Below are 72089 nucleotides of genomic sequence, written 5' to 3'. Positions count from 1 at the left end.
ATACCAATATTTCATCATTTTCTTTTTCCTCCCCTTTTACAAACAAATATTCTGCTTCAAAGAAAAAAATGAAATTTAATTGATGTTCTCATAAGGGTCCTTCATTATGAACTTGTATGCCATGCATAACATACTGTGGATAGAAATTACAGGGAAAGTTACTGGTATGATAATTGTGGTTATATTATATTACTATTATATTTAGTGTATTGCTAATCAATATATTGTTACTTCCAAGGTGACAGCGGCTCACTTCAAGAGCAGGTAAAGCAAGTTGGGACAATGTTGAAGACGTTTGCTCGCACTGGGCAATCAGGTACAACTTGCAAACAACACCTGTGGTTGTTGGTTTAATTCCCACTGGGGCCACCTGTACATGTAGTAGACCTAGATATAAATGTCATAGTTTAGTAGTTAAAGGACCAGGACTGACTACTTTATTCTTTTATTCTGGGAACCCCTGTAGGTGCAGATCAAACCCTAATGCTGCGACTACTTGGAGAGTTTGGCGATGTTGTGCGTAGCATGGACAACAAAATGGACGCTATGCTGCAACATTTCAGTGCCAATGTGTCTGTTGGAGAGTTATCCCTGCCAGGGGATCTGTTACTCCCCCCTAGACACCCAGGAAGATTTGGCGTTGCTTGTCAACAGTTTGAGGCAGGATAAAGAGCTCCAGCAACGATTTGCAAGTGTGCCGATTTCGTTTATAACGCCATAGGGTAATCTAAAGTAAAATTAAGATTGTACACTGCATATTCTACAGTCTGAATCCACAGCCTGTCACATTTTAAATTTATGAGAAGCTTCAGAGAAATGTAATTTGTAACACTTTTTTTTTTGGTATTTTCAGCTTCGGTTTTTGGCAATCAAATGTGGGAGGGACCTAAAGACAACCGTGTGGCGAATGCTTCAGAGTATCTTCTCTAATCACCTTTCCATCAATACAACCTGGTCTGGTGTTGGGGATAAAGCATGTTTTAGAGACATGTTCCTGAAGACCATTGTTCAAAGTAAGTTGGATATTTTTTTTTATATATTTAAGAAGATGTGTATGACCTTATGCCATTCAAATGGAATGACAGATCTTTATTTTCTACAGGAGCCATCTGGAAGAACCCGGCAACCCAGGATGCCACTGATGAGGCGATCCAGGTTAACGTTACGCGTTACCTGAAAGGAGCATCTGAACGTGAAAGTGGAAAAAGGCGCCTCACAGCCGACCCCTTAAACCTAGGCTGACTACTGACACCCCAGCATTATCCTGCAGTCAGTAACATCAAGACCCCTAAAAAAGCCTGCTAAAAGTGTCAGACTACACTCACCCAATCCACACTGTCCACTGTGGAAATGGCTCTTTTTTCTCTCTCTCTCTCGTGGATGAATATGGGATGGTTTGTCCTTTTATACAGGCGCACGAGGAATCACTGAAGATATGCCAATTTGCACTGCCTCATTCTGGAGGTCGGGGAAAACCGGTGATTCTTAGCCCACTACGCCACGCAGACCCCAACCTCTCCAGACATTCTGATTGGCTGTGTTCTCTACAGCCAGATTTTCTGCTGTTAATTGTATTTGTTCCCACTTGTTGTCAAGTGTAAGTTGAATGTCAAAATGTATATTATACCTGTTATCCTGCACATTCTTTGATACCAAAGATCTCAATTATTTCATATACAATTTGCTGCTTATTTCATTGTTACAGTGCGTAACTATTCTATTTTAAAATATAGCTTGTAAATCCTAGATTATACATCTAATACTTGATATCTGCACATTATCTGGTATCAAATATTCTACTTGCCGTGACTTTGGCTTATTTCATTCCGTCAGTGCTTAACGATTCTATTATAGTTTGTAAATCCTATTTCATGCCTGATATTTGATATTGCACATTAACTAGTACCAAAAATTCTACTTTCATTCCATCAGTGTGCTTAACTGTTATTCTATTGTTAAATATAGCTTGTAAATCCTTGTGCTACAGGTCAGCATTGCAGTTATAATGGTATATTCTACTCCAGAGCTTTACTCTAAATTATTACCACTTATCCTATTGTTAGAAATGACTTGTAAATATGATGTTATACCTCAATTTATTTGGTATCCTGCACTTTCTTTGGTACCAAATATCCTCATTGCTTATGTTTACTGGTAATTCTTTTCATCCCAGAGCTGACCTCTTTATATTATTAACAATTATTGTAAGTGTTACAATAGTGTTTTTTACATAAGTGTTTTTTTTTTTTTTTACCAAAATTTAATTGGAAACCTACATGTTCTTTGTGTGTGTGTGTGTGTGTGTGTGTGTGTATATATATATGCGTGTTTGTATTTTACTGTTATTTATATTTCAGTGATCTGACATCTGAAGCAGCAGAATGGCGATATCGTAAACACGTTTGACAGCGCGGCAGCCGCCTTCCTACCGCCGGCCCGCTGGCCATCCGCCGTTCCGCCGCCGTTATATCGAAGGCGGACCTTCCGCGGAGCGTCGGAGGCAAACGTTTTTTCGAGCGATCTGCCGCCGCTTATTGTATATATATATATATATATATATATATATATATATATATATATATATATATATATATATATATATATATATATATATATATATATATATATATATATATAGCATGCAGTTTATCAAGAATAATGATTGATCAAACCAGACAAATTTCCATTTGGCGTTTTAATTCCACATTTCAAAGTACAGTAACTGTCATTGAAACAAGATGTCAGATCACTGAAATATAAATAACAGAAAAATACAAACATTATATATATACACACACACACACTAAAGAACATGCAGGTTTCCAAAAAAATTTTGGTAAAAAAAAAAAAAATTTAAAAAACACTTTTGTAACACTTATAATAATTGTTAATAATATAAAGAGGTCAGCTCTGGGATGAAAAGAATTACCAGTAAACATAAGCAATGAGGATATTTGGTACCAAAGAAAGTGCAGGATACCAAATAAATTGAGGTATAACATCATATTTACAAGTCATTTCTAACAATAGGATAAGTGGTAATAATTTAGAGTAAAGCTCTGGAGTAGAATATACCATTATAACTGCAATGCTGACCTGTGGCACAAGGATTTACAAGCTATATTTAACAATAGAATAACAATTAAGCACTGTGATGGAATGAAAGTAGAATTTTTGGTACTAGTTAATGTGCAATATCAAGTATCAGGCATGAAATAGGATTGACAAACTATAATAGAATCGTTAAGCACTGACGGAATGAAATAAGCCAATACTAAAGTTACGGTAAGTAGAATATTTGATACCAGATAATGTGCAAATATCAAGTATTAGATGTATAATCTAGGATTTACAAGCTATATTTAAAAATAGAATAGTTAAGCACTGTAACAATGAAATAAGCAGCAAATTGTATATGAAATAATTGAGATCTTTGGTATAAAGGAATGTGCAGGATAACAGGTATAATATACATTTTGACATTCAACTTACACATGACAACAAGTGGGAATAAATATAATTAACAGCAGAAAATCTGGCTGTAGAGAACACAGCAAATCAGAATGTCTGGAGAGGTTGGGGACTGCGTGGTGTAGTGGGCTAAGAATCACCGGTTTTCCCCGACCTCCAGAATGAGGCAGTGCAAATTGGCATATCTTCAGTGATTCCGTGTGCGCCTGTATAAAAGGACAAACCATCCCATATTCATCCAAGGAGCTGCCCTCAAAGCAGGGTAAAAGAGCAATTTCCACAGTGAACAGTGTGGATTGGGTGAGTGTAGTCTGACACTTTTAGCAGGCTTTTTAGGGGTCTTGATGTTACTGACTGCAGGATAAAGAAAGGGTTCCAGTTGTCAGTGATGCTGGGGTGTCAGTAGTCAGCCTAGGTTTAAGGGGTCGGCTGTGGTTCCCTCTTAGCTGTGCGGCGCCTTTTTCCACCTTCACGTTCAGATGCTCCTTTCAGGTAACGCGTAACGTTAACCTGGATCGCCTCATCAGTAGCATCCTGGGTTGCCGGGTTCTTCCGGATGGCTCCTGTAGAAAATAAAGATCTGTCATTCCATTTGAATGGCATAAGGTCATACACATCTACTTAAATATAAAAAAAAATCCAACTTACTTTGAACAATGGTCTTCAGAAACATGTCTCTAAAACATGCTTTATCCCCTACACCAGTCTAGGTTGTATTGATGGAAAGGTGATTAGAGAAGATACTCTGAAGCATTCGCCACACGGTTGTCTTTAGGTCCCTCCCACATTTGATTGCCAAAAACCGAAGCTGAAAATACAAAAAAAACATGTTACAAATTACATTTCTCTGAAGTAAGTAAGTAAAGTTTATTTATAAAGCGCTTTTCACAGATAAAATCACAAAGTGCTGTACAGGAGGATAAGTAAAAACAAACAGTATAAAATGTATATACATATGTTAGATTAAAGTGACAATAATGAAAACCCATCAACCAAAAGCCTTCTTAAATAAACATGTTTTCAGAGCCTTTTACAAGAGGCAACAGTGTCTGCCAGACGCATGGACAGGGGGCAGGGCGTTCCACAGTCTGGGAGCTACAGACTGAAATGACATGTCCCCTCGGGTCTTATAACGAGTCTTAGGGACTTGCAAGCAAGTTCTGGCCAGAGGACCGGAGAGTGCGGTCAGAGGAATACAGCTTCAAAAGGTCCAGGATGTAATGGGGGGCCTGACCATTTAAGGCTCTGAAAGTCAGCACTAAAATCTTAAAATCAATCCTGAATTTCCTGAATCCTGAATCCTGAAGCTTCTCATAAATTTAAAATGTGACAGGCTGTGGATTCAGACTGTAGAATATGCAGTGTATGATCTTAATTTTACTTTTTAGATTACCCTATGGCGTTATAAACGAAATCGGCACACTTACAAATCGTTGCTGGAGCTCTTTATCCTGCCTCAAACTGTTGTCAAGCAACGCCAAATCTTCCTGGGTGTCTAGGGGGGAGTAACAGATCCCCTGGCAGGGATAACTCTCCAACAGACACATTGGCACTGAAATGTCACAGCATAGCATTTTGTTGTCCATGCTACCCACAACATCGCCAAACTCCAAGACGTTGCAGCATTAGGGTTTGATCTGCACCTACAGGGGTTCCCAGAATAAAAGAATAAAGTAGTCAGTCCTGGTCCTTCAACTACTAAACTATGGCATTTATATCTAGGTCTACTACATGTACAGGTGGCCCCAGTGGGAATTAAACCAACAACCACAGGTGTTGTTTGCAAGTTGTACCTGATTGCCCATTGCGAGCAAATGTCTTCAACATTGTCCCAACTTGCTTCACCTGCTCTTGAAGTGAGCCGCTGTCACCTGGGAAGTAACAATATATTGATTAGCAATACACTAAATATAATAGTAATATAATATAACCACAATTATCATACCAGTAACTTTCCCTGTAATTTCTATCCACAGTATGTTATGCATGGCATACAAGTTCATAATGAAGAACCCTTATGATAACATCAATTTCATTTTTTTTTTTTGAAGCAGAATATTTGTTTGTAAAAGGGGAGGAAAAAGAAAATGATGAAATATTGGTATACAGATTTTGGTTGATATATCATACTGTACAGTGAAATTTGCTATTGTTATATCCCTACTCACCTGAAGGACGGATAGATCAGGCAAATCTCCAGTCAGGCCTTTGTAGTGTGTGTGCTCCTTTGAATAAAACTTTCATGAGTGGGAAGTTGCATATCCACAGGTATTTTAATTCAAACATGCAACATATTGTAATAAATCTACAATATTCAGCCTTTACCTTACACCCTCGGTTGTTGCTCTACACTTTTATTATATTAAATACTTATTTATATAGTTTGCTCACTGTATAATCATGATAGCCTAATACTTATAACACAAGATTGCATCTTAAACGAATGACTGAGTTGAAAACTTGAATAAGAACGCATTTTACCCATAGGGGACCAGCTAGGGAAACATACCTGCCTACAATAACTGTTTTCATTTGATTTGAGTTACATTAAACATGAATAACCTTAGCCGAGTCCCCAGGAACATCGGACTATTAAAGTAACAAGCCTATAACTGCTGTCTTATCAATTCTAGCTTCACCATACACTCAAACTGTGAGGTTTCTCTGCTTTTCTCATGGACCTGTAACACAATGCCCTGACAGTGACTTCACCTGTGCCCTGATCTTTATTAGAAACTGAGAGGAGAGCAAGTTAATATAATTTATATTACAATTATCACAAAAATTAACAAACAGTCTGCTTTAAAACTAAGAAAAAACAAGCTTCTATACAAACCTTACATAAAAAATGAACACGTGGCGAACTAGCTTAGCCGCTATCTGCCGGCACGCCACATTAGATTAAAATACTTACCCTTGTAGTTGTGCAGATAACTCGATATGTAGAGTTTAAAGCCCTTGTCTCTCTTGCTTGTCGGAGCAGGGGACCAGGCATCAACAATGCGATGAACATCGCTGACGCTTATTTTCGGAAGATTCTGGAGACATCGAGTAAAAACAGACATTTTGGCCGACGCGCAAGTAAACCGGAAACAGATATGGCGACAGCGGAACTTCACATTTCAGTCTTTGTAATGTGTTTTAGCAATACATTTTTAACATTTATAATGCGTTTAGATTTTTTTTTATTGCCTTTACAGGGACTTTAACACTTTCTTAAACATTTGTTCAGGTCATAATTGCAAAACCTGTAAAAGGTAAAATAACAAAAAAAAAATCGAGGTTGGAAAAAATGTAGACATAAACGAAATTTCTGCGCAACTGTGAAACCAGAGGATAATTTCGCTTTTTCATTGAGTTTATCCTTCACGTCAAAACAGGGATTTTCATGTTTATGATAGATATCACCATGGTTGCAAATTAATAAAAAATAAATAAAGTATACCCGAGATTTTGGCCATGTTGCAGATGTCTTTCACTGTTCACTGATAGTCAGGCATTGGTGAAAAGTCTAACTTCATCAATTTATTCTGCTAAATTGTTCATACCATGAATTAAATATCTATTTTAAAACCTAATCAGAATCATAAAGATATTTATTGCCAAGTTTTACAAAAGGAATTCTTTTTGGTTTATTGGTGCATGTCTCAAATGCGCAGCAATCAAAGAAATGTAAACCATTTTCAAGTGCATAAAATAATTCAATATATTTTACATATATTACTGTATAATCGCTTCAGAGTTTCAAAGTAATTTAAATGTCATTTCCTAAACCTTACCTTATCATGGAATCAAGAGTCAAGACTCTGTTATAAACCCTAATGGCTTTGGAACAAAAAATAATAGCCAACATGGCTGGTCGATTTTGAGAGTAGAAATCCTTGTATTTCAAAGCGGCTTGCGGCAACTCGCAAGAAATGAGAGTGACGAATTCGGCGGCAACGTTTCATCCTCGCCAGTGGGACGCACCTATAGCCGACAGCTTAGGGACGGCGGCAAAAAGAAGCCGTGCGGATATTTTTTGCTATCTGGGTTGTTTCAATGACAGTTTCTGTACTTTGAAATGTGGAATTAAAACGCCAAATGGAAATTTGTCTGGTTTGATCAATCATTATTCTAGATAAACTGCCTGCTATAATATATATATGCACACACAATAAGCGGCGGCAGATCGCTCGAAAATAGCGTTTGCCTCCGACGCCCCGTGGAAGATCCGCCTTCGATATAACGGCGGCGGAACGGCGGATGGCCAGCGGGCCGGCCGCGGAACGAAGGCGGTAGGAAGGTGCGCCGTCAAATGTGTTTGTGATATCGCCATTCTGCCGCTTCTACTGCCTCCGGAGCACCGCCAGCGGCCCGCCGACTCATTGCTATCTGGGTAATAACCTTTCTGTTCTTCACAGTCAGTTATTGATCAAAAACCACAAAAAATAAACATTTAATTCTAATCAAGCACAGCACGAATGCGGTAAAGAAGCTATTCGACTCCATTCCCATTAATATATGCTTAACCAAAACACTTTGTTGTTTTTAAAGAAACACTACTGTTTTAGCACGTTCTACAATGTAAATACTTTTTAAAAGTACAAATTATGCAAGTAACGTTGTGTGAAATGTTGTGCATTCAGAGATGATATTCTTCTCACCACAACTGTGTAGAGTGGTTACCTGAGTTACCGTTATCTGAGTTAACTTTCTGTCATCTCGAACCAGTCTGGCCATTTTCCGTTGGCCTCTCTCATCAACAAGACATTTTTGGCCACATAACTGTAACTCACTGGATGTTTTTTGTTTTTGGCACCATTCAGAGTAATCTCTAGAGACTGTAATCTCTGAGACAGATGTTAAGTAGTAAATTGTTTTTTTTTATTTTATTTTAAGAACTACAAAATAACATAAGCAAAAATGTCAAACACTTGCTGGTTTTAGATGCTGAAATGTAAAGATTTGCAGATTTTTTGTAAAAAAAAAAAATTGGTCTTATGCAAAGGTAAATGAAATATATTTGAGTTTTACACTGATGCACAGACCAAACAAGAAAAAATAAAGAATTTTGAAAACTTCCTAAGGCCTTTACTTGAGGAAACTGAATTCAGCACTTTTTAAAACCTGCAGAATACAGGCCTGTTTTGGAACCGAAATGACAATAGAAATAAATTTAAGGTGTTAGGAGAGCTACATCCCATATACTGAATAATGTGCTGTTGTAATGTCAGCAACTTTTTTTTTTAATGGGATTGTTTGCCTTACTGATTTCACCTCAATTGTGGTATCAAGCTTTAGCCATGACAACTTCCAACTGCACTTGCAACACAAGAAGTGCATCACTTTCTCAAGTTCTCTCATTCTGAAAATATATGCTGTGTTGAAAGCGTATTGCATAATGGCATGATGACTAAGTTAACTTATCTAACATTAAAAAGAGTTCATTGTAACACTACATGTCCACTTGTTCAATGAGCATTGTTTTGCCATCCATGAGGCATGGCAAAACAGACTATTGTGGAATTTTTAGAACTGCTAATGTTAGATCATGAGAGCTAGCATAGCTCAACCAAAGATATTGGTGTGACTACAGTTCTGATAGTAGCTGTGTTAGTTCAAGTTAAATCATCTTCAAATTTTCTCGCCGTACGGCTAACTAAATGAATGGGATCCGCTGAGTTTATTTTACAAGTGGAAATTGATCTAGCGTAAGGGAAGCTGCTCTGACATGGAGTACAATTAACGTTAGCTAAAAAGACATAATATACATAACCTACAGAGCTAATGATGTTAAATGTCAAAACCATAAAATAGTCAGCCAACAGAGAAAAGTGAATATTGTTACCTCAGGTGATGTCGCCACTCTCGGCTCAAAATGAGGGACCAAACAGTGTAGGGAGAGAGTGGTGTGTTCAAAGGCAAACTTCCTAGCATTTTATTTTAGGCAGGTGGTTTTAATGTTGTGATTGATCAGTGTATATATAAACTCGGCAAAAAATAAATAAACGTCCCTTTTTCAGGACACTGTATCTTAAAGATAATTTTGTAAAAATCCAAATAACTTTACAGATCTTTATTGTAAAGGGTTTAAACAATGTTTTCCATGCTTGTTCAGTGAACCATAAACAATTAATGAACATGCACCTGTGGAACGGTCGTTAAGACACTAACAGCTTACAGATGGTAGGCAATTAAGGTCAAAGTTATAAAAACTTAGGACACTAAAGAGACCTTTCTACTGACTTTTAAAAACACCAAAAGATGCCCAGGGTTCCTGCTTATCTGCGTGAATGTGCCTTAGGCATGCTGCATGGATGCATGAGGACTGCAGATGTGGCCAGGGCAATAAACTGCAATGTCCATACTGTGAGACGCATAAGACAGCAATACAGGGAGACAGGAAGGACAGCTGATCGCCCTTGCAGTGGCAGACCACGTGTAACAACAGCTGCACAGAAATTTCTTGTCATTGCAGGCAATCTCAATGCTGTGCTTAGACATCCTCCTCCCTCATGTGGTACCCTTCCTGCAGGCTCATACCGACATGAACATCCAGCATGAAAATGCCACCAGGAATACTGCTCGTTCTGTGCACGATTTAATGCAAGACAGGAATGTCAGTGTTCTGCCATGGCCAGCGAAGAGCCCGGAACTCATTACCATTGAGCACATCTGGAATCTGTTGGATCAGAGGGTGAGGGCTAGGGCCATTCACCCCAGAAATGTCCAGGATATATATATGTGCACACACACACACACACACACACACAGACACACACACATCAGCCTGAAGTGGTTTAAAAACGATTTAAAACTACAGGTTAAGTGAATAACATTGATTATATTGTTCGAAGGCACCTGTCAAGGGGTGGGATATATGTGGCAGCAGGTGAACAGTCGGTTCTTTAATTTCATGTGTTGAAGCAGGAAAAATCTTAATGCTGGCCATGATAGAAAGGTGTAAGAACACACAGTGCATCGCTTTCTACAGCTTGCTGCATATGGGGCCGTGTAGCCGCAGACCGATCAGAGTGCCCATGCTGACCCCTGTCCACTGCCGAAAGCATCTACAATGGGCATGTGAGCATCACAACTGGACTATGGAGCAATGGAAGAAGATGGTCTGGTCTGATGAATGACTTATTTTTTTTATCATGTGGATGGCTAGGTGTGTCGTTCGGGGATGAGATGGCAGCAGGATGCACTATGGGAAGAAGGCAGGCTGGCAGAGGCAGTGTGATGCTCTGGGCAATGTTCTGCTGGGAAACCTTGGGTCCTGGCATTCTTTAGGTAGGTACCATCTACCTAAAGATTGTTGCAGACCACGTTAAACCCTTCATGGCAATAGTATTCCCTGATGGCAGAGTCAAAAATTGTTCAGGAATGGTTTGGGGAACAAGACAAAGTGTTCAAATTGTTGACTTGGCCTCCAAATTCCACAGATCTCACTCCAATTGAGCATCTATGGGATGTGCTGGACCAACAAGTCCGATCCATGGAGGCCCCACCTCGCAACTTACAGGACTTAAAGGATTTGCTGCTTATGTCTTGGTGCCAGATACCACAGGACACCTTCAGAGGTCTTGTGGAGTCCATGCCTCGACGGGTCAGAACTGTTTTGGTGGCATGAGGGGACCTATACGATATTAGGCAGGTGGTTTTAAAGGGGTCATGACATGAGAAACCAAATTTGCCTTGATCTTTTGGTATATAAGAGGTCTTTGTATCATTAAAACGTCCTGCAAGTTTAATATTTTAAGACGTCCTCCCCATTCTAAACGAATCATTTATTTAATCAAGCTCAAAATACAGCTCGTTCTGGATTCATGGTTAGAAGTGACGTGACGGTTAGAAGTGACGTACCAGCGTTTGCATATGACCGCCTCTAGCACAAGATAACTACGCTTTAAGCGCAAGACAACTACGCTCATTTCAGTATCGCCGTGCGCCTCACAAGTGTTCAGTCGATGGACAGCAAGCTCTGACAGAGACTACTTGTGCACAGGAAAATTACGATGCCACACAGATGTGCTGTTCCTGGCTGTGGTCAAACAAAACCTCTGAATAAGCTGCCGAAAGATCCAGACGTCAGGGAAAAATGGATGCAGTTTATTTTTTGCGGACGTCCCAGTCACGGCAGTGTTAACTTAAGCGTTTGTTCTGTACATTTTAAGGATGACTGTTTTGAGAACAAATCTCAATATGATGCTGGCTTTGCCAGAAAACTGTTGCTCAAAGATAAGTCTGTGCCGACTATTCTGGGAACAACGACGACGCAAACTGTAAGTAATCTATTTTAAACTTTAAACTACTTTTTAAAGCGCAATTTCATTCATTATGAATAATCACAGTGTTTTTACTTAGTTTACTTGCATATTGTTCTGGCTGGGGGTGTCAATAATTGATACATAGGCACTGACGTTAGCCAATCATAACAGTGGGCGTTAACACTGAAGTCTTAAATGAAAAACGCCCCCAAAACAGACTGTTTGAGTCAGAGGATGAGAAACAGGGTGGGAAAAGGTCATAAATCACTAGATTTTAAAAGTTTTTCTTAAAAAAAAATATATTAATACTATAATTGCACCTAAGGGAACATAATAATACAATAAAAAAAACCCATGTCATGACCCCTTTAATGTGTATGTGTGTGTGTATATGTGTATATATAAAAATGAATTAGTCATTTTTGATAAAATCTAGACAGGCCCCATTTCCAGCAGCCATCACTCCAACACCTTATCCTTGAATAATCATGTTAATTGATCATTTGGTACTAGAAAATCACTTGCCATTATATCAAACACAGCTGAAAGCTCTTTGGCTCATTAAATGAAGCTTAATATTGTCTTTGTGTTTGTTTTTGAGTTTCCACAGTATGCAATTACTTCAAAAATGACGAAAAAAAGAAACAGATTTCTCTAGAAACTAGCAAAGCTGTCATCGCTGCACGTGGAGGATTTGTTTATGAAGTATGAAGTAGATCCATTTAAAAATTCAAATTGTCATAGTAATTTTTCATGTTATTAATGTCCTGACTATACATTTTGATCAGTTGAATGTCACTTTGGTGAATGAAAGTACCAATTTCTTTCCATAAGAGCAAATACATAATTCAAAACGTTTGGCCACCAGTGTATACTTTTACAGCATTTGTTACTGTTAATTTCAGTGATTAAAAATTAACCAAAGATAACTTGATCCTGCCACATGTGAGTAAAAGTACATGGGTGAATGAATCCTCTAAAAAAACAGGTATGGTCATATAAATCAGCATATATTAAAGCACATTAAAGCGTATTACACAGCATGCAAATAATGTCTATCATTAACAAAAAAGTTAATGATCCTAAAAATAGGCTTAATTTCTTTAAGCAAAATACTATTATTATTACTATGACTATAAATTTATATTTTGAATTTGGGGAGGAATATGACCGGGGACATGTTTTGGACAGGTTTTGTGAGCTTCACCCAATCAGTGGTACACTTGGCCAAAATCCAAACTTACTCAAGTAGCAACCAACTGCTAGATGCCACTTAGAACACACCCAAGCCAATGTGGATCATCAAAGAGGTGTGAAGAAAACATGTGAAAAAATAAATAATAATTAATATATATATATATATATATATATATATATATATATATATATATATATATGTGTGTGTGTGTGTGTGTGGGAGTCAAACTTGAAATCTGAATGAATGCGTTTTGGCGGCTGGAGTTGTCAGGGTCAAAACCACAGTGACCCAGGTCACCAGGCAGAATTGGACCTCCCAGAGGACGCTTGGCTTCCGTTTTGACACGTACGAAAAAAGATGCCCTTTTACACTGACCTAGAACCAGTTTCCTTTATGTTGACTTTAACCATTATGAAGCAAGCTACAAAACAGTCTGATAACACCAGCAAAGGGCAACTTCCACCAGCACTCCGTCTCGTACCTTCTAAGTGATCCATTCCCCTGTTGTTGAGAGCTTCCTGAATGGAAGGTGATATGTTATGTGCTGACCTTTCATCAACCTCACACTCCAAGCACAAGCTCATGTCTAGCAAATAAAAAGGAGTAAAAATGTGTCCGTACAGAGCAAGAGCCAGTAGAGTCAGTAGACATCATGGCAGCGCCTCCACATCATTTATTGACATTTTATAAAAAATTATTCACATTTACTTTTTGAAAAACATTTCTTAAAGAAAGGAAAATTAGCTTGAACACAAAAACCCTACTTTGAGACCCATTAAGATTTTTTCAATTGTGTTTTTATGAAAAATAAGTACAATTTCATCCTCAATAGAGCTGTTCTATGGAATGATATTCCGGACATTATTCACAAGGAATTGCAAATTGTATTTGCAATTGCGTTTTCAATTTGTGGACGCATAAAATGTGACATAATCCAAACGCAATTGCAAATCGCACATTACGGTTTGCATTTTCGTTTAAGCGAACGCACAGTGACTGCCAGATTTCAAATGGAAAAGCAAAGTCCGTTTGCAACTGTGTTTCCCATATCTTACGAGTTTTGGCCCTGTCATATTTAAATAGCAATTTCAATTACCACGTCTGCTTTTTCACTTTCTCAGCGTCGTGTATGTAGCCAGCCAAAACTCAAATGGAATACTATTTTTTTTATTGCAATATTAACAAACAGAACAAGACGATACATACAAGAAATATAAACAATCTTTCAAAACAAAAGAGAAATTATGGTTCAGAATACATTAAGAGAGGAAATGTGAAAGAAATTTAAATATATTCAACAATAGTCTAAAAAGAAAAGAGAGTAAGAGAAGAAAGAAAAAATTAAAAAGAAGAAGAGGGCACAAAAGAAAAAAACATTAAGAGAGAATATTAAACATGGCACTAATTCTGGATGTTTTAATTGCTTTCTTGTTAACAGAAGTTGAAATTGTATTTAAATACATCTTCAATTCTTCTTTGAAAAAGCTAAAGTGGGGTTTACTTTTCATATATTTACATTTATGGATATGAAACTTTCCAATATATAAAAGAAGGTTTATACAAAAACATGCATTAATTAGATTCTTGTCTTTAACATAAAATCCAAAAAGAATGTGTCTATATGATAAAGAAAAGTTACATAAAACCTTTTGGACAATCAGAGCATCAATATTGTTCCAGAAAGACTGAGTAAAAAGACATTCCCAAAACAAATGATCAACAGTTTCAGAGGAGGCTTCACAAAAAGAGCAGGAAGTATCAATATCATTTCTAAATTTCTTTAAAAAGTATTTAACTGGATAAAATCTATGAATAATTTTATAGGATATTTCTTTAACTTTATTAGTTAGAAAGAATTTCTGAGGAAGTGACCAAACATATGACCATTTAATATCATCAAAAAGGTTATTCCAATAAGAAATGGAGGAAGGAATTGAAGTAACAGGGTCCAAAAATAATGACCTAATTTTATAATTGGATTTATGTATTGAAAAACAAATAGAACCAACCACAGTAGATTCAGGGTTAGGGGAGAAACAGAAGTCACTGTAGCACTATTATTGTTTCTAAACAGCATACAGATTTCCAAAGAGATGGCCTTGAAAACTATATTAAATTCTTTACTAGATACTGGGAATTGGTATCCTGAAACAAAATCGGAATAATTAAATAAATTACCTTCACTATCAAATAGCTGGTTTACTAATATCACCCCATTATTGAACCAGTTTTCAAGAAATAAAGATTTCCTCTTATGAAGAATATTACAGTTGTTCCAAATTAAAAAATTGTGTGGCGAGAAATTATGCTTGTAAATAAGTTTCCAAGCCATAAGCATCTGCTGATGATGATTGGAAAGTTTGACAGGAAGTTTACTAATTGAATAATTGCACATTAAAAGAAAATGTATACCTCCTAATTGAGAAAAAATATATCTTGGGATTATACTCCAAATAGAAGATTGATTGTGAAGGAAACGTTTAAGCCAATTAATTTTTAAGGTATTGTTAAGAGAATCAAAATCAATGAAATTTAAGCCACCTTTATTATAAGAATTCAAAATAACTGATTTTCTAATACTCAAATGGAATACTAATTCCCTTAGTATTTCCATTTCCGATGCCTTACACAGAAACCTGTCAATCAGGGTCAAGGGTGGGATTATGCTATGGGGCGTGTTTGTCTTGGGAAGTGACGTCACTCACAGTCGACGGTCAAGAGGTGATGCCCTGAACAGATGCCGGTTTATCAAATCAAATCAAATCACTTTATTGTCACACTACCATGTACACAAGTGCAACAGTAGGTGAAATTCTTGTGTGCAGTTCCGAGCAACATAGCAGTCATGACAGTGACGAGACATATACCAATTACAGTAAACAACATACTTACACAAAACAATTTACATATCAAATGTACACATACTTACACAACACAATAATTATATACAATGTACAGTAAACAATACACACAATATACAATACAATAAGTAGGAGTATATGAAATATATATATATGAAGTAGTATATTGAGGAGAATATGTTGACAGTCCAGTGTGAGATTATAGATGAATAAAGTGCAGTGCTAATTATTGATCCTGATAGACTGTGAGTGATGTCACTTCCCAAGACAAACACGCCCCATAGCATAATCCCACCCTTGACCCTGATTGACAGGTTTCTGTGTAAGGCATCTGAAATGGAAATACTAAGGGAATTAGTATTCCATTTGAGTTTTGGCTGGCTACATACGCGACGCTGAGAAAGTGAAAAAGCAGACGTGGTAATTGAAATTGCTATTTAAATATGACAGGGCCAAAACTCGTAAGATATGGGAAACACAGTTGCAAACGGACTTTGCTTTTCCATTTGAAATCTGGCAGTCACTGTGCGTTCACTTAAACGAAAATGCAAACCGTAATGCGCGATTTGCAATTGCGTTTGGATTGTCACATTTTATGCGTCCACAAATTGAAAACGCAATTGCAAATACAATTTGCAATTCCTTTTGAATAATGTCCGGAATATCATTCCATACTGTTCAGCTGTGATGGCAATTTGTAGGCGAACCCGGAAGGCTAATTCACCATGTGTTCCCCCTCAGAATTTTCCAATGGGTTTTTATAATGGCAGTTTTGAATTTGTGAGCAAATAAGGTACCATGTGAGCATGGTAAACATCACTTGAAAATAAATGTATGTTTTGCTCTACAACATAAATTAGTCATATGCCAAGCATACATTTTTAGCCATACTGAAGCAACATCCCACAGACATTATTTTACTCCATTTACTTCCATTATAAAAACCCACAGGAACATCCAGAGGGATTCCATGGCCTTCTGTGTGGGTTTACAAGCTGAACAGCTCCATTTGAATTACCATAATGCAAAATAATTATCATTCTCATTACTGTAATATCCTACAGTAAAAATGATATACTTTGTAAAGTAGACTTCATGGTCATATTTATTGTGCTGCCTTTATGCGTATTGAATTTTTTTTGCACAATTGTATCTATAATACAGTACACATTCATGTATTAGTTATGGAAATTTTATGACAATCACCATTAAGAATGAAAAATAGAAAAAAAGTCAAATGTCATGATGAATTGCAGGAATTGAAGGTCAAAAAAGTGCTTAAATGTCATGAAATCGTTGTTATTTTTTTTGTGAGATTCACCCACTTATATTTGATTCTTAAGTGTACATGACTGTTCACCTTTCTAAAAACTCATACAACTGAATTTTATTAGAATATTGTTTAGCACACAATATTGGGCATGGCCAACCCAATGGTGCTCATTTCATTCAAAGCAATATTTTACCCACCAATCTATTTTTTTTATTTTATTTTTTGTACTTGTCAAACCACCAGTTGATATAAAATTTCAGCAAATACTTCACACAGTTAATTAAATATGTTTAGTGTATTATGTATCTAAATTGAAGAGAATTGGATTTGGGGTAAAATATTGCTTTTAATGACAAATTGGAGGAAAAAAAAAAAAACAGACACCTTTATTCATTGATGGACAGACACATTGGCTTCTGAAGTGACACAATTAGAAGAAAATCATCAGGAGCCTCGATTGACAGTACTGCTGTCTCGTCTCTAGCAGCCAAAGCCCCCTTCCACCATCATCCACATACAGACACCATCAAAACAATAAAGCCTTTAAAAATTGAAGACTTGTGAAGTCCATTCATGGCTTGGGACGTCTAAAAAGAATTAGCTGACGACTCTCTTATGAATTAACAGACAGACTGTTCATTTCAGGAGTTTCTATGTGCATTTGTTCAGATGTGGTCCTCTCCCTCAGCTACAGATTCTATCTCCATCATTCCAAATAAAAACCCTCCCACAAAAAAAGATGCTGTCCGTTTTAAAGGGACGGTGGTCTGAACATCCCCATACCAGCACTCCGCCATCAATTCTGTATTCAACTTTAACTGCTTCTTCAGTACATCTTTTGTCGGCTTGGCAAAACAGCCTCTTTCAAGAAAGAGAAAACGAGCAGGATGCCGGAGCGCTTGCCCCGCTTGCCTTTAGTGAAGTAGTTTGACACCACGTCATCTGAGAAAAAGCACAAAAATAGGAAACAATGGGGAAGAATTATGAGTTAATGTATATAGTGGCTAAAGGTGAAGTGTGTGATTTCCATTCACTAGTGGCATTAAATTACGCAGCTAGGGGAGGCGTTTAAAGGAGCATTTAAAGATGAGGATGCACAAGCCTACATGCAAAACATGAATGTGACATTCAAATCAGTTATTAGTAACTACAATCCTTATTCTATGAGTAGAATTTACACAAAATCAGAAAACGAAGCTGTTTTAACCACTCCATGATCATTTTAAGTAATATATATGCAGTATATAATTTAAATTGTCATTTTTACATTCTGCATTCATGGAACTAATTGCAATAACATGCTACATGCAGCCATAATATGCACCAGTTACCATCTGTTATTGTATTTTATGATGAAGAATGATGATTAGAGGCATATCTCACTTTGGGCAGAAGTGTGAATGGATAACAGCTGCAGAATTAAGTATTAAAGGTATATATATAATATAGTACATTTTGCAGATACCAATAACCAAGGTCCGATAACCAATTATCGGCTGATAGTTTTTAAAATTGATTATAAAATGTATAGAATGTTTAAAAAAAAATTAAGTATTTCCTAACTATGACATTAAGGCTACAAGAGTAAAAAATACCAGTAAATTATTGTGCAACCAAAATCCCAACAATAACCAGAAAAGAATAAAGATTTGGTGCATAACGCGAGGCAATCCTCTATATTTAAGTATTTACCAAATTAAGCTTTTTATAGCCTACATCCACTAACTCCATAGGTTTTTGCCGATAACCGATTGTTCCAAAAGGCAACTACATGATCGGTAACACCAATATATATCGGTTTACCTCTATAAAGTAGCATATCTAACAACAACATGAATAGGCACTTAACCCTGTAAAGCCAAAGAAAAACTACAAAAAGAAATCGTATAAAAATGTTTTATAAAAAGTGCACGTTTTTCTTTTTTGGTATCATATTTGATACATTAGGCTTTGACGATCATTATCCTCCTGAGGCCCAGCAATTAATTTTTGTGTAGGACATTTGTTATTTAAGTTTTTCTTAGCCCATACATGCTATAGTGATCAGTCTTAAAAGATGTATTATCAGAGGACTCCTTGGGCTTTTCGGAGATACCAACTGTTGGTATGTTTGAGAGTTTGGCCATGACAACGTCCTTTCCTTGATCTACAGATAAAATGTATCACAGTTCAACTCAGCACATCAAATACAATATGAATAAAATGTAATTTTTTTTATCATATGTACAGTATTTTATGCACCAAACACTACATTGACATTTAAAAAAGGGAAATTATAAAACTTTTTTCACTGAGTCTCAGGAACTTATGGTAAGATGACATCATAATAGCTTTTAATGTAAAATAATGAGATCTTTATAATGACAAGCAGCCTGCATATGTAAAAATACACAGATATATTAGTTCTCACGTTAAATATAACTTATAAAAAGTATGTCAGAATTTTAAAAGCTTTTTTTTTTTGCGTGGTGGTGGATATGAATGTAATGTAATGGTGATTGGGATATACTAAATAAGCCTAATGCATCCTATTTCATACATATTGATTTCAACTTGCCTTTTCAATTAAATCATATACAAAATTTTAACCAAGCATAAGCTGCTTATATTCAGCAAATACTCGTTTTAAAATATAAGTAACAATATAATCATTACTGTCACTATTACTTTATTAAACTAAGCTGTCATTTATCCCAACATTAGAGTCTTTTTTTCACGCAAGTAGGTAAGATGTAGGTACATTTGTCTTCTTGACAGCGCTGTTTTTCAGTGTGTTCAAGCTGACTGATCTCAGAACTGAAGAAATGAACTGGAAAAAATGTTTTGGCATCACAGTAGGTGAATCACCAGTTCACATCCACCAATGATGTGGACCAATGGCAGTGAGAAGGCATTTCACATCCAGCACAAAGTATTCCTTAAAGTCTGCACTGGCAAGCTGTTTTAAACTACCAAAAACAAACTCAAAAATGCATTTTTTTTTTGGGACACATTTTGTGTTAAATGACATCACAACTGTTCGTTCTTTGATTTCAATAAAAAATATATTGATGCCTTTAACTCTTTCCCCGCCAAACACGGAATTTTCCGGGTTTTATGAAAAAACGCTTCCCCGCCAAACACGGAATTTTCCGGGTTTTATGAAAAAACGCTTCCCCGCCAAACACAGAATTTTCCGGGTATCCGTGTTTTAGGTGGTATACGGTAAGGAAGACCCGCGCGCATATTTTGAAAGAGTACGCAACTCTTTGATCAAAGAAACAGACTGCGATCGTCTCAAATGTGAAGTGGAACACCATACTAATACTAAAGCACTTGTTTGATAAAAATGCCTTTTTCTCAGCTTTTTGTCCGAAATGTTGTTTTTGACAAAACCTGTTCAAGTGGCAATAAAAAAAGAACAAATGAAGATAAAATAAAATCGCCTAAAAGCAGAGGCTCAGATCTTTATTTTGATATATAGCATCTTCATATATTCATGGAAGAAAATATTCTGCGGGCCATTAAAATTTAGCGAAAATCGTCAAAAACCCTGGCGGTGGCTGGCAACTTTTTTTAAAAACGCTGGCGGGGAAAGAGTTAAAGAGAACTTTTACACTGCTTAAACACCACATTTAAAAATAGCTTTCAAGCAAGAATTTGTGCATAGAAAATCACACACTGTGCAGCACATAAATTGAATATGTGCCATCAACAAGACTTTGAATTAAAAGCAATGCATTCCTATGGACCTATTCACACCAGGGACAAAATCTGACACAGAAAGGATTATTTTTTTTGTCCTGTAGTTCCTTCATTCTGTAAAATTAGTGTTTGGGTCATGTGTCATGAGCCATAATGGTAACAAAGAAAACAAGCAAAAATTAGTAAAATTAAAAGCAATTGTTTCAAGTGTATGTACACTATACTTATCTAGCACACTTTTGTTGTTACTAACAGTATGCCTCTATTATGCATACACCGTATCCTATATCATGCTACAACGTTAGCCTGTGAATGGCCTGAGTGCAACTGGTGTGAACAGGCCTTAAGGTCTCATATAACACTATATGAAAACAAATTCGATAAAAAAAATCTTGTCACTCACCTCCCTGCTGCACAGTGGAGGGAAGGACATTCTCCCCAGCAGAAAGAGAAACGAAGAAAGAGAACGGAATCACCCAGAGGCATAATGTGAAGTATGCTAGAACCTGGGAACATAGAAAAATTACCAGTGATTGCTCCTTAGCAAACGTATTAAAGTCCATAGCTTCTGCAATAAGCCAAGGTGCTGAATGAAGTGCCTTCACACTGTGGTTGAAGTCATGTTGTTTCGGGACTTCTAGGCTGTACCTTTAAAGTCTAAATTAAATAATGTCCATAGACTAAGAGCATACCTCAGAGAAAGGATAATACTCCTCTGCAAAATACTGGAAGGCCATATAGTGGTTTAACACAACCAGTACTGGAAAAAGGGAGAGAGTAAGAATAAAGATGAGATAAAAGGCATAAGATAATTTAAACATGTCAGTAAATAAATGTATCCTTATCTGCTTGGCATCACACACCACATGAGAGGATAAAGTTTGGAGAGCTGAGCATAATGTAGGGAAACGTCTGCAGCAGACCAAAGTAAACCAGGTTAGTGAAGAGACCCACTCCAATCATGAGCATGGGGAAGCCCTCAAACAGGTAGAGCCCCACCAGCATGGCTGTGGAAAACTGGGAGATGAGGGTACGAGTTAGTGCTCTGGAAACATATGTCTAAAGTGATGTTCACACTGCCAGCCACAAAGCGACCGGAGCAACATAAGCGACCGGAGCAACACAAGCGACACTGACAAAGTTGAGGCCATTAATCGGAGTAAGGTGGGCATTGTGTGATCCGATACTGGAGTCAAGTGCAGACAAGCTGGAGGACAAGTTAGTTACGGAGTACAATTTCACTTTTCTATATGACCCCATTTAGACCTCGTTTTAAGAAATCTCAGTGATCCAGCAACATGTGGACCGGCAAAATGCATCGCTGTTTACACCTGGTCGTTAAAATGCGTCTTCTGTGACCACTTGTGTTTGGATTTGAAGGGGAGGGACTCTGATTTCATGATGACGTCGACATCAATCAATTTGTTAAGGACCACATTTACGCGCACTTAAGGAAATTATTTATTTCAGGATTTTTGCAGACAGAGGCGTTCATAACGTCATGTAAACAAGAACGGTGTTTTACTTATGCTGATTAAAGGGATAAAGAGAAAGCGGTTTAATACACCTGGGTTTTTACATGAGAATGTACTTTAAGTGGCCGTGTAAATGCATAAGTGCCGTTATTACAGGTTTTTAAGGACTGCGCATGTGTGTGAACAGACCAGATAACATCATAGTCTATCCCTCACGTTTGTGTATATGTGCTCAAGTACACTAGGGGAATCCCAGAGTTTGACATAAGAGGGAAACCCCACTATTGCAATATATATATATATATATATATATATATATATATATATATATATATATATATATTAATGATATGAGCTATCACTGTTTGAAATAATGTGTACAATTTACTGAGAATATAATATTAATTTATGTATACACATACTTTCCCCAGCAGATTGTTAATTTTAGAGAGCAAGAATAAAAAAAAAAAAGACATGGCACAAATGTGGCAAAATGTTAATGGCCGTATATAATGACATGTACACCCAAAACTAAATCTTATCACAGAGGTGATACTCACCATTATTAGATATTTTATAATGCGACTGGTGGCAACAGTGTACTCCTCTATCAACTCCGCCAAGTAATACAGGCCCGCAGCTGTGGAGACAAATAACTTCCTAAGACAGACACGTGGAGCTATCATAACATAAGTTTGGTTTGTTTGTGATTTGACGCCATATTATAGATTACATGGCTATTTTAAAGTCTTAAAACTCATTTGAGATATATATATATATAAGGTGAACAAATGCAGTGTCAATGACTCCCAAGCAAAATTGCAAACAAAACAGATGTCAAAGCATGCATGTGATTTTCATTAACAGATATAGCAACAATTAAGGGTCCACTGGAAATTAGAGCTACATTGTCTAAGAACTGTCATCATCTACCCACTTCATTCTTTATATCTATCTATCCATCCTGTCTTCTATCTATCCATCTATCCGTCTCCCTACAGTTAAAGTCAGAAGTTTACATACACCTTTGCCAAATACATTTAAACGATTTTTCACAGTTCCTGACATTTAATCTTAGAAATCATTCCCTGTCTTATGCCAGTTAAGATCACTAATTTATTTTAAGAATGTGAAATATCAGAATATTAGAATAGAGAATTCTTTTTTCAACTTTTATATCTTTCATCACATTCCCAGTGGGTCAGAAGTTTACATACACTTTGTTAGTATTTGGTAGCATTGCCTTTAAATTGTTTAACTTGGGTCAAATATATTGCGTAGACATCCACAAGCTTCTCACAATGAGTTGCTGGAATTTTGGCACATTCTTCCAAACAGAACTGGTGCAATGGAGTCAGGTTTGTAGACCTCCATGCTTGCACATGCTTTTTCAGTTCTGCCCACACATTTTCTATCAGACTGAGGTCAAGGCTTTGTGATGGCCACTCCAATACCTTGACTTTGTTGTCCTTAAGACAACTTTGGAGGTATACTTGAGGTCATTGTCCATTTGGAAGACCCATTTGCGACCGAGCTTTAACTTCATGTCTGATGTCTTGAGATGTTGCTTCAATATATCCATAGATTTCCTTCCTCGTGATGCCATCTATTTTGTGAAATGCACCATCCCCTTCTGCAGCAAAGCACCCCCACAACATGATGCTGCTACCCCAATGCTTCACAGTTGGGATGGTGTCCTTCGGCTTGCAAGCCTCACTCTTTTTCCTCCAAACATAATGATGGTTTTTATGGCACTCCCATGATGTCAATCAGACCAGAGAACATTTCTCCAAAAAGTAAAATCTTTGTCCCCATGTGAACTTGCAAACTGTAGTCTGGCTTTTTTGGGTGGTTTTGGAGCAGTGGCTTCTTCCTTGCTGAGCAGCCTTTCAGGTTATGTCAATATAGGACCTGTTTTACTGTGGATATAGATACTTGTCTACCTGTTTTCTCCAGCATCTTCACAAGGTCCATTGCTGTTGTTCTGGGATTGATTTGCACTTTTCACATCAAACTACCTTCATCTTCAGGAGACAGAATGTGTTTCCTTCCTGAAAACCTCCAATTCAGTACAACTCCTTTCAGAAGCTAATTGGCTAATTGTCTAAAGGCTTGACATAATTTTCTGGAATTTTCCAAGCTGCTTAAAGGCACAGTTAACTTGTGTATGTCAACTTCTGAATTGAATTGTGATAAAATCAATTAAAAGTGAAACAATCTGTCTGTAAAAAAAATATTGGAAAAATGACCTGTGTCATGCACAAAGCTGATGTCCTAAACGACTTGCCAAAACTATAGTTTGCTAATATTAAATCTGTGGAGTGGCTAAAAAATTCATTTAAATAACTTCTGACTTCATCTATCTATCTATAGTAGATAAAGTGTTGATTCTTGAACTCTCACAGATGACTGCTGGTATAATAAATAAATATATATATCAATGCAAGCTTTAAACGAAGTCAGGTTATTAATTACTTTAAATCATTTGATATTATTAATAATCCGATTTAATCAAATCTATCTAGCATTTTCTCTTTAGCTTAGCCTGTTACAGTATCTATCTGTATAGCAAGTATTTCCATCCATAATCCGGAATTAAGTGGTATTAATTACAATAATGTGGTTTAAACGTGTGTTTTATAGACCATAAAGCGCATGGACTGTAGTGTTTATTTGCTTGCACAGCAAAAGCAGTTCTGCTAGCAGAAAACTCACCAATAGCGAGAGTAATAAAACATATCTGCACCACCAGCGACAGCCAGCTGAGTAAATAAATAAACCACATCTCTTTAAAAAGGCTAGTCGAATAAATGCGGAGTAAGAAAACTATAAATAGAGACGTAAGTCTCCGCTGCTAAGCTAACAACTGAAGTGATCAAAGTTCCCTCAGACGTAGCGCGACAAGCGAAGAAAAGCGTATGTGGGAATCGGATCCTTCATCGGAAACAGCGCCCGATCTGGTTTGAAACGGTATTACTGTGTGTGACTCTCTGAGGAGAACAAGTGCCTGTCCTTTTGTACCAGTCAAAGATTGAAAAATACCTACTCATTCTTTAAAGTACATAAAGGAACAGTTCAACCTAAATGAAAAATGTCTCATCATCTACCCTCATGCCATCCTAGACGCTGAACACAAATGCTGATTCTTAGAAGAATATCTCAGCTCATTAGGTCCAAATAATGCAAATCAACAGGGTCAAAAGCTTGGAAGCTCAAAACGTTTTTACGCTCCAAAAAGTACATAAAGGCAGCATAAAAGTAACCCATAAGACTCCAGTGGTTTAACCCATGTATTCAGAAACAAATCAATATTTAAGTAATTTTTTACTATAAATCTCCACTTTCACTATCACTATTTCTTCCACAATCTTCTTCTTTTGTTTTTGATGATTCGCATTCTTCATACATATTGCCACCTACTGGTCTGGCTGGTCAAAGGTGGAGATCTATAAAGTAAAAGGACCAAACATTGTCCAAACATTTTTATATTTCATTGCAGGCTTTCAAAAAATAAATATATTTCCAAGGCAATTCCAAAAAAACCTCACACATTTTCTGGAATTTTCACCTGCTCTTTGCTTGTTATGGTCATGCATACTACATCCACATCAACCCATCTCTCCACCTTCTGCATTTTACACACACTCACACATACTGTATACGCGCACACATGTACACAAACCTAAATCAGACACCTTTCAGTTCCTGGGGAGAAACATGAATTCTTTATAATGTTTGTGAGATGAAAAGCTCTCCTGGGTGAGAGGAATCCTACAGAATCAAATGGTTTTAAAAGAGAAGAGACAAAAATGAGTGAGAGTGGAAAATAATAGTATAGTCCATTTAAAATGCTTTCACCAAAGAATAGGAGTGTGGAGGTGTTAGGAGAAAAAGCTTATCTTTTCATCCTAGGTGTTTCCAGATGGAGGAATAAACTAACCTAAATGCTTTGACACTGAAGGAATAGACAGTGTCTTTGAAATATGCTCTGCTCAGACTGTTTTTACAGCTTTACAGTTAGACATTTATCTGGATTAAAAATCACGTTATTTAGAATTTAAATTTACTTCTCTAAAATAAATGTATCACTGACATTCTGTTAAAAATATTAATAAACTGAAATAATGATGAAACTCTGTTTGGTTTGGTGATCAGGAAAACAATTCTCTGATGCTACTTTATCAGTAGAAAATGGTCATCTTGATTATATAGGCAGAGTGGATGCTGCAAAATACAGGAAAATACTGCAAGTTAACATGTTTAATTCTGCTAACAGACCATTCCTTGAGAAAAACGTAGCAAATGAGTGAAAAACGTTCAATCTTTTAACAATGATCCCAAATACCATTGGCAATAATGACAAGATGAATTTGACAACATGATATCCCTTTAATATTCCCAGTCACAGCCCTGATGTCACTTAATTGGAAATCTCTGGTATCGTTTTAGAATCATTTGAGTGATTTGACCACTCAGAACAACATACACTCAAAACATATTTAGCCTATTTTTAAGATTTCCATATTTTAATTTTGTAACAAAATTCCATCAAATAAAATTGTGTAATGTTTTTTTTCCTCCCCTTTTTTCTCCCAATTTGGAATGCCCAATTCCCAATACACTCTAAGTCTTCATGGTGGCGTAGTGACTCGTCTCAATCCGGGTGGCGGAGGATGAATCTCAAAAATAGCACTTTGGCTGAACACAATTCAGCCATGGAATTTCCACGTGATTGAAACAAGTTCTCTTAACAAAACGGAATCAAATTAAACCCAATAAAACGGACCATGTAAAAATAACTTTTTAATTTAATAAGAAAGAATGGTGTTCGTTTAATATGAATAATTGGTGTTCGTTTAACTTGAATGAATGCTGCTCATTTAACTTGAATGAATGGTGTTCATTTAACTTGAATAAATGGTTGTGGTAGCGGGGGCGTGGTCAGGCAGCTGTCCGGAGAGGGAAGACGGTATGGATGCCTGCACCTGAGCTAAATTATGTTTAACACTTGTCTCTAATTCCTGTGAGCATGGGGAGAGCAGCATATAAATGGCCATGCCACTCCTAGAGGGGAGAGAGAGCCAGACTAGAGTATAGTGTCTGTGTTGGAGAAGTTAATGTGTTTGAAGTTAAAGTGTTTGTGAAGCTGAAGTGCTTTGTTAAGCTAAGGTTTTGAACTGAAGGCCGAAAATAAAGACCCTTACCTGTCTGACTGTTCCCATTTCCATTGATTACCCTTACAATGGTTTTCATTTAACTTCAATGAATGGCGCTCGTTTAACTTGAATTAATGGTGTTCGTTTAACTTGAATGAATGGTGCTCATTAAACTTGAATGAATGGTGTTTGTTTAACTTCAATGGTGTTCATTTAACCTGAATGAATGGTGTTTGTTTAACTTCAGTGGTGTTCATTTAACCTGAATGAATGGTGTTTGTTTAATATGAATGAATGTTGTTAATTTAACTTGAATGAATGGTGTTAAAGGGCACCTATTATGGCATCTAAAATGTTCCTAATATTGTTTTGGGAGTCTCCAACAACGGTTTTACATGCATGCAATGACAAAAAACACTTTTGTTGTCTTATAATATGCATTTATGTTTACCTGATTTGCTCACCGACTCCCAAATGATTCGTTCAACGACTCATTTTTCCAAACCCCTCCTTTGCGTGACGCTAATCTGCGGTGATTGGTCAGATGACCCAGTCAGTTGTGATTGGTATACTCTGTGCAGAGATTGTCGGAAACGGAACGCCCATCACCGCTTTGTAGTAAAAAAATCAAAATCAGAGAAGGAATTTGAGTTGATTTATGTTAGCGATCATAGCCCAAAGTTCGGTGGTAAACACCCAATCAGTTATTGTTTGCGTTAGCCCAACGCATAAACATATTGGTAAAGCACTGCATTACTACAAGTTATTGCTCTATTCTTTATGACAACTCCAATAACATCGACAAACATTTCACATATTTAAAAAAAATTGACATTGGAGACCTAGAAGCTGCGCTGAGCGTAACTTACACAACACACACAAATACTTATTAAGCATGCTAAAAAACACATAAAAGCAACAATTATTAATAATACTTACAGGTTGTGATTCAGAGGAGGAAGCTGATCCAATTAAACTTGGTACTGAACCTTCCTTCAGTATCAACCGGCTCACGAATCCACACTTGAAAGCATTCATGTTCATAAAGCAATCGTCATTAAAATGACGCGAACACAGCACAAGTTTCGGGCTATACTTGTGTGGTATAGTTGTAAATATAAACTCTAGCCACTGATTCTTCACGTTCGTCCCTGGGCAGTGAAAAAAAGGTTGCTTTTGATATGCACTTCAGAACACAGCGTCATGTTGTCAACATGATGTTTTCAAGTTTTCCCTGGTGTCTGCGCACGCAATGAGTGGGCGCGGCCAATTTGATAATTTTTCGTCTTGACGTCACAACGAAAAGGAAAATGACTCATTGGAAAAACGATTCATTACATTGACTCAGAGTCGACTCCTACTTTTGAGAGACAATAACTTTTTTACGGTGAACTTTCATATATAAAACTTTCCAGGATGTTTTTGTTCAATTAAATCTATGTTACACACTACATGAAAGGTAATTTTCAAAATTCCATAATAGGTGCGCTTTAATTTAACTTGAATGAATAGTGTTTGTTTAACTTGAATGAATGGTGTTCTTTTAACTCAGTTATCTTCTCCTACATTTAAGCCTTCTTGTCTGGTTTAGCCAACATGTTTATATCACGTTATATGAAGTCGATTAGGTCAGGTTACTAGAACTAATTATAATACCAGTTATAAATGTCAATTCTATTTTCTCTTTCTTCAGTGACTGTCAAACGACAATACAGAGGCAGCTATTGGAAAAAAGTTCTGATGTCTGTTCTGCATACCACATTCAAAGCTTAAGGGAATACAGTACAAGTTAAGATCAGTCAAAAGCATTTGTGTCAGTGTTGATTACCACAAAACTATTTTGACACATCCTTCCTTTTCATTAAGTGAGGCACTTACAAAGGAAGTAAATGTGGCCAATTTTTGGAGGGTTTAAAAATACTGTAAACCCATATACAGTAAGTTCTACTAACTTAAAAACAATTGAGGCAACTGATTGCGTTTACCTTTACATGTATCAGACCTTAAGTCTCAAGTATGCATAACTTGTTTTTCTCAGAAAATATAAATGAAAATAAATTATTTTGTTCCAATCAAATTATGCATTTACTAATGTTTATTAAGTTCTATAAACTTAATATATTTATTCAACTTAAAAAATATGTTTTTGAAATCATGAATATGCCTTCTTGTTTTTTGTTTTGTTTTTAACATGTCCTAAACTTGAATGTTTTGTGGGAAAATCTGCAGAAATTGGTGGATGGGATTTAAACATGGTAAAATGTGTTAAATTAACTTAAGAGTACTGTACTCTTAATGGTTGCTAAACGCATCTTATAACATAAACATATTCTAACATAACATGTGGATACAACTTCTCAGTACACTCACAATTAAAGGGATAGTTCACCCAAAAATATAACTTCTCGCATCATTTACTCACTCTCATGCCATCCCAGATGTGTATGTGTCACATCCACACCGGACTCACCCTCTCACTCCACACTCCGCTCTCTCTCCCCAGACTACTAATCACTTTCACCAGATCACAATCCAGGACTCAATCACATCACCCCTCCACTCCATCCTTGTCTAGTCTCTGCAAGGAACACTCAGACTTACCTGCTCTTCCTACTAACACTACTTTCGTGAAGCTCCAGTCGATTGATTGAGATTCTCAGCAATCCCAAGGACTCATCTTCTTCCTCTGACTGCCAGGATTAGTACTCCTTCCGCAATCTCCCAGGAAACACAAACTCTGTCATTTGAAGTTAAGTTACTGATCTCTTCAATAACGTTTGACTTACCTAAAAATCTTCTTCTTCAATAAAGCTCCCGCTATTGGGTTCAACCCTTCTCCTGTGTCTGTGTTGTGTTGTGAAAAAAGACTAGACCCACCATGATTCCAGCGAGAGCTGATCTGAGCACCTTCAACGAAACAAGACACCCTGGTAACTCAATTATGACAGACTTTGCTCACCGTAGCAACTTCTAATGCTCCAGAAATAAACCAACAAAACCCGAACAATACCTTTGCTTCCGCATCTTCTTCCTTGATGTGCGTTCCCAGTTCAATAGTGACACCAGCGCCCTTCTCTAGATCATCGGAGGACTGTCGCAGATTCACCTCTGAACGAGCGAATGTAGCTTACCTTATATCATTGCTTTCTGGTCGAGCTCTACAATGGGCAATGACAATATGGGATCAAAATAGCCCCGTCATCCAAACCTACAGCAGGTTTGTCGCTCATTTCATGGAGGTGTTCAGCCGCCCCATTGGAGACTCCCTAGTTCATGAACAATTATAATGTCTCTGCCAAGGCAACAGATCTGTGTCCGATTATGCCCTTCAGTTCCAGACCCTGGCAGCTGCCAGCGGCTGGAACGAACCTGCTCTCCATACCACCTATCACCAGGGGCTGGAGCCGACCCTCCGCCTGCAGCTCTCAGCCTACGATGACAACATAGGACTGGAACGATTCATTCAACTCTCCATTCGAGTAGCCACTCGAATAAGGTCCTGCCTGGCCGAGAGCACTGCCACATTAATCTCGCCGCCCATTCCAGCACCTCCCATCCATCACTCTGGGCCACCTGAGGAGCCCATGCAGATGCAGCTGAGGAGACACATTCTGCTTAAACCCCACTGAGTGACTACGCTGCATCCAGGGCCACCACTGTCTATATTGCGGGGCTGCTGGTCACTCCATCGCCGATTGCCCAGTCAGGCCACCCAGACTCAGGATGAGTTCAGTCCCCACCTCTCCACCATCAACTCACCCTTGAGCACCACTGTAACTGTCTCCTCTGCGACCCTCTCCTTCAACTTTTCGCATGTTCCCATCCTAGTACACCCTAATCCTGACCTACCTTTCAGGTTCGAGGCAGATGCCTCCTCCACCGGAGTATAGAATACTTTATTTTTATGGTCAGTTTTGTTAAAATTGCTATTTAAAAGCAGTTGTATTACATTTATACAGAATTGATTTGTTAAATCACATGACAAATTTCGATATCCTGTCAATTTTTAAATACAGGGAAACTTTTGTATCTTTTTACATTAAAAAAATTACAGTGAATTAAAATTGTATAATAAAATTACACAAAATAACATTTTGTAATGTTTAATAAAAATGTATTTAATAAAAATAAAAAATAAATACTTTTTTTTTTTTAAATATTACTCGATTCAATGTAATGAAATTTTGTTATGAATTTATATGTAAAACTCTTAAAATTATTTTCACTCAAAACATATATACTTCAGCACATTTTTAAGATTTAAAGATTAAAATAAGTTTTATTAAACCAATTTTGTTAAATATTGCACAATTTGATTTGATGACATTTTGCTATGAAATTTAAATGTGGTAAATCTTAAAATAGGCTAAAAGAATTTTCTTTTTTACTCTATCTGCTCTTAAGGCCACAAAAGCAGGGTGCAAAGCTGGTATTAAGAATATTTTCTAACTTAAAGCAATGTCACATGAAAATAATTTCAGCGCTTTGAAAATATCAATGTAGAATTTATAATTCAACAAACTGAGAGAATTGGTTAAGAGTCTGAATACTTCTGCAAGTCACGCATTCATACTACAAGTCTTTTAATGGAAGAATTCATACCTTAAAGCAAGAATCTCCAACACAACACGACACACAGACTGAGAGCAAAGAAGAGACATACTAAGTATCCATAGAAAGAATGTCTTTTATTTCTTTCATAATGCAGTTGTGAATGCTTGGGTCCTTGGTTTTTTATCACAGTTTTGAACAGCTACAAGTTAACAGGGTTAAAGTTTTATTTAGCCTTGTGACATTTAACTCTAAACAGATTCCAAGAGGCATCGGGGAGAACGAAATTGGTTTCTAAGTCGTACTTACATGTAGTTCAACATCGCAAAAGGTCACACTGAAAGAACCCTGAAACATCACTTGTCTTCCCATATAATGGACTCGGAAGCCTTTATGCGAGAGATTCTCTTCTCACGGTTCTGCTGAAGTCTCCGGAGGACAGGGGCGCTTCCACTCTCCCCCACCCAGGGCGAAGAACTTGTGGCTGACACTGCTACAGGTGAATCTGTAAGTGAGGAAATATTCACTCAAAGTTTACATTTAATTGGATGTGTTCTGTGTTATAGCTTGCACAGTCATTCATAACCAAACGATAAATGAGGAGGCAGCTTTCAGTTCCTCTGAAAAGGATGTATTTCTTCTAAAGTACTTGACTAGTATATCTGATCCTGATAAATACTGCAAAGGGTATTTTTCCCCCTCAAACTACTAGCTGATATCACTTCCAAAATCCAATTCTTAATCAGTGTATTTGCCTTGTTTTACTGTAAAAGTAATCTTTGAAATAAGATAAACTAACTTAAGAAATTAAATTGCAATTGATATTAAGACATGATGTGTGAGAGTGTTTCTTAATAATGTCTGTTTTGTTTCATTGGCATATTTTTTAAAAAAATTTTTTAAGCAATAAAAATCACTATTATTTTATTTCCTAAATAAATGTTATTTGGTTGTTTTTTATTTTATTTTGAAAAGTAATCTACAAATAAATGGTAACCTTTGGGATTTGATGGAGCAGGTGGCATCCCATTTTCATCGCCCATGGCTCGCCTCCTTCTCTGGAGCACCATCTGAAGCTCCGCCTCTCCAACATTACGGCTGAACCGTTTTTTTGATTCCACCCTCCGAGGGCCAGGCCTCCTAACGGACTCCTGAAGTGAACCAACCAATAAGGTTAGAGGGTTAGTTCACCCAAAAATGAAAACTATCTATTTTATCATTTACTCACCTTCATGCCATCCCAGATGTGTATGACTTTCTTTTATCTGCTGAAGACAAATTAAGATTTTTAGAAAAATATCTCAGCTCTGTAGGTCCATACAATGCAAGTGAATGGGTGCCAACATTTTGAAGCTCCAAAACCCACGTAAGGGCAAAATAAAAGTAATCTATATGACTCCAGATCAATATTTATGTTATTTTTCCTTCAATTCACTTTCTCCTTTTTTTTCTCTGTTTTTGGTGATTCACATTCTTTGTGCATATCGCCCCCAACTGGCCAGGGAGTATTTATGATAAAAAATTACTTAAATATTGATCTGTTTCTCACCCACACCTATCATATTCTGTCTGAGAACATGGATTTAACCACTGGAGTCATATGGATTACTTTTATGCTCACTTTATGTACATTTTAGAGCTTAAAAATGTTGGCACCCATTCACTTGCTTTGTGAGGACCTACAGAGCTGAAATATTCTCCTAAAAATCTTAATTTGTGTTCAGCAGATGAAAAAAGTCAGATCTGAAATGCCAGGAGGGTGGGAGAATTGTCATTTTTTTGGGGTGAACTATCCCTTTAAATTAAAGTAATAAGCCACAAGAGGCCACTTTCTGGCCTCAGAAAAGATTATTAGCCTAACTGAAGGTTGTCTACAGTTGCCAAGAAATGTGGCAACTTGATGTGTTAATATGAATTTAATTGATGAGTGTACTGTATATCACACACTCAGTAAATTTTCATAAGGTGGAAACAAACTTTCACACTATATCCACTATATCACTATATATTTAAAACATATGTATAATAACATAGGGATACTTTATGGGGTTGACCTTCTTAAAAGTTATAGTCTGAAAAACAGCCTGTCATTGGCTACATGATGGATGGGAAGTCATTTAGCCATGTTTAGTGTAAGAGATCTTGTTTTACCAGCATCCCCTGCAATTCCAACACAGCTGATTTCCTGTTCTCAGATCTCTTCTCCTGTTATAAAGTATGTAGAAAGAGTGCTCAATGCCTGAGTACCGATAGTATTAAAAATAGTTAATTATTTTTGAGCTGTTACTCTATGAACATATCATCTATGAACAACACATGTTCAAGCAATGTATATACACAGTATGGGGAAATGTCCTGGAGCACATGTCAGTTGCTAGAAAACATACAGTAAAGGTTTGACAGAGCACAATAATGTGTAATTGTGAAGAGACTACACAAAATGATGTAGTACTACTAACCTTCCATGCATTTTCATCATCTGATCCAGCCTGAAATAAAACCAAATGTCAAATAGTTTCTAGTCATATCATAGTTAGGAGTCCACATTGCCATCTCAACATTGTGGCACTCACGATGTCTGGCCAACACGTGAATATCCGAAACGTTGATGGCTGGGGAAGAGCCATTAATATCCATGAGGAAAGTGATACCTGATTGGGTGATTCAGTCAAATTCATCAAAAAAGTGCTACAGTACCTGATTGGTCAGAGAAATTATAACCCAACCCTTTCGCTAAACTTAAACCTAATAAAACATGTAGCGCTTTACTCATAAAAAAGAATGGGTAGTCCCCTGCCATCCTAGATTTTGGAAATCCATGCCCAGCAACATTTATAGATAAAGCAGCTTTTTCTCTAAAACTGATAAATAGAGTCTTGACTTCGTGTGAGTGAACAAGTTTTAAAAAAGCTTTAAACGTTTAGCAGTTAGCAAAAAAATGCAGAATGCACCTTTCAAAGTCATATCTAGGCTTAAGATTATCCTACTGTGGGAAGGTGGACGTGGCCAAGCGACATCTGTGAGACATCTGCGAGTAAGAATTGACACCTGGGGGAATTATCTCTAACAGCTGTTTTGTATTACAGTGAAGAGAGATAAAGAGCAGCGAGAGCCGCAGTTGGGGATAGAGGGACTGAGGTACCACAATGACACTGAGATAGTTTACGTTGAAGAAAATTATTTGATGTTAACGACTATTGAGCAACTGAGTTTGAGTATGTTGGTGTGTGCGCTGAAAAGCCACAATAAAAAAATGGTACCTGCTTCCTTATTACCCGAGACTGACCTGAGATGAGTCACACCTTCCAAATGTGTATTGCTTTGGAAATATCCCTCTGCATTGTCAGTAGCCTAGTATGTGGTTTGCAGATTCTAATTTATGTCCTTTGCACATTGCAATTATTGTCACTCATATAATGAAAGAGGTCATAGGACGGAGCCTTGATGCACCCCAGTCCTCAGCAACAGCAGGTAAACTTAAGTAATTTAAGTTAGAGACGCACCTGTTGTGGTTTGAGAATAGGTTTAAGAATAATGCCTTTCTTGATTCTCTCCATCATTTCATCCACAGCTCTGGCTTTCATATGTTGTGAAATTTTGGGTTCTGTGAGCAACATCAAGACAACATTCGTTGAAGAAGCGCAGCACATTAATTCTTCGATTTAACTTCAACTTTAAATCTGAGTAAAATTATACTATAATTTCCCTGTGATACTATCTTCATGTTTTATTTTTTTATCAAGGTGGACATAAGGTCTCTTACCCGCAGTTTCAGTGGAGTTGTCGGCACCTTTCTTTCTGGTCCTCAAGGCCTTCAATGGGCTAAATATACAAACAAATGTGTTTTTAAAATGCACTTTGATACTGTATGCAATGTTTTTGTGTGTTTGAACAACTTGACATTGAAAGGTGTTAAAAAACATGTTGTATTCTCACTCAGTGTCAGTTGATGGTGGAAGAGGAGGAGGAGGCGGAGGAGGAGGAGGAGGTGGTGGTGGCGGTGACGGTGCAGCAGCTGAATTTTCACTCTCATCTTTTGGTTGGTCAGATTTGAGAGAAGGACATTCCTCCATCTCTCTCAATCTGTCCTGAAACTGCTTGACTTGTTGTCAAACAAACATGTCAATTAAAATAAAATAAATAAAACATTTCTTTTAGGGCTGTAAATCCAGTAAGATTTGAATCAAACTAGCCAAATTAATTACATATTTCATTACTGTTGAATAAGACCCCCCAAGTGAGTAAAGCATTGATTAGACACTACACAAAGTGGATTTAGAGGTCAATATATTGTTTTGTTTTTTTCACATATCATTGAACAAGCATCTTTATCTTCTCTTGATGGTTTTGGAGCATCTCTATGGTTTCAGTGTCATAAATGTAGTGTTTTTAGGATGCTGTGTCAAGTTAAAAAATAGATGTTCGAGATGTTTTGTGTATTATGATGTATTGTGCTTGTCCAGCTGTCAAGAACAAATCCACACACACACACACACACACACACACACACACACACACACACACACACACACACACACACACACATACCTAATAAAGTGGCCAGTGAGTGTATATTTATATAAATATACACTCACTGGCCACTTTATTAGGTACACCTGTACATCTACTTATCCATACAATTATCTAATCAGCCAATCATGTGGCAACAGTGTAATGTATAAAATCATGCAGACATGGGTCAGGAGATTCAGTTAATGTTCATATTAACCATCAGAATGGGGAACGATCGGATCTCAGTGATTTAGACTCTGGCATGATTGTTGGTGCCAGATGGGCTGGTTTGAGTATTTCAGTAACTGCTGATCTCCAGGGATTTTCACGCACAACAGTCTCTAGAGTTCACTCAGAATGGTGCCAAAACAAATAAAAATCCAGTGAGCTGCAGTACTTTGGACGAAAATGCCTTGTTGATGACAGAGGTCAACGGAGAATAGTCAGACTGGTTCGAGCTGACAGAACGTCTACGGTAACTCAGATAACCCCTCTGTACATTTATAGTGAGCAGAATAGCATCTCAGAAGGCACAAACCTTGAGGCAGACGGGCTACAACAGCAGGAGACCACATTGGGTTCCACTTCTGTCAGCCAAGAACAGAAAACGGAGGCTGCAGTGGGCCTACCATTTGTGTACATCAGTAGAAATCCAGATTTGTCTGACCAGGCGATGTTTTTCCAATTGTCTACTGTCCAGTTTTGGTGAGCCTGTGCCCACTCCAGCCTCTTTTTCCTTTTCTAAGCTGACAGTAGTGCTACCCGGGGGGTCTTCTGCCACTGTAGCCCATCTACCTCAATGTTCGTGCTGTATGTTAAGAAATGCTTTCTGCATAGAACTGTTGTAATGTGTGGTTATTTGGGTTACTGTCACCTTCCTGTCAGCTTGGACCAGTCTGGCAATTCTCCTCTGACCTCTGTCATTAACAAGGTGTTTTCGCCCACAGACCAGTGGCTTGCTGGATGTTTTTTGTTTTTGGCACCACTTTGGGTTTTTTTACACTCTAGAAACTGTAGAAAAAATCACAGGAGATCAGCAGTTAGAGAATCCTCAAACCAGCCTGTCTGGCACCAACAATCATGCCACAGTCCAAATAACTGAGATCACATTTTTGACCTATTGTGATGGTTGATGTGAAAATTAACTGAAGCTCCTGACCCGTATCTGAATGATTTTATACATTACACTGCTGCCACATGATTGGCTGATTAGATAATCGAAAGAAGTAGATTTACAGATGTACCTATTAAAGTGGTCGTTGACTGTTTAGACATATACAGTATATAGCACTATAATACACCAGAGGAAAAATTTATTGCTTGGAGGTTGCTATTCTATAGCCAGAGACGTAATAATTTTTCAAGTTCATGTTAAAATCTCTGACTTTTGCTTGAAGACAGTTTTGGCAAATCTGAGAACATTTTTAGACATGTTGAGATATCTACTGAAATTCAAGAGGAGACATTAGTGAGATACATTTTTGTCAAGAGTAAAATCTAAGAAACAGATGGTATAAGTCTCCATTTGCTGTCACTGATAATTTAGATAATTCCGGTGGGCCATGTCATGAAATATTAGGTAATTAATGAAATTTAACATCCTTAATAATTAGCCTAAATAACTGATGTCACACTGTACATTAATATTCCCTTTGCTAAGGGGTAATAAAGGGGTTCCTTAATGACTAATAAGTTAATTTATAAATGTATAATAAATCATTAATAAGCAGTTATAACACCATGCATAAAAAGGGTGACTTTCATGCATTACCTGCCAAAATGTAAGCCATGTGACCACACAGGTTATAAATGCTTAATAATACTTAACATTACTTACCTATACAAATTTACTTTTAAAGGGATAGTTCTGGATAATCTTACTTTCCCTCATGATATTCCGGGTGTGTATGACTTTCTTTTTTTACTAGAACACATTTGAAAAAGTGGGACTGGTGGTGGTGTAGTGGGCTAAAGCACATAACTGGTAATCAGAAGGTTAATGGTTTGATATCCACAGCCACCACTATTGTGTCCTTGAGCAAGGTACTTAAATCCAGGTTGCTCCAGGGGAATTGTCCCTGTAATAATGCACTGTAAGTCGCTTTGGATAAAAGCGTCTGCCAAATGCATAAATGTAAATGTAAATGTAAGAAAAATATCTCAGCTCAGTAGGTCCATAAAATGCAAGTTGATGGTGATCTGAATTTTGAAGCTCCAAAAATCACAGACAGTCAGCCTAAACTTCATCCACATGACTCCGGTGGTTAAATGAATGTCTTCAAAAGTGACACGATCACTTTTGGTGCAAAAACGTTACAAATATAAGTACATTTTAACAATAATCCAAGCTTCCGTAAGCTTCAGGAGAGGGTGGAGTTCACACGGTCTTTGACATACTGGTGTTGCCTGTTCACCACTCATTTGAGATATCCAGGATAAGCACACAAACACACCATTGTGAGTAAAGAAACAGATACAAATACAGATCTAAACCAAAACCAAACAAAGCTTCTGCATAGCCTTCCTCCAACTCAATTGTAAACAGCGCTGCTCTTCCATGCATGTCTCGCGTGCCAATGCAATTATGTCACACGCGCATGCTGTTGCTGCCCAAAAGCAATGATTTATATAAATATGTATCTTTTTCCCACCAAAAGTGATTGTGTCCCTTTAGAAGACATTAATTTAAATGCTAGAGTCGTATGGATGATGTTTAAGCTGAATATCTGTTCTTTTTGGAGCTTAAAAATTCGGATCACCATCCACTTGCATTTTAAGGACCCACTGAGCTAAGATATTTTTCAAATTTTCTTCAAATGTGTTCTGGTGAAGAAAGAAAGTCATACACACCTGGAATATCATGTTTGGGTGTACTATCCCTTTAAGTGGACACATTTTAAGCATATAATAAGGAGTTGCCGTATTGGAAACCTATATAAATATAGTTCAGTTTTGTTTAATCAGGCTTTATGATACAATATATGCTGTGACTGAGCATTAAGACAAACATTATTTTTGCAGAGGACCTTTTGGCAACTAGGTCTAGGTAAGTGGGTCAGCACTCTTTTGACATCAATGTGATAAGAAATGTAACAACACAAACAAGTCAAGATCCTAGAGTTAATATTATAAACACAAAGCGGTCTGTAGCACAATGACATAATCCAATCTTTTAATACTCTTTTGTGGGATTGTAATATAAATCATGGAATTTTCTGTTTTTTATTAATATGTAAAAAGTTTATTTATTAAGCATTTCTTATTTTTTTTTTATATTAAATGTAAATTAAATTGCTCTCTTTTTGGCAACTACAGATATGTATGAAAGTAACCCTTTATATTCAAGATGTTATAACTGAATATCTATGATTTATAAAGCATTACTGAACCTCTTTTTGAACCCTTAACTAAGGGAGCCTTTATGTGAAGATTTACCATCATTTACGATACATTTAATAAACTTACTTTCCTCCTGAAGTGCAGTAACAGATTGTTGCGAGTCTCTCAGCTGAGTCTCTATGTTGCTCTTCTCTTTCTCACTGATCTCCAGTTTTGTTCTTACTGACTCCAGATCTGACAAAGCGTTAAGCTCCTCAGTCACTGTCTGTGACTGCTTCATCTACATTGTGCAATATTAGAAGAAAGATTCACAAAGTACTTTTTTGCTTTTTTCTGTTGAAAGTTTTATATAAGTTTTTTTTTTAGGAACAGTAAAAAAAAAAAAAAAAAATAGAGGAAATTATGGAAAGAACTGGATCGGGAAATATAATGAGTTGGATTTTCAACTTGCTGGTCACACTTGCATCAGTTTAACATATCAGATTAAGTTGATGTTATCTTGGATGGATACACAGACATGCTCACCTGGTTTTGGTAACAGAGTCTTATCTCTTCCAGAGATCTGCTGATGTCCGCCACCTGATTCAGAGCTTGTTGTAGTTGTTTCTCAGTCTCTGCACTCTGTATAATGGCCATACTCTGTCTCTGGGTTTCCCTCTGTTTCACTAGTATCTATAGGATTCAATCAAGTCACAACATTTGAGACCACATTCATCAATGTGTCAAACAAATACATTTTTACTCCTCTCTATGTAACACTTTATATACTGTAATTACAAGTGTTGAGTTAGAGTGAAGCAAAAATGGCATGAATTCTGATGTTCAGAATTTTTTGCAGTGCTGTTCACACTGCAAAAGCCACTTTGAAATAAACTGCAATACGTATCCAATTTGTTTCTGCGTAAAAAAGTAAACCAGATGGGGATTAGAAATATCAAGATTCATTGTGACTTTTGCTGTTCATACTGTCATCCAAAAAACTGAGATCTAGGTCACTGAAAAATAAGGTTATCCGACGTGATAAAATCTTAAAAATCTAGTTGAACTCATTTGTCAAGCTGTCAAGTAACATGCATTTTTTCTCTTGTCACATGGCAACATAATGGCTACATGGCTTTTATTTGGTTGATATACTGTATATAAACTGTGTGTGTGTGTGTGTGTGTGTGTGTGTGTGGGCATGTTTTGTGGTTTACGAGGACAATTTTTTAGGTTACAAACTGGTAATTACAAGGGCATTATGCTATAAATGTGGTTTATGAGGACATTTCTAGTGTCCCCATAATTTAAATAGCTTAAAAACATATTAAACAATGTTTTATTGAAAATGTAAAAATGCAGAAAGTTTTTTGTGAGGGTTAGGTTTAGGGGTTGTGTTAGGTTTAGAGGATAGAATCTATAGTTTGTACAGTATAAAAATCATTATGTCTATGGAAAGTCCTCATAATGATAGGTAGACCAACATGTATGTGTGTGTGTGTGTGTGTGTGTGTGTGTGTGTGTGTGTGTGTGTGTGTGTGTGTGTCTGTGAATGTACACTAACAGACATTCAGGGTTTGTAATAATGTACAGATTTTGCAGTTTCAGAAGGAAATTGGTTCTTTAATTCACCAAAGTGGCATTCAACCGATCACAAAGTATAGTCAGGACATCACTGATGTAATAAACAGCACCATCACTATTTGAAAAAGTAATTTGATAAAATCTAGACAGGCCCCATTTCCAGCAGTCATCACTCCAACATCTTATCCTTGAGTATTCATGATAAATTGCTAATTTGGTACTAGAAAATCACTTGCCATTATATTAAACACAGCTGAAAGGTATTTGGTTTATTAAATGAAGCTTAATATTGTCTTTGTGTTTGTTTTTGACAGTATGCAATAGACTGGCATGTCTTAAGATCAATATTCCGTCAAAAATGACAAAAAAGAAACAACTTTCTCTAGAAACTCTTCAGTCAATCATTGTTTTGAGAAACGAAGGCTATACGATATTTGAAATTGCCAAAAAAACTACAGATTTAATACAAAGGTGTACAATACTGTCTTCAAAGACAAAGGACAACTGCCTCTAACAAGGACAGAGATGTGGAAGGCCAGATGTAAAACTAAACAAAACTGCTCAACATCAGTTTTATGTACAACAGTAAAGAGAAGACTCAGGGCTGCAGGCCTTATGGGAAGAATTGCAAAGAAAAAGACACTTTTTAAATAGAAAATAAAAAAGAAAACGTTTGAGTGGGCAAAGAAACAGACATTGGACAACAGATAATTGGAAAAGAGTTTTATGGATCTAAACCCCATTGAGCTTTTGTGTGATCAGCTAGACTGTAAGATGTGTGAGAAGTGCCCAACAAGACAGCCACATCTATGGCAAGTGCTACAGGAAGTGTGGGGTGAAATGTCACCTGAGTATCTTTACAAACTGACAGCTAGAATGTCAAGGATCTGCAAAGCTGTCATTGCTGCACGTGGACGATTTCTTTAGGAGAACTCTTTGAAGTAGTTTAAGAAGTTCTGAACTGTTTTTCAAATTGTAATAGTAATTTTTCATGTTATTAAGGTCCTGACTATATATTGTGATCAGTTGAATGCCACTTTGGTGAACTAAAGTACCAATTTCTTTCCATAAGAGCAAAATCTGTACATTATTCCAAACCTTTGGCCACCAGTGTGTGTCCACACACACTGGTGGACAAAAGTTTGGAATATTTTTTTTATATTCCAAACTACTACTTTGTCCAAAAAATGTCAAAATGACTTTGAACTAGGGTTGTTGATTTAAATATATATATATTTTTTTTTGTGGCAAAAACACCTAAATATTCAGATCTGGTGACTTTAATAGAAGCATTTTCTTTCTCTCAAGTATGTGTAGCATTCATGTAACTATTGGCTACTAAATAATTTCTTACAGTAACCATTCACAACAAACGTATTATCACATGAAAAAGCAAGACACCACATCGAATAGAGCAGAACACAGGTGTCTCAAAAAGTATACATTTGAAGTTCTTTTAAACTTTTTAACATGCATCTAAAAATGCTTTCTTCTGTGAGAGATGCAAAAACACAGTGAAAGGTGACACAGTTGTCAAAAGACACACATCTATGAATGTTTATATGGTAAACGATTGAAAAAGAATGAGCGGACACAAACACACATTTGGCTTGAACAGCCCCTTATTCACATGACACTGAACTAGCTGAAGTTTTTCGAAGTTAGTCTTCTGTTTCGGTTGATTGTAGGTATATATTAACGTAATCCAGTGAGAAACCGCTCCAAATGATTCCATTAGAGAGCAGTTCGAATTAACTGGATGAATCACTAATCGATTCAGACCGTTTTGCAAGACTGTTCAGCCAATTCACTGAAAAGAACTGACCCAAAAGAACGATTCATTTGCAAATCAGGCATCGCTGGTTCTTTTAAACAGACAACATCAGTACGGGGACACATGTCATTTTTGCTGAAATATTCTTAGAGAACATTTTTCTTCAGGTTAGTTGGAGTTCTCAAGGTATGCACAGTGTATACGGCCGTACAGCTGCAGGAGCACTGCTGAGGTGTATTCAAGTACAGTAATTTTTTTTGTGAACTGCATTTTTTATGTGTTTTTTTTAATAGACAAATAGATCTGGTCAAAAAAAAAAAAGAAGAAAAACATTGACCCATGTGAAGGTAAAAAGCAGATTTGTACCACATTTATTTGCTGTATGAATGTAGCCAATGTTACCTTGATTTGGGAAAATCATACAAACAATCCATTACGTCCCTGAAATTTCAGAGAACGAGAAGCTCACTAGTTAAAATGGAGAAACAGTGAACAGGAAAGGGAAGTGAATGTTCGTCTTGCGTAGGTCTGTTTGGAATTTCACTTCTCACCTCCATTCACCGCACTTTCATTCTATCCTGAGAGCCGTGGCCCTTAGCCACCAACCCAGCGCAATTACAGGGAAAAGTGCATGTGCTTGCTAAGTAAACGGGAGCACCTCTTTGTACGATGATGTAGTCCATCATTAGACCCTCTGTGACTAGAAAAAACACTGAACAAGAAACGATTAATGTTTTCAAAACAGTGGGAAAACAGACAAATAGAAAGGGTGGCAATAAAGAATGTCATTCAAGCTGTGTGATGTGTGGCTGCGCATTCAGAATGAGACTAAGTGGTGTGAATCATCGGGGGTCCCTTTCAGGTGAAGGCCCCCTGTAGGGACCTCTATTATGTCCGTGTCTGGAAATTAGGGACAATATGCACAAAGGCAACAACAGAGATGGCAGATAGGAAGTGTCCAAACAAGGACAGGGGTTTAAAGTGCCACAGAGTTTCAAACTGCCACCTTGATGGGCGCTAATTACTGCAGGAAAAGATGTGGGATGCAAAGAGGAATGCCGCTTTTTATGCTCATATGTTCATTTAGAGTGAATGAATGCTAAACCTACTAGGGTTAACAGGGTCAGCTGGCATGGTCAACGTGTCTTTGTTTCAAATTTGTTTCACCAATGCAGGTTCATAGTCACAAGTGTGAATTGATCAGCTCACGACTAGATCTCTCATAGCTATTAAACATACTTGACCAAAATGGAACATGCTAAACTTCCTCCAATTTACTGTCTATTTATTTATTCAGACAGAGTCTTGTCATCTGCCAATTTTATAAGCAAGATTTAAACCTGCATTATTAGTATAGCTCGATGTTTTAGAGTGCACGTGCAAACTAGGGATTTGGATCCTTTTGATTGTTCGTGTAACCAAAAGATAAATCAGCTGTGCGCTTTAGTTCTCAGGGTGGGTAGGATGGATGTCGATGGGGCATCTCTTTTAATATATGTGTTTATGTGCTAGCTGGACATATAAAAGTAGTCCATCTGACTTCTGAAACAATACAATAGATTTGTGTTAGAAACAAACCAAAATGTATTATTCACCTAAAATCTTCCAAGTCGCTACTCTACTGAACTACTTTTATGATTTAAATGTGTTTTTTGTCCTTTTTTAATAGCTTGAAACTATGAACTACTATTGTATTATAAACAGAGCAATGAAAAATCCTTTTGTCTTAATATACAGTATATGTATATATTAAACATGTGTTTTCATCATTGATCAATGCTGTCACTTCCCATAAAGGAATAATACACCCAAAAATGAAAATTCTCTCATCATTAACTCTCATGCCATCCCAGATGTTTATGACTTTCTTTCTTCTGCTGAACACAAAATCAATTTCTCAGCTCTGTAGGTCCATTCAATGTAAGTGAATGGTGGCCAGAATTTAGAATTCATGCCCAGTAGGTGGCGATATGCACAAAGAACGTGAATCACCAAAAATAAAAGAAGTAAAAAAGGACTTACATTTTGATCTGTTTCTCACCCACACCTATCATATCACTTCTGAAGACATGTATTAAACTACTGGTGTCGTAAGGATTTATTTAATGCTCCCTTTATGTCCTTTTTTGGACCTTCAAAGTTTTGGTCACTATTCACTTGCAATTTATGGACCTACAGAGCTTAAATATTCTTCTATAAATCTTCATTTGTGTTCAGCAGAAGAAAGTCATATACATTATGGATGTCATGAGGGTGAGCCTTGGGTGAACTATCCCTTTAATATGTGTTTTTGGTGACCTGTTCACAAGTGGTCAGTCCTAAATACAAGTGGAAAAACGTTTTTGTGATCGGATCACTGAAACCACAAATGGAGGCAGTCAAAAACCCATGTGACGCAATTGTATTTTAGGTGTGAAATGCTTATCCATCCTGATGTGTCCCGGACAGCAGTGAAGTATCACTCCTCACCTGTCAATCAACCACAGTGCTAAAAAGAGTTTAAACATTGCCAGTTACGAGAGGTTTTAAAATGAAAAACCTTTCCAATCTGAAAATTTGAAAAGTGAATTTACTGTATATGCAAGGACAAGAACTTCACAGATCTTCTTCAGTGTGTCTGATATCAACATGCAAGGACACAGATGACAAGCACACACATCTGAAGCACAGGTCAGAACAAAAATAACTGCGAATTCTGCTCGAAATGTTGCATTTGTGCTTAGGTAATTTTTCAGCTGCATCTGGGAGAAACAGCGTGCCATTATTTAGCGCTTTCTTTGTCTTTTTTATGATTTTGTTGCGCTTTAATATCAGGCAGTAACACTCTGACATAATTATTGATTTATTTCATCATGAAATCAAAGACCCTCACTTTGAACACAAGTGGTCAACAGAGACACATCTGAGATGCATGGTATTACCAGGAGAAAACAGCAATGCGTCTCGGCGGACCACATGTGATCGGATCACCAAAAATGCATCTTAATACCAGGTGTAAACAGGGCCCTAGTGCTAGGCCAAGGCCCTGACCTGTCTCTCCACCCTTCTGGAGTCTTTCATCCCTGATTTAAAGAGTACCTGGTGTGCAAACACTTCAGCGTGTTCTCTGAGTCCTTGCTCCATTTCAAGCTTTTGAGACATCTCTACAAACTCCTCTGTAACAAGTTGGGACACTGCAAACACACACACACACACAAAAACCCACTGTAATTCTGTTATGTATGTGAGCTCATCAGTACAGTAAGACGTCTGATCATCTCTCACCTCTCTTCATTTTATTCACAGTTCTGCTCTGCTTACTGAGCTTCATAAGGAGGTCCTCCTTCTCCCCAACCTCCAGCATCAGCTTAAAAATGTAACAGATTAACATTTTAGTTTTATGAAATTCACAAATAAATATACTTTTAAAATGAAATGAAATTTTCATATGCTTTAAAAAGAAAATAAATCAACCCATATATGACATTCCAAAGACTCATTATTGACCAACATTTTTGTTTTGTGCATGTAAAATAAGGTACTAGCGCTTTGTCAGAATGCAGCATTATCCGTCAGTGTAAAATATATTACGATCATAATTTGGAATCAACATACATAAATATATAGGTTTGGGTCAATCGCGTCATTGTGTTGTCAAATATTTTTGTCTAGTGACCACAAAACTCTATAACTGACTGTTGTCCCTGGCAAGCGATTTTCTAGATAGCTGTGCTAGTTTCATATCTCTTGTTTATCATTCCATGCTCTAATTATAATTCTATATATTTTAAACTCACACACACACACACACACACACACACACACACACACACACACACACACACACACACACATTACATAATAAAATAATTTCAAATGAATATATAATTTCCATTATTTTTATTTTTTTATGGTAACATTTTACATTAATGTTACCTTTGTTCATTTAAAGGTAAAGTGGTTTATAAATGTCTAATAATATTTTTAAATTATAAATTATTAACATGCAGTAATAACAACAACATTAACAACAAGGGTGACTTTCATGCAATTCTTGACAAATAGTGAGAGAGTTTACATCACATGTTATAAATGCTTAATAACACTTATTGAACATTAGAAACTTATGTCTTGGTATGTCTTGGTAAGTTATGACACCACCTAGAGTAGTACAATTCTCTTGACATCAACGTGACAAGGACAGTGACAACACAATGGGTCAATTACAGTAATCAATACAGTATAAACACAAAGCGGACTGCAGCTAATTACATAATCCCTTGTTATATTCTCACTATAGTAGTCTATTTTTGCTGCATTGTGAAATAAATCATGAATTATGGTATTTTTTTTATTATTATTAATACAGTACGAATAAGTGTATTTATTAAGCATTCATAGCATGAATGTTAAATGCTCACTATTTGGAAAGTAATTAAAGTCACAATGAAACTGAAAATCAAAGATTTATACATTTGTAAAATACTTATTAATCATTAACAACCCCTTTATAAACCCTCAAAAAAGGTTACATTTATGTAAAGTGTTACTGATTTAATTATTTAGTCAATAGCCATGTTATAAATGTTCCGCATCAGGGTGCAAATCTCCCTGCCTGGCTTATTTTGAAATGAATGAAGTCTGACTGCTCATTATGCATTTTATTACAAGACTACTAGCCAAATAAATAAATGCACATGAAAAATGTATTTGAGTTGAAATAATTTTATAAGCTTAATGGTAGAGATCGCACAGTAATCCGAGAAGCAGGAACGATGGCTCACAATACTCAGATGAGTGGTCTGATATGTGGACGTGCAGTTGTTACTGAGCAATATCAGACAGCTAGATGGCGTCATTGAGCGATTAGAATCAGGTTTTCCAGAGAGCTGTGTTAAAATTTGCGACAACGACTAGTTCACTGTGCATTACCCCTCACATATTCTAACTTGGTTGTCATGCAATTTGTTCGTCTAATATATTTGGGTCACACTAAAATGCAAATAATGTCCCAGGTTACCCTTAACTTGCCTAAAAAAGATTAAGTCCTGAGTGCACTAAGCCACTATACCTTTTCCTTCAGATCTTCTTTCTCTTTCTTAAGGAGATCGACCTGTTCACAGAGTTGAATTTTCTCCCCAAGTAATCGGTCAACAGATGACTGTAGCTCTGCAATTACAACAGATTGGAGAAAGAAATTGAGCCAAAATATTATTGTCCACACCCGGTCTATTCTTGGATAGTTTTATGGGAATGTTCATCTTTAATTGCTTATATAGTCTCACCTCTAATTTGATTTTGACTCATCAGAAGCAGATCTTCACTGCTATCTTCCTTAGGGCTCGACTCATATCCATCATGAGCTTCAGGATCCAGGTTCAGGACAGAGAGGTTTTCCGGAATGTCAGGAATCAGAGGAAATATGGCTTGGCTTTTCCTCTTTAATGCCTTGAAATCTTTTGTTACCTGTGGGTTTAAAGGTCGCAAAGTTTGCTGTAATGTAAATGATGTGGCGTAAGGACACTCTTACATTATTCTTTTTTTTCCCTTCACATTATTATAACAATACAAACAACATCAAGGTGTAAAACTCAAAGGTAAAGTGTGTAATTTCTGTTCCACTAGAGGCACCAAAGAGAAAAAATGTTTTTCACATCTGAAACATCATGCTGCCTACTCTATAACTGACATAGGGGATGTGAAATAATCAAGAGTTCAAATGTAAGGCTGTTTCACATGTGAGAATAGGGAAGTGTTAGTACTTTCAATGCAAAGGCCTCTGCGGTCTCCCTGCAGGAACGTTCGATCTGAAACTGCATCTCCAACACATCCAGTTCCTTGAGCAGTTGAGAAGAGGCTATATAACAAGTTATATAAAGGGACACTGAGTCTACAAAGGAACATTATGTTTAAAACAGTTCACATCTGAACAAAATTGAACATGTTCCCTGACACTTCAAATGTTTTATGCTGCACAGAGTTATGTCAAGGTTTCTGCCTTAAACATTTTTTCAATAAGATATACTCAATGAAAGTTGAGGTCTCAGAAGACTAGAATCTTTTTTGAATGTCTTTTATGTTGAGACTTATGTGATACTTCGCATATTCAAGTTTTTTGCAATGCCAATGATGACTCACCCTTCTCCATCCTCGATAGCTTTTCATTTGCATCATCTCTCTCTTTCTCCAGTATCTCACACTGTATAGCAGATTATACAATGATAAATATATATTTTTTTTATATAAATTCAGATAAATAAGACACAGATCGGTTGCACCTTACATTAATGTTCCCTTTGTTAAGGGTTTATAAAGGGCTTCATTAATGAAAAATAAGTCATTAATAAGCCATTACAAAATGCATCATACTCATTGATATGCAGTTAAAACAACACGAAAAAGAGCAACATACATCCATACTAGCCAAATAGTGAGCATTGTAAAATAGAAGAAGCCTTTATTTTAATAAACACATTATACATATGCACATACAGTATACAGTGAAATACTTTTTTCGCATATCTTAGCTAAGGGACAGGATCAGCCATGATACGGTGCCTCTGGAGCAGATAGGGCCTTGCTCACAGTGGCATATTGGTGGTGCTGGGGCTTGAACCCCAGCATAGGCTACATAAGCTCAAGCTCACAGAAATGTTTTAATGTGCCTGAAATCAACATAAAGTGTCAAAGAATGCGTTTACATGCACACCAATATGCTGGTAACTCCCAAAAATCAGCTTAATTAAAACATCTGACAAAGCAAGAAAACCATATTTACATGAGTTTTCTACTTTCGAAAAATAGTAAGCTGTAGACAATGTATACTGCACAGTTTAGAGCAGTACACTAGTACTGATCACAGCATTCTCTGAATTATTTTAGCAGAGATGTTCTATTACATACCTGAAAGTCTCTTTCATCTTCTGAGGATAAGGTGTTCTCCTCCTCCTCCTCCTCCTCTGTTTCAGCAAAAGTTAAAAGTTTTTGGGTTGTTTATCTGTGTCATAAACTAGATTTACATTATTACTAAATGGCAGCTGGAAAAAAAAAATGGAAAACAAAATATTCGGAACTACATTCCTAAGGAAAAGTTTGCACACTTCCCATACTCCCATTTGTGTTAATACACTGTTGTGCTATTTTTGTACTTTATTATTAAGTAACAATAAAGAACGAGTAGGCGTGCCCAAACCTTTGCCTATAGTAGTGTAAGTGCACGTAACTTCACGATGCACAATTTTAGCAGTTTAGATAATCAAGGCAATTTTTACAGAAAGAAACGAAGTTATTGTATCCAACCTGAGATTCTGGTATCTGATCCAAGATTCCACATTATTTTCAGACTCAGTGAAAACCAAGAAACGTTGTGCTCATGTCCTCTCTGTCTCTGTCACTATCTCTGTGACAATGCACACTGTATGGAGAACTGAAAGTGCATTTATCTTACAGCCCTGGTTCAAATGCTTCCCACTTTGTTACGAACATTGAAATCCATTTTGATTTGAGCTTTGTGACTATCTGAACTAAAAATAGCTATTTAGAAACAAAATGGCAACATAAGGTTCCATTTGTTAACATTAGTTGATGCATTAGCTGTCATGAACAAACAATTAACAATACATATTTTACAGCAATTATTAATCTTTGTTAATGCTTTTAAATAAAAATACCAAGGTATATTGTTAGTTTAACTACAGTACTGTGCAAAAGGTACTTGGAAAAATTTTGCATAGTGAGGATGTCTTCATAAATAATGCCATAAATAGTTTTCATTAATCAATTAATTGTAAAGTGTTACCAGAAAATAATAAAATTCTATTTTACAATGTCTTCAGAAAATATAAATGATTCTTGTCTGTGCAAATGGACATTTAGGCCTCAGTGCAGCATTAAAAAGTCTATGGAAGCATATGGTACCAATGATCTTGGAGGACCTACCTTCCAACCGAGGGCCCTGTGATGGCGAGCAGTCTCCCATAACGGAATTTTACTCTATTTAAAGAACTTGTTTCTTGTTTTACTCACCCATTTTCAATATTTACTGAGGGTTTGTTGTGCATGTTATATCTGTATTAATTGGTCATTTTTAACTCTCATTTTATCCCTCATTCTTGAGGTGAATTTTTGAACAAGAATGGGGAGGTGAGAGTTAATTTTAAAATAATGGTATGTTCCAATTGATGGACATTGAGTGTTTAGAGCACATGGACAAGATTGCTAGCATTGCTTGAGCGCAATATACTCCAGCCTTCATTGTTAAGGGAGGGGAGTTGGTACTGCCAGAAGTGGGAGAAAGTCACACATGTTCAAGTCATAAGCAAGTCTCAAATCTTAACCATCAATTTGCTAGTTAAGTCTCAAGTGCATTGCAGACAAATCAAGCAAGTCAAGTCGAGTCCTAATGAGTTTCAAGTTGAGTCAAGCCACAGCACTAAAATAAATAGAGGTTCATTTTTTAAATAAATATTTATTTTTGCTCTGTACATAACTTATATACATATCTTTACATAATTGTTTTTACATGAATTGTATAACAGTAATGTGATATACAATATATACGAACTCCAGGCAAGTGTCGCTGACAGAGAACGCTTGCAGGTCCGGAAGCGAGCGCTATCAGGAGGGCCGTCTTCAAGGAGAGGGCTTTGAGTTTGACTGAATCAAGTGGCTCAAAGGGGGGTCTCTGAACACCTGTGTGGACCAATGTGAGACCCCAGGAGGGGAACAGGCTTGGACGGGAAGGGTTCAACCTCCGGGCGCCTCTAAAGTAGCTGATAATCAAGTCATGCTTACCAAGGGACTTGCCGTCTACTGCGTACTGGTGAGCTGCGATAGCAGCGACATACACCTTAAAGGTGGAGGGGGACAGCCTCTCCTCCAACCTCTCCTGCAGGAATGAAAGCACAGACCAAACTGCGCATCTCTGCGGGTCTTCAGTAAAGCTGCCTGATAGAGGGAGCTCTGGCTTGGTTGATCATGTCTACGACTGCAGGTGGTAGACCGCTTAAGTCTTCCACGTCCCGTCCAGGGGCCTAACTTGGAGATTCCAGAGGTCTGGGCGCGGGTGCTAGAGGATGCCCCGTCCCTGAGAAAGAAGGTCCTTCCTCAGGGAATTTGCCAGGGAGGTGCTGTCGCGTGGAGTGTGAGATCTGAGAACCAGGTCCGGGTGGGCCAGTAAGGAGCCACCAAGGTGACCTGTTCCTCATCCTCCCTGACCGTACATGCACGGTATGTGCCGCGCCGCCATGCCCATCTCGGGACTCGGGTCTGAAGCCAGTGCTGGAGCTCATATGCATCAACCAGAGTGCCGTGACCATGACCGAGGATGCCATATGCCCCAGGAGCCTCTGGAACTGTTTGAGATGAACTGCGTTGCCTGGCTTGAAGTGAGCGAGGCACGTGAGCACTGACATTGAGACTGAGTCTAACTCCAAACCGAGAAAAGAGATGCTCTGAACTGAAGAGAGCTTGCTTTTTTCCAAGTTGGCATGAGCACCTGTCCCTGTGGGTTCTGAGGAAGACGCGAGAGAATAGGGACATCCCGAAGGGGAGGACCTTGTACTGATACAACTGGCCGTCGAACGCAAACCGTAAGAAGCACGCATCTTGACCAAGTTCAAGAAGCGCGCATCTGGAACACGAGGGTGGCCATCGACCGCCCGAGAGCTTGCGCTGTGAACGTCGTAGCTCTGAGAGCGAGGTAGGTGGAAGAGCCCAGTTCCTGCAGCATGTCGGGATCGGGACTACCCTGGTGCAGATCTTTGAGTGCCCTGGCTTGGTGTACCTGCAGGACCTGTCCAGTTGCACTGTAGGATTTCGCAGTCAGTGACAATGTTGTCCTACAGGCCTTGGAGGGAAGTAACGGGCAGTCCCGCAAGGTGGTGGCATTCTTGGGAAACAGGTGGATCGCAACCGCCCTATCCACCTGAGGGATCTCTGTGTACACGTGAACTGCTCCGCTGTCCAGGGTAGCGAGAGCGGACGAGCGAGGAGGTTGTTCCGTGCAGTGAAAGGTGCCCTCCACGAACTCGTCAGCTCGTCAAGCACTTCGGGAAGAAGCGTGGCTTGGAGCGGCACCCGGAGCCGAGGTACCGATTGTCAAGCCGGGAGGGTTAGGGGAGGACGGAGGGTTCCAATCCAGCCCAACGCTCACAGCGGCCCGGGAAAGCATGTTGGCCATCAGCGCGTCAGAATCTGACCTGGCTCCAAGTCAAGTCAAGTCAATTTTATTTGTATAGCGCCTTTCACAACACACATCGTTTCAAAGCAGCTTTACAGAATATCAGCATTAACAGACGATAAAACTGTAATGTCTATAAAGTCGATGAATCATCATTGTGTAATTTAGATAAAATAAGATTTTAATAGTGTTTAAAAAGAATTAAATGATAATTGTATTAATAACCCCAGTGAGCAAGCTGTAGGCGACTGTGGCAAGAAACACAAAACTCCATAAGATGTAGATTAATGGAGAAAAATAACCTTGGGAGAAACCAGACTCACTGTGGGGGCCAGTTCCCCTCTGGCTAACATTATGAATGTAATGTCAATATTAATTATGTATAGGTAAAATCATGGTTTAAAATTATTAAACTAAGTAGGTGTTAAGATTAATTACCAAAGTCTTTGAAGTCCATCTAGATTAATTGCAGAAGTTCACATAGATGCAATTGTCCTTGTTAATTGGCTGATGAAGGCTTTTGTTGGCAATAGTTAGTCTAAGCATTCCATTTCAAGATCGTAGTCCATCAATAGACCGAGGTGATGCAGGTTGGAGTTGGCATCATTTCATCCTCTGAAGTCCATCATAATAGACTGAAGTGATGTTTGGCTGACACCGGCTGCATTTAGTCATCATCATTCTGCGACATGTAGCAGTGGAGTCCAACATGAAGCAGGACTGGAGCTGGATCCATCCGGTTCTGGTGACCTCAGGATAGGAGTCCTGAGGTTGAGACAGGGAAACAAATAAAAAGATGTAAGCATAGATGCCATTCAATTTATTGCAGAGTTAGAGATCATGCTCAATGTTTCTGGTTTCTGGTTCCGGCAGACCCAACTAAAGCAGCCTAATTGTGGGTTGGAGGACAAATTAGGTGTATGCCTGGCTAAATAGATGAGTCTTTAGTCTAGACTTAAACTGAGAGAGTGTGTCTGCATCTCGAACAGTGTTTGGGAGACTATTCCATAGTTTAGGTGCCAAATATGAAAAGGATCTTCCTCCTTTAGTGGATTTTGATATTCTAGGAACTATTAACAGGCCAGAATTTTGCGATCTTAATTAACGTGTTGGAATATAGCGTGGTAGAAGGTCACTTAAGTACTGCGGAACTAGACCATTCAAAGCTTTGTATGTAGTTAACAGAATTTTAAAATTAATACGGAATTTAACAGGTAGCCAATGTAACGATGATAAAATGGGGCTAAGATGATCATATTTCTTGGTTCTCGTCAGCACTCTGGCTGCTGCATTTTGAACCAATTGAAATTTATTTATTGATCTTGCTGGACATCCTCCCAGTAATGCATTCCAATAATCTAGTCTTGAGGTCATGAACGCATAAATTAGTTTTTCGGCATCAGCAACCGAGAGCATGTGTTGTACCTTTAGCAATATTTCTGAGGTGGAAGAATGCTGTTCTACAAACATTTGTAATTTGATTTTCAAAGGACAGATTGGAATCAAATATAACACCCAAGTTCTTCGCTGTTGAAGATGATGTAACAGTACATCCATCTAGAGTCAAATTATATTTTAGTGGCTTATTTTTAGAGTTTTTTGGTCCAATAATTAGTACCTCTGTTTTGTCAGAATTGAGTAGAAGGAAATTTCTGGCCATCCAATCTTTTATTTAATTGATACACTCTGCTAATTTGGAGAATTGTGAAATCCCATCAAGTTTTGAAGAAATATAAAGTTGTGTATCATCAGCATAGCAGTGGAAACTTATCCCACGATTCCTGATAATATCTCCCAGGGGAAGCATATACATGGAGGCCCTAAAACTGATCCCTGTGGCACTCCATATTTTACTTTTGTTTGGTTTGACAATTCCTCATTTACATAGACAAAGTGGTAGCGGTCTGCTAAATATGACCTAAACCATGCTAATGCAACTCCACAAATTCCAACATAATTCTCCAGCCTATTCAAGAGAATGTTGTGATCTATCGTGTTGAATGCAGCACTAAGATCTAAAAGCACTAGAAGAGAAATGCAGCCGCGATCAGATGATAAGAGCAAGTCATTTGTAACTCTGATAAGTGCAGTCTCTGTACTGTGATGAGGCCTAAATCCTGATTGAAATTCTTCATATATACTATTTCTCTGTAGAAATGAACATATTTGGGAGGATACTACCTTTTCTAGTATTTTTGACATAAACAGGATATTTGAAATCGGTCTATAATTAGCAAGTTCTCCAGGATCAAGTTGTGGCTTCTTAATAAGCGGTTTGATAATTGCCATTTTAAAGTTTCTTGGGACATGTCCTAAGCATAGCGAGGAGTTAATGATATTAAGAAGAGGTTCTGATATTACAGGAGATACCTCTTTTAAGAGCTTAGTTGGTATAGGATCTAACAAACAAGTTGTGGCTTTTGATGTTTCGATAAGTTTTGTTAGCTCTTCATGACCTATGATAGCGAAGGATTGAAGTTGCACATGAGGAAAATTATTAGACACTGTTTTCTGAGGTGCTATGACAGATGATTGCATAATTCCAATTTTATTTCTGATTATTTCAATTTTTTCTGTAAAGAAATTCATGAAGTCATTACTCTTGAGCTGTGACGTAATATCTGGTTCGGTTGAGGCTTTATTCCTAACCAATTTAGCCACAGTACTGAATAAACATCTAGGATTGTTGTGGTTATTTTCTATGAGTTTACTAAAATATGCTGACCTTGCAGCTTTGAGTGCGTGTTTGTAGCTACAGACACTATCTTTCCATGCACCCTGAAATACTTCTAATTTTGTATTTTTCCACATGCGCTCCATTTTCCGAGCTGCTCTCTTGAGAGCATGAGTGTGATCATTGTACCATAGTGCAGGGCTTATTTCTTTAATTTTCTTTAATCGAAGTGGGGCGACAACATCAAGGGTGCTAGAGAAGACTGCATTTAAATAATTTGTTATTTCATCAAGTTCTTCTGGGCTTTGGGGTTTATTGAGTATATGAGATAGATCTGGAAGAGTATTAGTGAAGCTATCTTTAGTGGTCGAAAGAATAGTTCTACCTGAAGGATAGCATGGTGTAGATTGAGTAACATTAGCTGATTGCAGTAGTCAAGTCAAGTCAAGTCAAGTGGTTTTTATTGTCGTTTCAACCATGTACAGTTAGTATAGTACACAGCGAAACGAGACAACGTTCCTCCAGGACCATGGTGCTACCTAAAAACAACAAAGGACCAACACAGGACCACATGAGACAACACAACGAAATAAAATACCTATATAAAATACCTATATAAAGTGCACGTGCAAACACGTGCAAAGTACGGGACAGTACAACAAATTACTGACAATGAACAGGACAATAGACACAGTGCAGCACTGACCAGTTCTCAGTAGTGCAAAAAGATGACAGTTTCTAAAAACGTACATATAACATACTATGAGATAGTGTTCTATGCACATAGCAGTTATTGAGGTAGCAGACAGTTATAAAGTGACAGTAATTTAAAGTGCGACTCAGGACACGTGTGTGTCAAACCAGTCTCTGAGTATTGAGGAGTCTGATGGCTTGGGGGAAGAAGCTGTTACACAGTCTGGCCGTGAGGGCCCGAATGCTTCGGTACCTCTTGCCAGACGGCAGAAGGGTAAAGAGTTTGTGTGAGGGGTGTGTGGGGTCGTCCACAATGCTGGTTGCTTTGCGGATACAGTGTTTTTTGTAAATGTCTTTGATGGAGGGAAGAGAGACCCCAATGATCTTCTCAGCTGTCCTCACTATCCTCTGCAGGGCTTTGCGGTCCGAAACGGTGCAAGTCCCAAACCAGGCAGTGATGCAGCTGCTCAGGATGCTCTCAATAGTCCCTCTATAAAATGTAGTGAGGATGGGGGGTGGGAGATGTGCTTTCCTCAGCCTTCGAAGAAAGTAGAGACGCTGCTGTGCTTTCTTTGTGATAGAGCTGGTGTTGAGGGACCAGGTGAGGTTCTCCGGAATTTGGTGCTCTTGACGATCTCCACAGAGGAGCCGTCGATGTTCAGTGGAGTGTGTTCACCTTGTGCTCTCCTAAAGCAACCATCTCTTTTGTATACAAGAGACGAGGTAATGATCCGAGATGTCATCGCTCTGCTGCAGAATTTCTAAATTATCAACATCAACTCCATATGACAGAATTAAATCTAGCGTATGATTATGGCGATGAGTTGGTCCTGTTACATTTTGTCTGACTCCAAGAGAGTTGAGAATATAGATAAATGCTAATCCCAATGTATCATTTTCATTATCTATATGAATGTAGAAGTCACCAATAATTAAGGCTCTATCTACAGTAACTACAAGATCTGATAAAAAATTAGCAAATTCACTAAGGAAATCAGAATAAGGCCTGGGTGATCTATACACTGTAGCAAGGGTAAAGGACGACAGAGATTTTTTATTTATATTTGTATTTGACGGTGTCACATTAAGCATTATTAGTTCAAAAGACTTACATTTATATCCTGTCCTCTGGTAACACCAAAAACCTCACTGTAAATTGTAGCAACACCTCCTCCTCAACCCTTCAGACGAGGCTCATGTTTATAACAATCACCTGGGGGAGTAGATTCATTTAAACTAATATATTCATCCGGTTTAAGCCAGGTTTCAGTCAAACAAAGCGCATCCAATCTACGATCTGTAATCATTTCAATGACAATTAGTGCTTTGGTAGAAAGAGATCTAATGTTTAGTAGCCCTATTTTATATGATGTGTATTTTTAATTTGTTTGTTTTGTTCAAGTTTGACCTTAATCACATTTTTTCTAAATGATTTAGTGAGGGTATTGTGTTTCGTAGTTCGTGGAACAGACACAGTCTCTATGAGATATCTAGGTGATACAGTCTCTATGTGTTGTAGTTTATGTGACCTGTGTGACGTCTCAAGGCAGCTAGCAGACGTTCGGATTAACCAGTTTGTCTGCTTCCTGACCTGGGCCCCATTTAGTCAATTAATATAATTATTAAGACTATGAGCCAAATTACTAGAGAGGAGAGCGGCACCTTCCCTGGAGGGATGGAGTCCGTCTCTCTTTAGCAGGTCAGGTCTACCCCAAAAACTTTTCCAATTGTCTATAAATCCTATTTTATTCTGCAGACACCACTCAGACATCCAGCCATTCAGTGACACTAATCTACTATAAACCTTGTCACCACGACGAGCAGGGAGGGGACCAGAGCAAATTACAGTGTCTGACATCGTTTTTGCAAATTTGCACACCTCTTTAACATTATCTTTAGTGATCTCCGACTGGCGAAGCCGGACATCATTAGTGCCGACATGGATAACAATTTTAGAAAATCTACGTTTAGCATTAGCCAGCACTTGTAAATTTGATTTGATGTCAGATGCTCTGGCCCCCGAAATGCAATTAACAATAGTGGCTGGAGTCTCTATTTCCACGTTCCTTACAATAGAATCACCGAAAACAAGGGCTCTTTCAATATGATTCTCAGTGGGTGTATCACTGAGTGGGGAGAGTGATTGGAAACCCTAACAGGAACGGGAGAGTGGTGTCTCTTTGCTGAACGAGTATGCCGCCGAGACATCACCCAAATGCCCTGCTGCAGGGGCTCTATAGCCGGAACCAAAGTGTGTGTGTTGCTCTCTGTACTGCCCACATCCGAAACAGTATCTACCGGCTTCTCTTTCTCACTGACCTCTACTAGCGTTCAGATGCGAGTCTCTAACTCATTAACCTTCTCCGTCAGCCTGACTAATTCCTTACATTTATCACAAGTGAATCCCTCACTGCTGTCGGAGGAGGCTATTTTAAACATGTGACATGCAATGCAGGAACAAATAACATGAGCGGATGCCATGACTTACTTGTTTGTTGTTCCTGAGCAGTGAGGGTTTTGAGATTGATGTTAATCCCTCACAAAATTGTTTGTTGTTGTTGGTGGTTGTTCTTGATAAGCGGTGCTTTGAGATCGATGCAATAATCTGTGTACCGCAGAGGAGAAAAAAAAACAAAAAAAAACGGGTGCGCGCTGAAAAAATGCACGCAGTTTAATCGCGATAAAAATAGAACGCGGATGCAGGTGGAATATGCGCACAGTTGAATCCCGATAAGAGAATAATACGGGAAGACCCGATGCATGCTTAAAAATGGCAGATGTTTAAGGATTAAAGGCTACAAACACAGACTCTAGCTAGGTGTCAGCAGCAACCGGTAAAATACACGCAGATGAAACGGGAGAAAAAGCGGAAGAACCTGAAACGCGGTAAAATGACAAAGGATATAACTATGAACGATGACTATAACATTGAACGTTTGAGAATAAGCAATGCTAAGCAGGCCACAAACAAACTCTCGTGCAGCGTGCGTGCGTGCTGTGCCATCAGCAACAGGAAGTCCAATGATGTCACAACAGAAAGAGGGATGAGGCAACAGGCTCCAGGGATGAGGCAAACTGGCCGGCGTAATCCCGGGTGCAGACTGAAGCAAACGAGTGTGCCGAGGGGCAGATGGTTCGTGGGGCTGTGCCTGGCAAACCCTAGCCTGCTGCCATCCCCAAATCACAGCGTCTATGACCGTCGGATCTGGAGAGATACCGACCACATCCAGGAACTACACAGTGGCGGAAGGGCATCTTTGAAAATAGCCGTATGTCTAGGGACGGGGCATGCAAATTCTGTCTGCCAACTTGACAGTGGCCTTTTCTCAAGTTCAGAGACACAAAGTCGAGTGAGTGACAGAAGGGGAACAATACTTTATTAGGCTTTAAACAGAGGTAAGATAAAAATAAACTGTCATTGCAACTTTTATGCAGACAGTCAGTTCCCTTCAGAGATACTTTTATATAAAATAGTCATAAAGGTATTCAAGGGCTTTAGTTAAAGTCTTCAGAAGTCATAATCACTATGACAGCACTTGGATTTTGTCACGAGTCATTCTGTGTATTTTATACTACTTGTCACGTTTTTGTGACTGCAAATCTGCCTGTTATATTTGAATATTGCCAACAAATGGTTATAGTATATTGTTGACTGATGAGAAGGTTTAGAAAAGGCAAACACATTTAGAGGCAATGTCGGGCAATTTTTGAATATGAGTTAATTGATGTTGCATTATTTTTTAAACACATTTCATTAATGTTTATAACAAGTTATTGAAAATAATAATAATAAAAAACCATTCAAGTCATTGTCCAGTCATGCAGTTCAAATTAATCAATATATAACCTTGTTTTGATGCTTGCTTTTAAACACTTATTTGTGTTTAAATTTGATCATACAACTCTTCTGAACACATCTTTAATGCAATTTATAATTTCTTTTGTCAAATTTAATATTTACCCTAAGAACTCTCAAACACAAGAGTGAGCCAGAAAGTGGGTGTCACAAAACTCTGAAAAACTTCTGAAAGGGGCCACGTCCAATTTATGACTAGATTTTAATTACATTAAATTTCTCCACTTGGATAAATTCTTCCCTGCTAAAAGTTATTGTCCTAGATGACGTAATACATATTTTTCACTTCTTTAACAGCTTCTCTAAAGAACACACAACCCAGTTTTCTGCTATTATGGTATTTCACCTAAAAATCAAAGAGAGCTAATTGAGTGATCCATCTTCGCTCAATTGCACCGAGCTTGGCTGTTTGTAGATGGCACAGAGTGTTGTAACCAGTGAAGATCACTATTAGTAAAATACTATTTATTCTGCCTTCCTCGCAGTCACTCTTCAATCAGGAGATTAATTCACCCGTGGGAAGAAATTTATATTCAATTAATATTATATTAAAAGCAAGCAAGGGGTTTATATGGTTCTTGTCAAACAAGGCTGGTTACACCCCCACCTCAAACTTTCTCAGTCCGCCATATATGGGGGTTGTTTCCTCTCGCTTACAGAGGTATATTCTTATCAAGTACATTTTGTGCTCAAGACATACAAGCAGATAAGCAAGCATCAACATAAAAAGGTCACATTGTTCCATCTGAGGCCTGTTTCTCACAACCACAAAGTTGGAACCCTGCACATAACCAGATAATTTTTCAGAGACTTGCGGGCCAGCAGCTCAAGCTTCATGTTACTGAAATTTCTGTCAATCATTTCTGGTCTCCTATTGGCAAAAGCTATGACTCTACTACACTCACCCTGCTGCTGATATAAGACAGCACCCAGGCCTTCACTGCTCCCATCAGTCTCCAACGTGATAGGACGATTGAAATCTGCATACTATAGTGTTGGGTTTGAGTCCACCTTAGTCAAGTCCAAGTCAAGTACAAGTCTTTAAACTTTTGAGACTGACTCAAGACCGAGTCCATAACAGGCCGAGTCCGAGTCGAGTCCAAATGAATCTGTACATGATTCTGAATTAAAATTGTAACCGTAAACTCAACATCAATATTTCAAGCTTATTTTAAACTTCATAACCAAGAAAAACTGTTTGTCAATATATATGTAACAAAAACACCTCTGTTGCCTTTCATATTCACATTTTATGATTTATAATCTGAACAAACTTCAAATTGGTTTCAGAATTAAAGCAAATTCTTTAGGTGGATGAAGACAAAACTGTCTTCAACACAAATCTTATTGCGTTCTGTTGACATTTCAATTACTTGTTGCTTTTCCCCTCCACTCAAACATAGACTAAAGAAAGTGAAAGCTGCATTAGTCATTACAACCAAGGTTATTATGTTTCGATTTAGTTTTCAGTTTAATTTAGTTTTATTTAACATGATCCATATCTAAAGAAATAATAGTATATACTGAGATTTCTCTCTAAATCTTTTTTCTCTATCTGCTGACTGATTTGGGAAAATACAGTACATACAAATGAGACAACACAGTACTAATTAGTAGATACTGGGATGTTACGTCTCATGATTTGACTTCAAATGCTACATCCAAAAACACTGGAAAAGCCTACTGATATTATTAGGCCTGTGTCATCACGGACATTCTAGTTAATTTGCAGGAAACCGCAAAATGTAGGGCAGTTCTGTGTGCTTCTCGTGTACCTATGTAAGATTATATATGCAGAAGAACTCCAGCTACATGATTTGAATCTAGGAAAAACCAAGCCTTTCAGTTTGGAATGTTTCAACGTCATAAATTAAAGGCCCTCAGCAGGAACCCCCACACAGAGTTAAACCAGGCTTTTCTGTGTCAGGTTACAAGGACCATCAGATTTGCGCAACTCTAAGACATATCATCTTAATCTAGCCTTGCTAGATAATACTGAAAATCGCTTTGATCTGTGGTAACGTTTTATACCTGACAAATTAATTATTATAGACTTGACATCCCAAGAAAGCTCGTCACTCTCTACGGTTCACACACCCATGAGAAGGCCTCACTTCAAAGCCAAAATCATCATTCATACAGACAATAACTTCAAACTTACAGAAGTTCAAGACATCAACGGAACGAACTTTCGACCAAGCGTCAAGAACCAAGCAACACAAAGAACGCAAGGAAACACCACAAAGATATGCAAGTACATCTACAATATTGGGCTCAAAGTGCTGGTGTATTAATTAAATAATTTTGGTAATCCGATGTAGACTCAAAGAAGGATGAAATGATTCTTAAGGCATTGTCGATACTCCATAGAGTTCATCTTCACTGTACTGATCAGTTATTTCACATTCTGTCACTACTCACCAACCTGTCTCATGTATATATGTGTTAGATTAGATTTATGTTTAGAATAGTACTAAAGTTTGTCTGTATTCAAAGACGATTTGACTGGTATATATTGATAAATAATCTCATCCCTGTTTCTGAAAGATTTCACTTCAAAGCTGTACCTAAATGCATGTTATATTATTTTCAATAAGCCATGAGAATAATGTCACTCCAATAAGTTAATTAATCATAATTCACTTATTAAAGCTTATTCCTTACAGTTGAAATTGTGAGCTGATACAAATAGACGTTGTATTACGATTTCAATGGTGGAGAATCTAATAAAGACAAATAATCTAGTTATTTGCCATTTATCTAATTTATAATGGTTGTCGAACGTGACTAATTCCATTATACATTTCATTACCTAATAAGGTACAACAAGAACACTTAATCTAGTCCACAGCTCACATATTTCGAGACCCTAAATTCCTTCCTAAATTTAGCATGCGTGCAAATTACCCTACATACAACGGTGGTAAAATGCGTGCAAAATACCAATTTTAACTGATTGAGTCCACATCTCTAAATGATATATGTAATAATCCTACATATACTTATTAAAGCTAATTCCTTACAGTAGAAATTGTGAGCTGATACAACTATACGTTGTATTATGATTTTAATGGTGGAGAATAATCTAGTTATTTGTTATTTATCTAATGATAAATATACATTATACATTTCATTACCTAATAAGGTACAATAAGAACAGTTTAATTTAGTACATAGCTCACATATTTCAAGACCTTAAATTCCCTTCTAAATTTAGCATACCAAATATCATACATAAAATGGTGTGAGAATGAGGGCAAGTTAAGTTCCCTCCTAAATGTTGCATACCAAATATCTTACACCTAAATCCCTGATGCGTCCGTGTGCGTTTCGCAGCAGCAGCCGCAGAAATAATACATTAAAATAAGAATTTATATTTGCTTGAGCGGCAGCCATGTTGGTCTGCAATCAGTCTGTAATCTTTAAATACCAACCAAAGAAAATTTCATCAAGTTCTTCTTTAATCGCAAAAACATGGAGAATAATCATTTTGAGTCATACATTTTACAGAATTGTCCTTCAAAGGTGTCAGAGATGTAGGCTAAAAAAAAAGACATAATAAAAATAAAATATTTTAAGCACCAAGTCAATGCTTTGAAAATAGTCAATCAATAATAAATTGATTATACCTCGGTAGTCGATGTTATACAGTTGTCTCTGTAGTAAAATCCAAGCCTATTGGTTGACTGATGACTGTGCCTGTACACATGCGCATGTATGTGTGTGTGTGTTTGCTTAAACAGTGAAGCGTCTCTGGCTACATCCATGACTTCAGGGGCTAATACAGCTGCATGCAGACAGAGAGGTGTTCGTAAATTTATTTTTTATAAATTTTTTCTTTGCATCACAAATGTCATGGACTCGGCTGGACATAACCTAACACAGGAGCAGAAGTAAGCTTCTCCTTCAGCAGCTTAAACGCTGATTGGCACTCCGATGACCACAAAGCACTAAACTCTCTCTTTGTGGCACCAAACTGCTTGATACACAGGTTCACTAAATCATGGAGGGAACCAGAAATGACTACAGAACCCAAAGAACAAGCGTAATTCCTTAATTGCACTGGTAATTTTCCATTGCTTGACCGCATCAACATTAGCTGGATCAGTACCAATACCTCAAGCTGAGATCTGATGAACTAAGAAAGTTACTTGCTTTAACAAATGACACTTGTCAGGCTTAACTATGATACCCGTTTCTTTTACTCTATTTAAGACTGCTTCCAGTCTCTGCAAGGGTAAATCGGCGGGTACACTAGTATGTCATCAAGGTACACTAGCATGATCTAAATAATTAGATCACACATGGAAAACATGCATAAGATGTCGAAACATCGAAGGTCCATTGCAAACCTCAATGGGCATTCAAGAATACTCAAAGATCCCAAATGGAGTCATAAATGCAGTCTTATGCCTGTCACACTTGTGGACAGCAACCTGATTATATCCCCTTGCTAAATCAATGGAAGAAAAGAACTTTGCTCCTTGTAGTGCATCAAAGCTTTTATCTATCCTAGGTAGAGGAAACGTGTCTCTCTTGGTCTTTGAGTTCAGCTGCATGTAATCGACACAAAGCCTGAGACTGCCAGCAGTTCTCCTAACTAGTGTGACAGGTGAAGCGAAACACTAGTGCTTTCATGGATCACTCTTTTCTTATGGATCTTGGTGATGTTCTCTGGTTTCCCTATACTGAGTGGGTGGGATATGCCTGTAAGGCTGGGCCACTGGTACATCATCCACCATGTGAATCTCATGTTGCACTTTGTCGGTAAAACAGAGGTTCCCCTTCTGTCGCTCTCTCCACATTGTGTCGGAGAAGCGACACTAGGGGTCTCTCTTGAGCGCCGATATCCACCTCTGATCTATGAAAAAAGGCCAATGAGAGTTGGCAGCTGGTATTTGCATGTCCCGCCCCCGGACATACGGGTATTTAAGCGGCGCAAATACGGGAGTTCATTCAGAAAATTTCTTCAGAGGCCGATGGTCTGTCTGCAGTTTGCTGCGAGTTACACACCACTTTAAACGTTCCTGTTTCCTCTGACGATCTGCATGCTGTTGGATCTTGACGGCGCACAACAGCGGCTTTCTCCTTCACATTGCACGGCGTGCATTGTTGCTCCTGAGCGCTCGACAGCGCAGACACACACACACACTGTGTATTAAAAGAGTAAATTCCTATTAAAAGAGTAATTTCTCTAAAAGAGCAAAACACAGCGGCATTGAACGCCCTTTTCAGGACGCCGTCTTTTCAAGATGCCCTTCCGCCCGTGTTGTTCCTGGATGCGGTAGAGTGCTCTCTGCTTCAGACGGCCACAGGCGCTGTCTCGTGTGTTTGGGCCGCGATCACACCGAGGCGCCGTTTGTGGATGGCTCATGTTCTCACTGCGAGAACATGACCATGACCACCTTGCGGTCGCGGCTTGCTTTCAACAGAAAGCAAGCCAACCCAGCTGCACCCCACATTGCTCCTTCTTCCCATGGGATTGAGGACGATGCGGTTGGCGCTGGGGGCGATTTGGGGGCGGCAGCGGGTGCAGTTTCGTCGGGTAGCCCCCCGCGAACCTCCCGTTCCCCGACACGCTCGCTGGTCCCGTCTACGCTCGCGGCGATAGCGGCTCGCCTCACGGCCCGGCTGTCTATCCTCCCGAGCCCGAAGCAGATGAGAAATCGCGACCCTCTTAGCCAAGGGCGCGGTAGAGCCCGTCCCTCCAACCGAAATGAGGAAGGGTTTCTACAGCCCTTACTCATTGTACCCAAGAAAGGCGGCGGCTTACGACCAATCCTGGACCTGCGAGTTTTCAATCGGGCCTTGTTAAAACTCCCGTTCAAAATGCTCACGCAGAGAAATATTCTGGCTGGTGTTCAGCATCTAGATTGGTTCGCAGTGGTAGACCTGAAGGACGCGTACTTCCACGTCTCAATTCTGCCACGACACCGACCCTTCTTACGGTTCGCGTTCGATGGCCAGGCGTTTCAGTACAAAGTCCTCCCCTTCGGCCTGTCTCTGTCCCCTCGCATCTTCACGAAGGTCGCAGAGGCGGCCCTTGCCCTGCTACGAGTAGCCGGCATCCGCACAGAGACCAGGTGCTCCGGCACCTCAGCCGCTTGGGGCTTCAGGTCAACTGGGAAAAGAGCAAGCTCACTCCGGTTCAGAGCATCTCTTATCTCGGGTTGGAGTTAGACTCAGTCTCAATGACAGCACGTCTCACGAGTGAGCGTGCTCAGTCAGTGCTGGACTGCCTCGCTTCCTTCAAGCCAGGCACAGTGGTCCCTCTAAAACTTTTCCAGAGGCTCCTGGGGCATATGGCGTCCTCCGCGGCGGTCGCGCCGCTGGGGTTGATGCATATGAGACCACTCCAGCACTGGCTCCAGACTCAAGTCCCGAGACAAGCATGGCACCATGGCACACATCGGGTAAGGATCACCCCCGCCTGCCTCAAAACACTCCGACCCTGGACAGACCTCTGCTTTTTACGGGCAGGAGTGCCCCTGCAGCAGGTGTCCCGACGCTGCTCTGGTCACAACCGACGCCTCCGGTCCGGGTGGGGTGCCGTGTGCAGCAGGCACGCAGCAGCGGGCCATTGGAAAGGGGCCCCGCTGCGTTGGCACATCAATTGCCTGGAGTTGCTGACCGTCCTTCTTGCTCTCAGGAAGTTCCTCCCGTTAGTTCGGGACAAACATGTCCTCATGTTCCTACAGGAGAGGCTGGACAGGAGGCTGTCCCCGTCCACCCTCAAGGTGTATGTTGTCGCCATTGCCGCCCACCACGATCCTGTAGACGGCAAGTCTTTGGGTAAGCACGACTTGATCCTCAGGTTCCTGAGAGGCGCGCCCGGAGGTTGAATCCCTCCCGGCCAGGCCTAGTTCCCTCCTGGGATCTCTCGGTAGTCTTGGCAGGACTCCAGAGACCTCCCTTCGAGTCGCTTGAATCAATTGGACTCAGGGCCCTCTCTCTTAAGTCGGCCCTGATGATCGCGCTCGCCTCTATCAAGAGGGTCGGGGACCTGCAAGCGTTCTCTGTCAGTGACACTTGTCTGGAGTTCGGTCCGGCGGATACGTCTGTGATCCTAAGACCGCGACCGGGCTATGTGCCCAAGGTTCCTACCACACCCTTCTGGGATCAGGTAGTGAACCTGCAAGCGCTGCCCTGGGAGGAGGCAGACCCAGCCCTTTCGTTGCTATGTCCAGTGCGCGCCCTGTGCATTTACCTGGACCACACACAGAGCACCAGACGCTCTGAGCAGCTCTTTGTCTGCTTTGGGGGACGGCAGAAAGGGAATGGCGTCTCCAAACAGAGGCACGCCCACTGGGTTGTCGACGCCATCATACTGGCTTATCACACCCAGGCCGTGCCCCTACCCTTGCGGGTCCGAGCTCACTCAACAAGGGGTGTTGCGTCCTCATGGGCACTGGCCAAGGGCACCTCCCTAGCAGACATCTGTAGAGCCACGGGTTGGGCAACACCCAACACCTTCGCGAGGTTTTACAAACTCCACGTCGAGTCGGTTGCGTCTCGTGTTTTGTCAGGTCCGAGCCCGTAGAACTCGGTAACACGTAGACCGACCAGCCGGGTGGATCGCTTGCGCTCAGCGCCTTTTCCTGACGTCAAGGTAAAGTAGTGCGCCTTCTTCCCAGGGCGCTCCACTCCGAGTCGGGACCCTTGTCGATTCCTCCCCAGCCCTCCGGGTCCGCGGTTCAGCGGAGGAACTCGCCGACCCAAGCCACTGCGGGTACCCTGATGGCTACCCTGTACTGGTATAAGTGCTCTGCAGGTAAGGCCTCCTGCTCGGACTCCCCTGTGTGTAATTCCACGGTTCTGTCCCCTACGCAGGACCCCGTGTCTCCCTTGGGCAGTTACAGCTGCCCCGGTCGCCGTGCTGTAGCAACTCCCCCCTTTCGAGGCTGGATCTAACACCGCACCATACTTTCCACACGAGCCCTAAGACGGCCGTGTGACGTGTCTACCACTTTTCCTCCCCAAGAAAAAAGGCAGGTGTGGTCTCCGCAGGGTCTGGTAAGACCCCCTTCCCTATATGCGTGTAAGGGCCCCGGCCGTGATTGCTCTATGCGAGAAACATAGAGAGAAATGAGGCCCAGCCAGACTGGCCCATTCCCATGTTGGCAAACATCGCCGTGTTCCCCTTCCAGGGTAACTAGAAGGATTCCGATGTTCTTATGGGGCATTGGGGAAGGGTACGTGCAGCCAGGTACAGACGATGCACGGCACTGGATGAAATCCCTGCCCGCCTCTGTATCGGCGGTTCACGTACACGGTTCAGCGCATGGCAAGATTGGAATGGGTCCCCTAGTGTCGCTTCTCCGACACAACGTGGAGAGAGCGACAGAAGGGGAACGTTTGGTTACGTATGTAACCTCCGTTCCCCGAGGGAGGGAACGACACATTGTGTCTTTCCTCCGCCATGTCGCTGAACCAAGCCAATGTTGTGGCCGGACCATTTCCGGCTCCTCAGAAAAATCCTGAATGAACTCCATATTTGCGCCGCTTAAATACCCGTATGTCCGGGGGCGGGACATGCAAATACCAGCTGCCAACTCTTATTGGCCTTTTTTCATAGATCAGAGGTGGATATCGGCGCTCAAGAGAGACCCCTAGTGTCGCTTCTCCGACACAACGGTCGTTCCCTCCCTCGGGGAACGGAGGTTACATACGTAACCAAACGTTTTAATCCTTGAGAGCAGAAACATCAGAGTACTTTACCAACAAATCACTCAGTTCTGCCTGCTGTTCAGGAGTACCACCAATGTGTAGCTTGTTGAGAAACTCTTTGGAGCTGTCCTCCAATAACTGACTGTCTTTTGTGTTTACACTGATCTCTTCGATATCAGCAGAAATTCTCAGAAATCTTGCCTCACACATCTCATTGGACTTCATATTCTTGACATGAGACAGAGTACCAAGTCTGTTTCTAACCTGTAACCAGATATCTTCTGGGGAGAGATTCACAACCTGTAGAGGTAACAACAGTTTCTCTGAAAACACAAGAAGGAAGAATAATCAGAGTGCCACGTAAGGTGTGTTAACTGGTTCTAACAGAAAGTCCCATGAACCATCATTCAACATACTCTTCCTCCCTTGACCATTACAGATGTAATTGATAAAGCAGGTATTAGTGACATGTTTCTTCCAGCTACCTGGACTACACTTCACTTCTCTAGACTCCTGGCACTCTGCATCTGCTGAAATGCCTCCCTCAAATCAGACTGCAATTCTCCACCTAGAGTAGTATCAAAACTCTGCATGAACCAGTTGTCTACATCTGCTAATGATGTTCATGCCAATGAGGGCTGGTACAGCAGAAGAGTTTTATGAGTCTCTGACTACTAGAAAACCACATTCTATTAGGGTAATACCCCTGGTTTCAACCTCCAACTAAAGATCATCTGTAAACTTTGGCTGCATCTCGGGTTTACTATGAGCCATAGGTTCTGACTTAGTGCACTGCAAAGTGAGTTTCCTGACAGTTTGTGCTAGCTTTCCTATAGATTTTCCTTGTTCTGCTACACTTTTTAAAACTTCTTCAACAGTAGCAGTGTTTTTCTCAGGTACACCAACAGCAGTTCACTGAGCTTCTGCTGTCTCAGACACAACACTTCTGTGCAATTGATTTTGTGACACAAGACATTTAAAACAGTTTAAATAATAACATGTTTATTACACTTGTTTTCACATATAACACATATTACACTTATTCACTAAAACTGGAAAACACTCTGGGCTGTAAATCATTAAATAAGATATGACTAATTCAACATTTTCATACCCAGTTCTTACACATGTGCACCAAATATGGTCAAACTCCACCAGTGGTGTAAATTAATGAATTGCAAATACTCACATTACTATAATTAAGTAGTTTTCCCCAGGAATTTTACTTTTTTAAGTAGTTTAAAAATTGCATACTTTTACTTTTACTTGAGTATATTTTAAGTGCTATAACTTTACTTTTACTGTGATAATTTCCCACTGTCTGTGTTCACTGCTTCCCTGTCTGATTTTATTTTGATCCATTATTGTGATTGGCTAGAGAGAGTCTTGTGACTCAAATCAAATCACATGTAAAAAACTTTAACAGCAGCTGTAGATTTGGCACCAACTGTGGAGGATGCTTCAAATACATTTCAACACCTGAACATCACGGCCGCACATGAAAGGGATTTTCGCAGTGAAAAAGGTAAATTGCTTTTCTGTGAGTTTAACTTGCTCAAACCAGATATCAGCATTAATCCTGCCTCTAATATGAAGAAACATATCAAGGTAAATTTAATATTTCTGCTTACTAGATTCTGTGTGTCTATACTGTAGCATGTAAATTAGCTATATATCACTGGAATTATTGGGTTGATGTGAGAGATTAATAAAATGTTATCAACAGGGCTGGACAATAAATGTTTATCTGAAAAAAAAAAAGAGATTGATATCGATGATACATTTTGAGTAATTTTCTATACTTAGCCTATGTTCTACATCTAGAACAGTGGTGTTCATTACATCGATCATGATAGCAAGACAACCACTGGTTGGTTGATCTAGTTAAAATATAAAAGTGTACTTTTTATTTCCTGAAGTATGTAGCTGTGCGCTGTATGTTTGACAGGCGGCTAATGTTTGAGCGCTAATGTGGGTTCACGCCTAAACTAACAAACACACTTTATAATTCCGCCGATGCCCGTCTTGATGAGGCATTAATGTTTGGTCTTAAGTGAGCGTAAACAGTGGGACAAAAAAATGTATTTGCATCAAAATAAGTAGTGTCTAGTAGGCTATGTCATATAAAGGCTATTAATCAAACATTAACAAGGGAACAAGAAAACCACTCACTACGTTTGGCTGAATAACTTGAGTAGCTTTAATAGTATAAATTTAATAGAATAAAACAGAGATATTTTTTAATAATACCAACCCCAGATGTAGAGAGTGTGTTAATTTATATAATAAATTATCAGGAAAGTAGAGATGATAAAATAATTTAGAATTATGCTTAGCCTTTATCAAGTATTTTCTAATATCTGATAGAAAAGTATCAATCTTTGTAGCGCAATACTTCAGGCAAAACATTTCACCAGTCACAAACTTGTGCATCATGCATTAGAATGAGAACACAACTATTGCTGGGCTAAAAAAGATACAAGAACTAAATCAATGTGGAACATTGCATCTCAAAAGGAGGACAATGTGGCCCCACATGTGCTAATTAAAGAAATAGTTCACTCAAAATGACTCCAGTGGTTAAGTCGATTTTCTTCAGAAGTGATATGATAGGTGTGGATGAGAAACAGATTCATATTTAAGTCTTACTTAAATTTTTGCTAGAAATTCACCCTGCCCAGTAGATGGTGACTTGCATGAAGAATGTCAATCACCAAAAACAAAAGAAGAAGAATGTAAAAGTTAAAGTGGAGATTGACTTAGCAGGGAGGAGAATTTATAGTAAAAATTTACTTAAATATTGATCTGTTTCTCAACCATCCTATCATATCTCTTCTGAACACATTGATTTACTGGAGTCACATGGATAAGCTTACTTTTATGCTGATTCATGTGATTTTTGGAACTTAAAACTTTTGGCACCCATTCACT

At 38.6% G+C, this 72089-nt stretch overlaps 2 protein-coding genes across 2 annotated transcripts; both read right to left on the bottom strand.

The window, feature by feature from the left end:
- Window positions 1-14082: 14082 nt before the first annotated feature.
- LOC127646615 (protein TEX261) lies at window positions 14083-25106 on the bottom strand. Its single transcript, XM_052130375.1, has 6 exons — window positions 24930-25106; window positions 22775-22854; window positions 21603-21756; window positions 21432-21499; window positions 21143-21245; window positions 14083-17997 (listed from the first exon to the last, which is right to left on the bottom strand). The coding sequence occupies exons 1-6, from the start codon at window positions 24997-24999 to the stop codon at window positions 17882-17884; spliced, it is 591 nt and encodes a 196-aa protein (XP_051986335.1). The 5' UTR covers window positions 25000-25106; the 3' UTR covers window positions 14083-17881.
- A 6955-nt stretch (window positions 25107-32061) lies between these two features.
- Window positions 32062-50497, bottom strand: LOC127649647 (shootin-1-like). Its single transcript, XM_052134884.1, has 17 exons — window positions 50388-50497; window positions 49992-50047; window positions 49227-49287; window positions 48851-48945; window positions 48374-48554; window positions 48160-48257; window positions 46374-46455; window positions 46188-46282; window positions 40298-40444; window positions 39899-40052; window positions 35858-36023; window positions 35685-35743; window positions 35425-35525; window positions 34381-34410; window positions 34073-34126; window positions 32919-33072; window positions 32062-32426 (listed from the first exon to the last, which is right to left on the bottom strand). The coding sequence occupies exons 1-17, from the start codon at window positions 50419-50421 to the stop codon at window positions 32278-32280; spliced, it is 1716 nt and encodes a 571-aa protein (XP_051990844.1). The 5' UTR covers window positions 50422-50497; the 3' UTR covers window positions 32062-32277.
- Between the last annotated feature and the right edge of the window lie 21592 nt (window positions 50498-72089).

The sequence above is a fragment of the Xyrauchen texanus genome, chromosome 1, assembly GCF_025860055.1.
Source record: "Xyrauchen texanus isolate HMW12.3.18 chromosome 1, RBS_HiC_50CHRs, whole genome shotgun sequence".
In the NCBI taxonomy this organism is placed as follows: domain Eukaryota; kingdom Metazoa; phylum Chordata; class Actinopteri; order Cypriniformes; family Catostomidae; genus Xyrauchen; species Xyrauchen texanus.
The sequence above is the reverse complement of the archived record's forward strand: the minus strand, read 5'-3'. Positions and strand labels throughout refer to the sequence as shown.

Bases quoted from the DNA above. Each gene is read 5' to 3' on its own strand.
- LOC127646615 (XM_052130375.1), bottom strand. From the start codon at position 24,999: ATGTGGTTTATTTATTTACTCAGCTGGCTGTCGCTGGTGGTGCAGATA. The intron at 21,757-22,774 runs GTGAGTATCACC...CTCATCTCCCAG, and splicing joins TTATAAAATATCTAATAATG to TTTTCCACAGCCATGCTGGT. The intron at 21,500-21,602 runs GTGTGTGATGCC...CCCTTTTTCCAG, and splicing joins AAACTTTATCCTCTCATGTG to TACTGGTTGTGTTAAACCAC.
- LOC127649647 (XM_052134884.1), bottom strand. From the start codon at position 50,421: ATGTGGAATCTTGGATCAGATACCAGAATCTCAG. The intron at 50,048-50,387 runs GTTGGATACAAT...TTGCTGAAACAG, and splicing joins ATCAGATACCAGAATCTCAG to AGGAGGAGGAGGAGGAGGAG. The intron at 34,411-35,424 runs GTGCGTCTCTAA...GTTTTATTTCAG, and splicing joins CTATTCTCAAACCACAACAG to GCTGGATCAGATGATGAAAA.